Source organism: Dipodomys merriami, unplaced genomic scaffold (genome assembly GCF_024711535.1).
Source record: "Dipodomys merriami isolate MVZ:Mamm:240054 unplaced genomic scaffold, mDipMer1.0.p SCAF_169, whole genome shotgun sequence".
NCBI classification, from domain to species: Eukaryota; Metazoa; Chordata; class Mammalia; order Rodentia; family Heteromyidae; genus Dipodomys; species Dipodomys merriami.
Window position 1 is genome coordinate 94,719 of NW_027203037.1, and position 72,089 is coordinate 166,807.

General features: G+C 36.3%; 2 pseudogenes; one reads left to right on the forward strand and one right to left on the reverse strand.

Annotated features, from left to right (window-relative positions):
- The first annotated feature begins 17,803 nt into the window (after positions 1-17,803).
- Positions 17,804-35,524, forward strand: LOC138828951 (ankyrin repeat domain-containing protein 49 pseudogene; annotated as a pseudogene).
- A 650-nt stretch (positions 35,525-36,174) lies between these two features.
- Positions 36,175-36,274, reverse strand: LOC138828965 (U6 spliceosomal RNA; annotated as a pseudogene).
- Positions 36,275-72,089: the final 35,815 nt, after the last annotated feature.

Sequence of the window (72,089 nt, forward strand, 5' to 3'; positions counted from 1 at the left end):
TTACAATTTTGATTACTCTCTCTCATGCTACAAAGCCTATTCCAGATCCACTTCCACTCAGCATGGTGTCCATTCTTGGATCCAGACTGACTGCTGGAGGTTTCCAGGGGATGCAAAGTGTGAAAAACACAGGGCTAAAACTCAGAAAAGACACATGCCATCACTTCTCACATGTCATTTGCCAAAGTAAGTTCTACAATCAAGCCTGGTAACAATGGGGATGGGAATACATATTGAGACCATTATAATAATATCTACTATTATTATCATATAATAATCTAACATCTATTGTTTCATCAAAGGGGAGAGATAACTTTCTCCCTTTTAGGAGTATGGGATAGGGCATTCTATAGAATGTTCTTCAATTGGGGACTCTCTGAATCTTTTCTCCCAAGATTGTGGCTATGAGGATTAGGGGAGGAGAATTACAGTGGAAAAGTGAATTCTCAAGCTGGGTACTGATGGCTGACACCTATATTCTGAGCCTGATATCTGAGGATTATGATTTGAAGTCAGTCTGGGCAGGAAAATCCATGAGACTCATCTCTAATTAAACAAAAAGAGCCCGAATTGGATCTGTGGCTAAAATATTAGAGCATTAGCTATGAGTGGGGTAGGGGGACAGAATCTTGGCCCTGAATTTAAACCCAGGATTGGGAGATGGGAGGAAATGTGTTCTCATTGCATGAAATCAAGGGTATATGGTCAACACTATTGATGTTAACTTTGGGGTAGAGTTGATCAGTTTTATTCTGGAAATGATTTGTTCCACTCTTCTCTGTCCTGTATTCCTTAAAAGAAACAGCTTTGAGCAATCTATACATAAGATGTGTGGATTGCACTGAAGCACTGTTTCATTGTTTTCTACTTACAAAATGATACATAAGTACTGTACAAAAGAGTTTTAATTTTATATGTCGGTTTGTGAGTACATCTTGATTGATGTCATCAATTTGATCACTCTTCTCTATCACAACCAACCCCACCCCCTCCATTTACGTGGTCATATTTTCATTCATGTACATTAAATATTATGACTGGATTCTCCCACTGCACCAGTTTGACAAAGAAATTTCTTCATTGTACAGGCAAGGAAGATGAAGCTGAGGACTACAAGCCCAAGACAGCATAGCTATTACTTTGCATCAAGATTATATGACTTACAAAATCTTCACCAAAAGAAACATTATAAAAAAGAACATGGCCAAGGAACTAGAAGCATCTCTCTTTGTGTGTGTGCTTGTTCTGGGGCCTGAGTGTAGTCCCTGAGCTGCTTTGCTAAAGGTTAGCGCTCTACCGCTTGAGCCACAGTACCACTTCCAGCTTAATGGTAGTTAATTGGAGGTAAGAATCTCATAGAATTTCTATCCTGGGCTCATTTTAAAGCACAATCTTCAGAACTCAGTCTCCTGAGTTGCTAGGATTGCTGGTATGAGCCACTGGCAGCTACCAAAACATCTATTACTTGTCCCAATTAAACATGTGGAACAATAGGTCATTTGATACTGGTGACATTCAGGTAATGCTTCCTCTACTTGTTCCTTTCTGGAGGTATGACTAGTGTGATAATGCTTGCTCAGGTTTATATCACTGTGCAATCATTGCTCTATTTTGATTGGTAAACAGCTTTTCAGGACAGGAGAACTATGAGAGGAGAACATGGGATGAAAATTTTATCTGTACTTCTTGTGGCCTGGCAATAGCTTCTCAGAATGTTTGCAAGCAGAAATAAAACTCCACTTCGGCTGAATGAAATGAAAGACAAACACCTGACACAGAAGCAGTGCCACAGAAGGACAAATGGGAAAACTCATCCAGGCTCAGAGCAAAGCAACAGTATGAGTTGTTCAGGTGAGTGAAAATTTGTGAAGATTGTCTTTCTAACCATGGAGAGATCATTCAATGCTGGCATTTACAATATGTTCCAGGAGTCATATCTGTTTAGGTCTGTTTCCTCTGAATCATCTTTGATAAAGACAGAAAGGAGAATGTAACAATGGAACCTAGTTATGTTTTCTGAATGAGATTTCATCTCTTTCACAAATCAAGTAAGGGTTGCAATGAATGACTTGGATTGCCTGAGAGAAATTCATGCTTGATTCCTTGTTTCTATTAAGGTTATCAAGTGAATACCTTTAAATTTGTAAGCTGTTATTATAACAAATATGAAATAATGTTTTTTTATGTTTCTAGGAGGCACCCAGTTTCCTTTTAGATAGAAAATACTTAGCTGGCTTCCAACCAAAATCTTTACATTTCAGCCTCCAGAGTACCTAGGATTGCAGGCATCAGTCACCTCTCCTAGCTGAGACAAATATTTTTGGTAAGAAAAATCACTATGATATAGAACATGAGTAATGAAGAATTTAGACTAACAAGAAATATTTTGAAAACATTAACAAAACTGAAGTTATCACAAACTTGCCTGCTTCAGTGAGGAGAAAAATGAGAAAGAAGTTACAGAGGCAGAGAATTGGAGACTAAAGAGAAGTGAGTGAATAGTTCTTTGTTAGCAGAGCTATTGAAGATTTCTTTTTAGGAAAATTCAGCTTGATATAGTGGTAAATGTCAATAATTCTAACTACTTATGAGCTAGACTCTGGAAGGTATAGGAGGTTTGCAGTTGGTATGGTAAAATTATAATACTGGGACTTCAATGTTTAAAACACACTGGTGTCACATTGTGATAAGAGAGAAGTAGGAGGGTCATGGTTTGAGGCCAGCCTAGGCAGTTAATAAGAAACTATCTGAAAATCAATCTAAAGCTAAACAAAGTGCTAGGTGTATGGATCAAAAGCAATTATCCAGCAAGTTTGAGGCCCCGAGTTCAATCTCTTCTCCCAATAAAAAGAGACAAGAAAATGGAAGAACGATTATGATACAATATTCAAGATATTTCCTATGCAACTTTCTGCTACAATTTCCTTCTTCAATTGTCTTAAAAGGTTTACGAAGTCACTTACACAAATGACTACCAACATTTGAGGAAATCACAGGAAAGTCTTTGCAACCAGATTTGTAACAGAACAATTTTGTCAAGCAGAGTTCAATGAGCTGAAAATGAGAGATAATGGGTTCATGAAAATGCACTTCATAGCTATGTGTCAGAATGTGAGGAACTCATAAAGAGGATTTATTTCTTAAGAGAACAGGAGAATTGAGTTGATTTTATATCAACTTGAAAAATTACAGTAAATTCTGTTGGTATTTGGGATACACATTCAAGCAAGGTGTTAACCCAATAAAATTATGGTTGAGATTTTTATAAAAGCTGTAAGATAATTTTTTTCATAGACTTTTATAGAAGCTATTCAACAATTGTTGGATAAATCACAATAATGCAAATATGTGTTCTGTGTCATCGGATGGTGTTACCTATCTCATCATCTAGGGTTGGAAGAATGTTAGCTTCATTTTAAAAATGCAGAAATGGAGGCACGAGAAGAGTCGGTGTGCTTCTGAAGGCTGATGTGTAAATGACAATTGAGACTGAGCAGAACCAGAATCAATGGCTCAGATTTAATTCATGACTTGCAAAACCCTTGACTATACTAATATCTAAAACTCTTGTTCTAGCTGGGTGACATTGGACATGTTTCTGAGATTTGTCATATGTTGGTTTTTTTTTTCTGTAAACAGATGAAAATATTGGTGTTTTCTAGAATTAAAGAATATACCTTGGGCTGGGAAGGTGGCTCAGTTGTAGAGTGCTTGCCATGCCTGCCTGAGGCCCTGGGTTTGATTCCTCAGCAAGACATAAGCAAAAACCAAAAAAAGCCAGAAGTGGCGTTGTGGCTCAAGTGGTAGAGTGCTAGCCTTGAGCTGAAGAGCTGAGGGACAGCGCGCCCAAGCCCAGAGTTCAGGCCCCACGAACGGACCTCCCCCCCCAAAAAAGAATATACCTTTTGTGAAGTATTATGCACAGAACATGAAACAAGAATTCCATAAATTCTGAAGTTCTTTATGTATTTCCCTTTAAATCATTATTTTAAAGTCTCAAGATAGTGAAATTATTAACATTCCTTACATTCCAGAAAGCATTATTTGAACCCATTTGGAAGAATTTCTACAACAGTATTGTAATGTATGTGTTTTTGATGTGCTTATTTGCCTTCTCTCTGTATCTGCTTAATTGGGTTATTTATTGTCTGATTCATGTATGTAAGAGTTCTTTATATATTATGAATAAAAGCTATTTGTCAAGAATTTTATATTTTGCTTCATTATATTAGCAAAAATGCCTACTATGTCTTTGAATAGAAATGGATGACATCTTTGCCTGATTTTAGAGCAACTGGGAATACTTTCATTCTAATGCAGTACACTTTATGAGATAAAAAAAGTTCCCATATAATAATTTTGACAAATTTTTACCATTCTGTTAGTTTGAAAAGGGCAGATTTATTTTAGGGTCACAGCAGGGAATTTCCCTGTGACCTATCTCCTTTACAGGCATGGAACCCCTCTTTGCAAACTGCTGATCATAATGGAAGCAAATTTTTGCTTGTTAGGACTATCAAATTTGTGGCCTATGTACTCAGGATGTTTTCCCAGGAAACAAATCCACACATAGAAATTAGATCATCACAGCTGTTTGAAATGGCATTAGCAATATATATTTGTATTATTGATGTGCCATATCGCTATATCAAACAGTTTGTCACAAAACAGTTTGTGAAAGAACAAACAAATGTATAACCTAGAATCTGGGTATAGCAGTAAACTCTAGATTTTCTCATACTTTCAGACTTTTCATAAACATAAATAATAGAAGCCAAATGAGGTGGTTTATACCTATAATCTTAGCTAATCTGAAAATAGAAACGTGGATAGTCGCAGTTCAACGTCAAACTGGAAAACATACAAGACACCTCCATCTCAATCAATAAAATCTGTGTGTGCCAATGTGTGGATGTCATTCTACCTATACTGGACATACAACTAGGAAGTTCAGTATCTAGGTAGCCTAGGAATAAACAAATGCAAGATTCTATATCAAAAAAAATCAAAGCAAAAATTTCTGGATGTGGCATGATTCAAGTGGTAAGGTGCCTGCCTGGTAAATGCAAGGCTCTGAATTTGAACCCAAGTACTTACCAAAAAATATTAAAAGTAAACAATATGAATTAATTCTCTAAATAATGTATCTGTAAATATTGTATATTCATATAGACTTGATAAATTTATATTGGAGTTAATATGTCACAAAATAAAGAAACTGAAGTCTCCATAAGGTACTTGTGAAATATTAATGTTGTATTTGTAATGTATAATAGAAATATTTAAATAAATTGGAAAAGGTTTCAAGGGAATTATGTGTGTTCTTACAACATCATAAAGATCCATACTAATGTCAATATAATTTAATAATATCTAGAAAACAGAAGTCAGTATTGAATGTTTACATTAAAAACTAGTCTGGGCCTAAGCTTGAGATGAAATATACCTTGCTAATTAGGAGGCAGCGATTTAGAAGAATGATATCATGGCCAGTTTTGACAAAAAAAATCGTAAAAAAACTACAAAAACAAAGAAAGATAGATATAGAGTAATTTTCCTGTTATCTCACGATGTGAAAGCCATAGGTAAGAGATCATTGCTCAAGGGAGGCTTGGCCTGAAAAATAATCTAAAGTGGTTAAAACCTTAGCAAGTTCAAGTACCAGTAGTGCCAAAGGAAAAAGAAAAGAAGAAAACAGAAAATGAAAGGAAAGGATAAAAAGAAACTATTTGTTCTTCATTCTTGTTTTAACTTCATTGAATACAAGAATTGAGGGTATTTTGTTTAATGTTTTAGGATTCAGGCCTCTCAAATATAAAAACATTTATTTCAAGTAAATATAGTATTATTACTATATACTAACTTATTATTATACCTTTAGGTTTGGAGATTGAAATCATGGCTTTGTATATATTAGTCTAGTTCTACAACTTAGCTGTACCCAAGCTCTCTTGTATAGTTTTGAAAATTGTTTATGAATTCTTCAATAGTTAGCTATTATACTGTTCATCTTATATTTTCTCTCCCACTTTTTCACCTATGTATTTTAGTTTATGTGTTGTAACTCAATTTTATCTTCTAAACTTAGAATTTTGATTTTGATTTTACAGAGAAGTCAGTTATTTGTGACATCTTTTAAAATTTTATACAGATATATGTATTTCATATATGTGATTGATTCTTAGAGTTCATTGCAATAAGCAACATTTATCTGGTCATATGCACATAGCTATTGAGCCATTGTGATCCTCTCCTAAGAATAGCTTCCCTTGTTCTTGCCATGTGAATGCTTAGAGTGCTGTTAATCATATCCAAGTGTAATTATTTGTTTTTTACTCTATTGGATTAACTTGTAGATTTATGTGCATATCTAGTTATTAGAAATGAGGAAAACCATGCAGCATATATTTAACTGGATCTGGCTTATTTCTCTTAATAGCATTTCCCCCACCCCAGACTTTCCATTTCTTCAGGAATGGGGTAATGCCATTCTTTCCCATGGAAGCACAGAATTCCATGAATACAACAGAATTGAACATCCAGAAATGAATCCACGCCTATAGGCACATAATCTTTGATAAGGAAGCCAGAAACACAGGATGGAAGAAAAACAGCCTCTTCAAAAAATTGGTTTAACTGGCTGTACACAGAAAACTGAAATTAGATCATTTTATATCCTCCTGCACCAGAATCAATTCTAAATGGATTGAAGAGCTCAATGTAAGTCCCGATGCCTTAGGAATTTTACAGGAAGAGTTAGGGGAAACATGAGGGCTCCTTGGCATAGGTCAAAATTTCCAAAATAAGTCTTGATAAATGGGATTACATCAAACCAAATCAATCATTTGTCAGACTCAAAAGCCATGGGAAAAAAAAGAGATAGTGTGGCACAGATTTATTAGGGAGCAATCCTACAGATGAGAGCCTCAGCCAATGGTAAACCCTTTCTCCCTTTTCAAACTAGGTTATTTATAGTGTGTTTACATGAACAGAAGAGTTTTCTGATGGGGATTAGTCAGAAAACAACTAATGCTAAGACAGAGATAGTATGTGAAATGAGTTGTAGCTGGAGAAAGGGAGGGATTAAGGCACGGGTGTCTAGTTCAAAGACTTGGCTTGGTGACAGCTAAGTAAGGTATAGCTGCACAAGGGAAGGGGGGTAAAACAGGAGTGGTTATAAACAAAAGCACTAATCTGAAGCCTCAAAATAAGGACCCCAGTCTGTGTGGACCAAACAGTTTCTAACAATAAGTTTTATTTAAATTAACAAGCATTATTTTAAATTTTGCTGAGTGGGATGGTACATAGTCACAGGCAATTTCTCCTATGTCAGGTAATCCTGTCTACTCTTTCACATGTTTACCCAGTAGCCAGGTTTCAACACAAATGACTACAATGAGATTGTACAACTGAGGCTGTGACTTTTCCCTCTCATGAATCAAAATTCTGTCAAATGATTTCTGTCTTCCAGATGTTTACACATTTCTCATGATCTTTTTTACTATTTTGTCTTTATTATTGATAATCATAGTACATTTTGTTGCTGTCTTGTGTGTATATGTCATTTTTAGGGCTTGAACTCGATGTTTAATGGTCTCCCTTGTATTTTTTGCTCATGGCTTATAACACTCTATCCTTGAGTCACATGCTCACCTTCTGTTTCTTGCTGGATAATTTGAGATAAATTTTCACATTTTTGTCTATTTGGACTGACATTGAACAAAAATATTCAGGTCTCAGCCTCCTGAGTTCTAGGAGTGTAAACATGAATGGCTACCACCAATCTTTGCTTTACTGTTATTTTAATTACGTGGTAGAGGAAAGTGGAAGTATATTTGTGTTAACTGTGCAATTTTCAAATACAAGTTTGAATCAACTTGATATAATATAACTGTTATCAATTTTAAAAGTTAAATCTATGAATATTACACATTCCCACAGAAATATAATTGAAAACAAAAGGCATAATTGTTTTCTTAAAACAATGAAACCATGAATTACTTTCACTTTACAAATCATGTTTTATTTAAATTAAATTAGTGGACTTCTATGAGTAAAAGTAAATATATTAATTGTATACCACAGGAAACAAAGTTATTTTAGTTAAGAATAGATATTTCATCACACTCAGAAGATACGTTTTAGTGCATTCTTAGTAAAAAGAAATGTTACATGCAGAAATTAATGGATATGATAGAGCTTATCATTACACAATATATAAATAAATGGGAATACCACTCAATACTTTATAAATATGTAAAAAATGACTATGTAGCTAGGAGCCAGTGGCTCATGTTTGTAACCCTAGCTACTAAGGAGGCTGAGAGCTTAGAATCATGGTTCAAAACCATCCTAGGCAGGAAAGTCGGTGACCCCCATCTCCAATGAGCCACCAGAAAACTGGCAGTGGCTCAAGGGGTAGAGCACTAGTCTTGAGCTAAAGAGCTGAGGGACAGTGTTCAGGCACTGATTTCAAGCCCCACAACTGACAAAAATTAAAAATAAACAGTTAAAAGTAAATATTTTGACATAAAAGTTAAAATATATATTCTAAAATTTTTAAATCTTTACTAGATATACTAGTTTATATAAATATAGAAGTTTTTCTGGATTTAGTTGTCATTGAATTTTGTAAATCATACATTTGTCACTCAATTCATATTTGTATGTTTATAAACTTATATGCCATAATTATAATTAACTGATATGTGATAGACAGTGCTGTTTTAGGAGATTCCTTGGCTTTTTAACATTAATCCTTCTACCTTAAAATCGAAATACCCTCCAACCTTATCAGAGGTTTCATCTCGTTGGAGCAAAAAGTATAAGCTATAATCATTGTTTGGAACAACTATAATATTTTACATGAATTTCACTTAGTTTGATATCCAAAACATTAAGTCATCTTAACCATGCCAGTAACAGCAAAACGTCTTCTGAGCTTTGCAGTCTCTTAAGAGATGAAAATCTTTAAATATACATCTATTTTTTTCTGCCTAACATCTTATATCTTAGGAAGATCTTTTGGAATAACCCTCTGTTCCTGACAAGAAGATTGCAACAAAGGCAATAATGAAAATAGCTAAGGAAAATACTTGAAAAAAATAAAAAAGCAATCACAGATACTCCTGAAATCACCAGTTTCAATGAGAATATACATTAAAGTAACACGTTTTTGTTGCATTTAAAGAGCAATCATTAAACTTTAATTAGCAGTGAAAAGGGTTACAGAAAACTGTGTTTGAAGAAATCTTGACTTTGAACAATTCAATATAAGCATAATGGATTTATCTTGTTTTTCTATGAAGTTGCCAAAATAATAGAAAGCAACATGCAAAGGCAGGAAGAACACGTAAGCCAAAGCAGTAAACTTTTGTCTATAAAATAATCGTGAAGGTGTGACTCTTCCAAAGTCAGGCTTGCAAGGAGGAAAGTGTATTTGCTTTGGAGTGAACAATAAAAAATATAAAAATCCTTTATTAATGTTTTACATATCTTATCTAGGACTTCTCATGTTGGAGAAAAGGAAAGATATGAAAAAGTTCAAGATTGTTTGACTATTGCCGAAGATCATTCTTATTTATCAGCTATAGCAATGGAAGTATCCTGGGTTGCACTTAGTATGCTTGTTTAAATTTAGAAGCATTATTTGTTTCTGGGTTATAAGCTGTAAATCCTTGAGTATTAATAAAGGGTCATTTCCTAAGAGGTGAATGTTGCTGTGTAAACAAACCTAAAATATCAAAGACAGAATAGTGGAAACTATTTTCTAGCTATATGACAATCTGTGGTGTAGATTTTGTTTCCCATTGTTCCAGGGGACTCATTTTTGTTATCTTCTTTTTCACCATCTAGTGTTCCTAATATCCTATACCATCCTGGGATGACTATATCTTTACTGGATTCTCTAATTTCTCGGTTTCTACTTTACCTTTTTTAATTATTTTAGAAACTCTAACTCAAAATGACATAAATTATCTTTATAATATTAGCAGACAGATTTCATTTCCATATTCTTACCCTAGCCTTCTACATAACTTTGGTTCTTAGTGATCCCCAAATGTGAAAATAAAGATAGGGAGCTTGTTATTTAGATATTATTTAGTATTTCAAGACTTCATTAATGCAAGGCCCTTAGGAGTATGTACATCATACATGTGTACTAAGCTGGTGGCAACTTTTTCTTATTCTCAGAAACTAGGAAATGAGGTGTCCCTGTAGTTAACTCAGGAAATGGCTGCAATTGAATTAGTTTACTAAACCAAATCTGCTGTAAAGTATTTCTACAAGTTAATTGGCTTAAATAATCCTTATTTACCATTTTACAGTTCTAAAGGACAGAAATCTAAAAGAAGTCTCACTAGATTAAAATAGATCCACCCAGAGAGCTAAAATATTTTTCAAATGATTCTAGTGGAAAAGGCATTAACCTCCTGTACTGCTTTCCAGAAATTCAGAATCTGGGTTGTTGTTTTTTCCTTTATCTTCGAATGTAGCATCTTTACATCTTTCTGATGGTTCTTACCTAATCATGTCCCTTTTGAACTACACCTAGGACTTTAAACTACCCATTTGAGTATACTTCCCCCATATAATAATTATTCAAATTTGTGCTCCTTGGGTAATGAGAGGTTATGATTTTACAAACATATATATAATGCAAATCTACATTTGAAGGATTAGGTATGTGGGAAAGACAGATATTCTGTGAAGATATTTTGCTATGTACAATAAGTGTGTAGCATTTTTTCTACTATAACATGTTATCATTTCATTAACCTGAACAACATATTTCTTCAATGAAATATAACTAGAAAAAATTTAGTCCCTGAAAGCAATTAATCCTGATTAAATCATTGTCATGTACAAGAAATCTTAAATGCCAGAGAGCAGCTCCTGAACCAGTTCTGGCACTATCAAATTTCATATATTCAGCATACAATATTCTCTTTTCAAGAGCATTTGATTGTTATTATTTTTGAATTATGGTTAATATTTATTTGACTGCTGTATGTGGAGTCTTTTAAGGAACCTCCATACTACTTTCCAAAGTGGTTGAACAAGTTTACACTCCCACCAACAGTGCAGTAAGGTTCCCTTCTGTACACATCCCCTCCAGCATCTGTTGTTCTTAGAGTTCTTGATTTTAGCCAATCTAACTGGAGTGAGGTGTTATCTCAAGGGCGCTTTGATTTGAATTTCTTTTATGGCTAAGGAGATTGAGCATTTCTTCAAGTGTCTATTGGCCATCATTTTTCCTCTTCAGAGAAGTTTCTCTTTAAGACTTTAGCCCACTTATTTACAGGGCAGTTGTTTCTTTGAAGATTTGTTGCAGGGGGATTTAATTTTTTGATTTCCAGGTATATTTTAGATATGAAACCTTTGTCTGTTGTATGGCTAGTTAAGATCTTCTCCCATTCCATGGGCTTTCTATTGATCTTCCAAGCTATGTCCTTTGCCATGCAGAAACTCTGCAACTTCATGCAATCCCATTTGTCCAACCTTTCTTTGATTTGTTGTGTTTCTGGGTCTCTATTAAGAGAATTTCGGCCTGTGCCAAGGAAACCTACCTAGGGTTTCTCCTAATCCATCCTGTAATATTTTCAGAGTGTCTGCTTTGACTCAGCTTGAGTAATTTGGGAGTGGAGTCTATGGGATTCTTTAAATACAAGATCATGTCGTCTGCAAATAGGGAGAGTTTTAATTCTTCTTTCCCTATTTGGATCCCCTTTATGTTTGCATCTTGTCTTATTGCTGTAGCTAGGCATTCTAATATTAGATTTAAGAGAGAGAAGTGAAGAGAGTGGACATCCTTGTCTTGTTCCTGAGTTAAGAGGAAATTGCTTTAGTTTTCACCATTAAGTATGATGCTGGCTGTATCTTTGTCATATACATCCTTTATTGTATTGAGGAATGTTCCATGGATTCCTAATTTTTCCAAAACCTTCATCATAAAGTGGTGTTGGATCTTGTCAAATGCTCTTTCTGCATCTATTGAGAAAACCATGTGGTTCTTATCTCTGCTCCTGTTGATGTGATGAATTTTATGAATTCATTTGTGTATATTGAACCAGCCTTGCATCCCTGAAATGAATCCTGTTTGATCGTGGTTTATGATTTTTTGGATGGATTGTTGAATTCTATTGGCCAAAACTTTGTTGAGAAGTTTTGCATCAATGTTCATCAAAGAAATGGGTCTATAGTTCTATTTCGTTGATGAGTTCCTGCCTGCTTTGGGGATGAGGGTTATGATGGATTCATAGAATGTGTTTGGTAGTCAACTTTCTCTTTCAATTTCATTGAAGAGTTGGGGGAGTATTGGTGTGACCTCTGCTTTAAAGGCCTTGTAGAATTCCACTGTAAAACCATCTGGTCCTGGACTTTTCTTAGATGGGAGATCTCTTATTGCTGTTTCTATTTCAATTCTTGATATGGGCCTGTTAAGATGGTTTAACTCATCTTGCTTTAGTTTTGGCATGTCAATATTTGCTAGGAAGAGGTCAATTTCTGTCAAGTTGTCGAACTTATTAGCATAAAGTTTTGAGAAGTATTCCCTTATAATGTTCTGAATCTTGGTTGTTTCCGTGGTGATGTTTCCATTCTCATCTCTGAGTTTATTAATTTGGGTGTGTTCTCTTCTTTTTCTGATAAGATTTGCTAAGGGTCTGTCAATCTTGTTAATTTTTTCAAAGAACCAACTCTTTGTTTTGTTGATTCTTTCTATAGTTTTTTCAGATTCTAAATCACTTAATTCTGATTTAATTTTAATTATTTCTTTCTGTCTATTGGATTGGGGTTTATCTTGCTGCTCTTTTTCAAGGAGGTTCAGATCAACTAGATTTAACAGACATCTACAGAATATTTCACCCAGTAGCATCAGAATACACATTTTTTCTCAGCAGCACATGGAACATTTTCTAAAATAGATCACATTTTAGGCTACAAAGCAAATTTTTCCACATTCAGAAACATTGAAGGTATACCTTGTATTCTCTCAGACCACAAGAGAATAAAATTAGTACTCAACATCAAAAGCCACCAAAGTCCGGTAACACATGGAGGCTGAACAACACACTGTGAATCTCGAGTGGGTCATGGAAGAGATTAGAAAGGAAATTTAAATTTTCATGATATTCAACAAAAATGAACACACAAATTACCAGCTCCTCTGGGAACTGGTCACTTTAAATAGGATTGCCCGTAACTCCGGGGTTCACCCAAAAGATAGCAACCTCTTTCCGTATGTCCTAAATGTAAAAATGGTTATTTTGGGGCCTCTGAATGCCACTCTCAGACTCAGCCTTTAAACTAAATAAGGGGCAGTCCTCAGCCTGTACCTCAAGGGGACAAAAACAACAACCACCACCTCAAGTGTTATGGACTATTCCTATCCAAAATGGAAAAGCTAGAATGGAACTTAAGGTTAAAGAACAAAATTTAAGGGCATCATTGATACGGGGACTGACTGTACAGTCCTTAGAAAAAAAGAAGTCGAAGGGTTTGAGTGGAACCTAATTCATGTTCCCTGCATACAAGGTGTCATTGGAAAAACAGATTCCCTCCATGTCCAATGCCCTGTAAGATGGGAAGTCTGAGATGGGGCCACGGGGGCTTTTAAACTTCTTGTTGCCCCTGGCCTTCCATGCAATATTTGGGGAAGAGATGTCCTCACTAATATGGCTATTATGATAACAACAGATGATAAGGCTTTTTATGAAGACATCATAGCCAATCAAGCCATTAATCACCCACATTACCCCCAATTCGAATGGCCACTGTTGTGGGACCAGAGCCATTTTCACTCCCATGGGATACCACCAAACCCATTTGGGTCGAACAGTGGCCTATTTCCCCTGAAAAGCTCCCTCAACTCCACACTGTAGTGGAGGAGCAACTAGAAAAGGGACATATAGAACAAAGTATCAGTTCCCACAATTCTCCCATTTTTATTATCCAAAAAAGAGCTGAAGGAAAATGGAGACTTCTCCATGACCTACATTCCATAAATATTCATATGAAAAAGATGGGAACGCTTCAACCCGGACTCCCACATCCTTCTGCAATACCCAATGATTGGCACATTGCCATTATTGACATCAAGGACTACTTTTTGTCCATCGCCCTACATCCCAAAGATAAAGAATATTTTGCCTTCTCAGTATGGGAACCTCACTCTCAATTACCCAATCATTGATATCAATGGAAAGTTCTCCCTCAAGTAATGAAAAATAGCCCTACTATATGTCAGATGTATGTTGCCCATGCTATTCGGCCTTTGCTTTCAAAATGCTTTTGTGTCCATTACATGGATGACATTTTAATAGCACATAAAGATGCTACAACCATGAAAACCTGTTTAACACAACTCAAGGAAAATAGACCTCCATATTGGCCCCCAAAATTCAACTCAAAGCCACTTATGCGTATCTTGGATACCATTTAAATCAAACAATTAGCCCATACGGGTCTAATATTGTCATTAAGTCCCAATATACTTTAACTGAATTACAACAATTATGTGGACATATCAATTGGGTATGCAATTTTATATGCCTCCTTACCCAAGAGCTCCAACCTTTATTTCAATTGCTTCAGGAACCCTCTGACTCAACTTCCCTTTGTATACTTTCCCCTGATGCTCAACAAGTTTTACAACAAGTCACTGATCGATTATGGTCAACATCCTTGGTGTTTTTAGATACCACCAAAGAAATCACCCTGATTATATTAACTAATAATTGACTAATGGCGGCACTGACTCAGACTCGTGGTGTGTTACAATGGGTACACCTTGACACTTCCCAATTACCAAAAATTAGCACACCTATTACCATGCTGTGCAACTTAGCCATCAAAGGTTTGGAACAATGCCAACAAACTTATGGCTGATTCCCCGACCATCTTATCTGACCCATTGGAAAAACAGTCTTTGATTTCCTGACAACTGAAGAGGAATTAGCCTTACAAGTCATCCATTACTAGGTTAACACTGATAATCATATGCCCAAGAATTCCATTTTAAAAGTTACACAAGAACTCCTACTTTCATGGAAATGTATTCGTCCCAAGGGGCAACCTATTCCTCAAGCTGTTGTGCTTTATACCGATTCTAGCAAAACTGTTTATGGATTTTACAAAGCTAATACTAAAACATACATACTTCAACAACATTCCCAATCCATTCAAGCTGCTGAGTTACTGGCCATTTTACTCTCCCTTACTTTTTTTCCCAGAAAACCTCTTAATATTTTTTCTGATAGTATATATGTTGTACAAACTGTTGCCGTTCTTCCTAGAGCTTTATTAAGAGACGATGGTCATGATATAACATGAATAATGTGTAAACTGCAAACTGTACTAGACAATCATGCCCAACCCTGGTATACTCAACACATTAGATTTCATACTAACCTCCCCGGACCCCAGCTGCTAGTAATGAAGCCATTGAGCTGCCACACCAACTGTATTACTCACCAATACGTCCATGGACCAGGCCCGAATGTTGCATGGTCCCTTTCATTTACTACTATCAAACAATTATTTCCTGATTTGACACACCAACAATGCAACACATGATTCGGTCCTGCTCCTCCTGTACACCTCTTTTACCCTTAGGACCACTTCAACGCATGGAATCAAATCCGTGAGGCCTTAGTCCCAATGGCACATGGCAAAAGGACATAACCCATATCCCCCAGTTTGGCAAACAAAAATATGTCCATTTATGCATAGAGATATTCTCAGGCTTTCTAACAGCCTTAGCCTTAACAAGTGAAACAAGCCACGCCATTAAGTCACTTCTACATGCCATTACAATTATGGGCATTCCTTGGATCTTTAAAACAGACAATGGCCCTGCTTACACCTCCAAATATTTTCGTGAATTTTGTACCCTTTGGAACATTACACACCAGACAGGTATTCCATATAACCCACAAGGCCAAGCCGTTGCTGAATGCAGTCATAAAGAAATTAAGACCCTTCTTTTAAAAGAAAAGGGGAAACTGGAGGGGCTAGGGCATAAAGATCCCCAAACACAATTAAATTATTGCCTTATAGTAAGAAATGTTTTAACATTCACACCCACCACACGTGTGTCCCCTGAGGCCCTGTATTGGGGACTCATGAAAACACCTACTCCAGTCCCTTTGGTTAGATGGAGGGACCCCATCACAAGAAAATGCGAGGGCCCTGCTCCCTTAATGGCACAAGGGAGAGGATTTGCTTGTATCTTTCCAGACACGAGTGATAAACCTGTTTGGATCCCAGCTCGAGATCTCTGACCAACCATTACCATCTATGAATTAGATGAATCAACTACGCTTGAACAGCCCGAGGAGGAGGAGATGCAAACCTCGAGCTAGAGCCCATGGCATCACTTGCGGAGACCTAAAGGAATTGGTAGAACAAGCCCAGGCTATGTCCCTGGACCCTAACCAAGGGCAGGGTACTCTATTCCTCTGCATGTGTGCCATTATTACAGCCAATTCTCAATCTGCTGCAGGGCAAGGTAAAATAATGTTAATGTCCAGCCCCCAAATCTTGATGATGGTAAGGGAAGATACCACCATCATCCCTCAAATGCTTTCTTCCAATGGCACCTTTGGCCTTCTTTCTCAGCAGATGCCCTATGCCAACAAAAAACAAACCTTACTTTTGGATGGAAGGGAGCCATCTCTTTTTGTTTTTCAAACGAGACAGTAAAACAGTTTGATGGCTGTACCATCCCCCTTGCAACAGTAACTCATGGCACAGGAAGGTGGAACTACACGGCACCCTAACCCATTTGTACCACTGGAAACTCAGCAATCACTGGCAACGCAATGACTCATATCCCTTTGCAGGTTTGGTATATGTTTCCCCATTTATTGTTCTGGCTACTAATGACTCTCAGTTTTCTCAGTAGGAATGATCATTCCAATCGTGTCGGCGATAATCGATACAGTGGCTTCAGCTATCACCGCTGCTATATTGCTGTCCCAAAGTGTGCAACAGATAAACCAGCTCATCCCTCAACTGTCATCCATAGAATTAAAACATTTGCAACTTGCCAATCATCTTAAGGGAGGCCTCCTTGTGCTCCAGCAACAAATAGACTTGCTCCAAAAACAGATTACGTTTCTTCGATTACAAGGAGCACTATGTAAGGCTATCACTACTTTTGTCTGTCAGCTTTCGACTCCAGCGCCCAATGTCACTGAACTTAGTAACTACATCGAAGGCCCTTGGGCCCTTAAGTACTTAAACTTCACCCACCACCTGCTGCATGATGTTACCCGCCTAAATCAGACCACCATACAGCTTATTTGCGCTGCCTCATTTTTAGAAGATGTGCTTAAAAAGTTACAGCAATGGTTTTCACCATCCTCTCTGGTCACCTGGGGAGGCCTTGCGCTTTTAGCACTTATTCTCCTGGGAATTATTAAATGCTTACACTCCCGGCAAAAATGCCTCCAATGACGGGTCACCATAATGATGGTCCTTTTAAAAGAAAAAGGGGAATTTGTGGGTAGAGCCGGTCAGATCTGGTTGAGTAAGCTAGAATAGTAGTTGAAGCACACTTCCTGTACTTCCTGCTCATAGAGATGTGACCCACAGGCACATCTGCCTAGCTTGAGAACAATGAGCTGTTCAAGCTCCCTACATGCCCCCGGGGGACCAAACAGTGCCTGTCACCAAGCAGTGCCTGTCACAAGTGCCTTACATCAACTCCCCATGAAGTGATTAGTAGGGAAGGGAAGAACTCAGGAGGTTGGGAAATCTGGGGCTACAAAATCCCCCCCTCCCGTACCCCTCCACCACCATGAGCAAGTATAAAGGAGACCTGCTTAAGCCTATTCTCCCAGTGTTTGTTCCTTGTGGGCATCATTCACACTTACCTTCTGCCTGAGATCTAGCCCTACATGCCCCATTTGGATCCCTGCCAGGATCCTTAAGTTTTTACCCATTTTCTCTATACAGGATGCCCAAGGATAAACAAACCAAGAAGGAACAAAAAATGACTATGGTGGCCGAGGCATGTGTTTAGCTAATTATTTTAATGTTACTTGCTCTCATTGTTCTTTTACTAAATGATTGTATAGCGGCATTACTTGAATCCATACGCTTCCTGTAAACATGTCTAAAACTTGGTATGATTTTGGCCTTTAATTCATTAGCTGCCTCTACAGTAGCAGCTGCTATGGCACTAATACAGAATGTTAGTCATAATAATTTGTCTTTAGATCTTTTTCAAACCCACAGGCAAATAGCTGGATTAGAAAAACCCCCACATTTGGACTCTGAAGTGGCAAAGACTGCTATCCCATCCCTGACTAATGTTAAAAGACTGCTAATGATATTGCTTGGCCTGGTAATGCTTTTGCTGATGGTTTTTCTATACCTTCTTTGCATTATCCGTGCACTGCAAAACTCTTATGAGTTTAGCCATCTAGTTACATAAGATCAAACTCCAAGTGAATGAATTTCCCCCAAGAGGAACCCCAGCCAGAGACAGGTAAGAGGGGTTGTCAGTCTGACCAACCTAAGACAGGGCATTCAGCTTTGCTCTGAAGAAGTTCCCAATGATAGGTAAGGCAGACAAGGCAATCCACCCAACCTAAGACAGGCGGGTTCACTTCTTTAAACAAAGACTATGGGGTGTTGGGAGCTGAGAGTAAAGCTCAAAGGTCATTTTGACCCCTGTGCTTGCTCAAAGGCACATACTAGGAACTGGCTTACTTAAAAGACACCAGGTGCCTGGGATTGCTTTGCTATGTCTCCAGAGTTTGTTTTAAACTTTCCTCATTTTTCTGGATGATAGTAGAACAGCCTGAATGTGGGGGCCCACTAGGATGCACCGAGCGGCATGTGTGGATCTCCCAATACCCAGGCTGCTCCCATGTTCTGAAGAGTACAACCTTACGAGATAATGACTTTTATATATATATCCCAAAAGTAATCGAACTGCTTCAGATATTTCTAACTGTAGTGTGGCTTATGGTTATTACTGTGCTAGGTGGGGATGTGAGGTCACTGGGACAGGCTCTGGAATCCTGCACAAGGGCCCTCCTTATCCTTGTCTGGCGAATCGCGCCCCCTAGACTTGCCTTGAACCCCCTGCATGACCAATGCTATTTTTACCAATGCAATCCTGTTAAAATAACGTTTACAGAGGAGGGAAAAGAATAACTAAATGGGAGGTGGGCCTGCCATTAAAACAAAAAGGGGGAATCTGTGGGACACGTGGGCAGCAAAGATTGTGCTGAGAGAGAGTTGAGTGGGCAGAGTCCAATCGGTTTACGTTTAGTGCATAAACAGCTTGTGGAAGTTTAGGTGCATAATAGGGTGTGACATTTACAGTGATTGGTTGGTTCCCTTTCCTCCTCATGCCACCCGATCTTTTTTGCTTTTAAAAAGTGCTTGTTGTGTGTTAATAAATGAGTTACTTTCACTTGACTCCCGCCTGTGTCTGATTGTCTCCCGGGTTAAGGGAGGCTGGGAAATGGGCTAGCAGCGCACTTACATTGCCTAGGACCCCATCCATCTTTCCTGGGATGGACGAAGACCCAACAGATAATATATAATAAAATAAATGTAAAATAAAAATAAAAGTAAATAATATTTGCAAGTGTTCTGATCTCAAGAATACCACTGGGGAGGGGAGATGGAAATGATGCAACAACATTTGGTGTACTGTTCTTTGCAAATTTGGGAGGTCATCACAGCAGAAGTGTAGTATTTTTTCACAATAGTGATAAGCTTGTCATGATGTGAATTTAGGGAATTTTATGGTGTACCTTACAAGTCAGAAACTGTTGGGCTAGGACTTTATGGCATAAAAACTTGTCATTGAATTACATATAAATAATAGCTTAAGCCGGCGCCGGTGGCTCATGCCTGTAATCCTAGCTACTGAGGATACTGAGATCTGAGGATCTCGGTTCAAAGCCAGCCCAGTCAGAAAAGCCTGTGAGACTCTTATCTCCAATTAACCACTAGAAAAACAGAAGTGGTGCTCTGGCTCAAGTGGTACAGCACGTGCCTTGAGCTGAAGGGTGCAAGGATAGTGCTCAAGCCCAGAGTTCAAGAACCAAGAACGACAGAAAAGAAAGAAAGAAAGAAAGAATAGCTTACTCTCATGAACAATGTTTACTCTTCTGTAATTTATTATTATAGATAGTTCATAGTTCACAGGTTTATCTTCTAACAGAATGTGGCTCTTTTTTCTGTTGACTTTTAAATATGTAACGTCCAATTGGAAACAGTATTGCAGAATTAAATAAAAAGTAAACAGATATTGTTTTAAATGTCTCTGGTATGGCATGTTCAAAATTTGAAAATGAGTATTTAGTAGTCATAGGCATATTGAAGAACACATATATTCTGCCCTCTTAACAATTATTTAGTTTTAAAAGTTAAGAGTTTCCATAGATTGAACTGTTTACTGTTTTACTATGAGACAATACTAAAATTATGTTTTTTTCAAAATAATGGCAAGTATATTGTGAAAATATTGTATACTTTGATAACATTCAAGTTGATGACCCTCTGATATAGAAAAGGATAACAGAATAATATTTACTATACCAATACAGTGAAATTATATTTTATGTAGCTTATTTTTAAATTTAATTTTACTGTCAAGGTGATATATAGAACGGGTTGCAATAATTGTAAGGTAGTGAATACATAACATGTCGAACTTTTTACCCCTTCCTTCACTTTTCTCACAGTTTCCTTCCCCCCAATACCCCTCACAAGTTGTAATGTTAAATTTCCAACACGTTGTATTGTGAGAACTGCTATTGAGTTGGTTTGCCCTTTGTCCTTTGTCTCGAAATTTTGTTGTTCCTCTTCCCTTGCCAAATTAAGATAAATGTATATACAATGGTGTATGATCCTGAAATCAAATACAGCAGGGAACAAACCATTGGGGAAAACGCAAAAGGAAAAAGAAAACAAATAGTACATTAAAAACATCAACCACAAAGAAAATCCTCTGTTTTCATATCTAGGAGGTCATTTTGCTTAGCATCATCTTATATGTATCCATTGACCCATTCTGCTCATTTGCTAGGACTATCCTAGATATTTCCTACTTATTACAACTGAGAGAAACTATGGAATTTCTTTCTTTGTGTCTTGTTTATTTTATTAGTAGGATTTTTCCAAGTCTTTCCATTTGGAATTGGAAGCTTAGAATTCCACTGCGCGCGCGCGCACACACACACACACACACACACACACACACACACACATATGTGTGTGTGTGTGTGTGTGTGTGTGTGTGTGTGTGCATACATATATATATATGGTATATATGTATATATATACCATATATATACCAAATTTTGTTAATTATTCATTTACTGAGTGACATATTGGTTTAAAACATGATTGCATGTAAATATCACTTACGGTCATTCAAAAATGACAGATGCCACCTCCCCAGACTTTCTAAAATTATGATTTCTATGTAAGATAGGATTTCATGGTGGTACAAAGGTTGAGATATCTGGATAAATCTAATGCATATCTTGCACTGAATTAGGCAGAATGATATCCAATATCATATAGGATAAAAATGGTAGTGACAAAATATTCCCTTGAGAAAGATATAGGGGACTGCCAGCAGTAGGAAGTAGTTCAGATAATTTTGAAGCATTTAGAAATACAAGCTCAAGTGTGTCTGTTTAAACAAAAATTAATTAATTAAGTGGAAGGGCAAAAGAAGGGGAAGAGAAGAAAATAACTGACAGCAGATCATTTTCCCAAATTAGAGTGTAAAAAGACATAATTTTAACTTCCAAGTTAAAAAGAGACCAATATCATACCTTCCATTCAATTTAGATTCTTGAAAATATTTACTTGGCTTTTTCCTACTTTAATGCTCCAAAATAAATGAAGACTTATAAGAAAAGTTATGTGATTTCCATTACTTCAACCTGAACACTAACTGTGTTGAGCCCTCTTTTCTCAATTTGCACTTGGAAATAGTCCTTAAGTTGATGATGTTGTGGCTTATTAGAGTCAGAGTTAGGAGCTTCTACATGTACAATTATCTCAAAATAGTTTAAAGCAGATTCCCACCCCCCAAGATATCCAACTACATTGTCTAAAGCTGTACTTTGAACACACTCTGACACCTCAGCTCATAATTTGAAATTATACTTCAGCATTTCCTTGGCACATTCCACGTTGTGCCATTGTCTTTTTTGCACATTCCTTTTGAGTTCATAGTTGCTCTATTTCCATTTCATCTGTACAAACTGCTAAGAACATTGTTCAACTACCACTTCTTGTTTGCACATGCCCAGTCTATGTATGAAGGTACTTTGTCCATGTTAAGCAATAGGATAGTACTCACTCTCTCAGGAGAAAAGTTCCACAGTATAACACTATGCCACATTAGAGGATGTAGAGTTTAAAGAATTTTGAGACAAACAGTGATGTTAGAATTGAAAGGCTCCTTAGGGAGGTTTTCTTGGAGCTCATTAGTTTTCCCAGGAGAAATATAAATATCCACAAAATCTGGAGCTAATTAGAAAGTATCCAAATTAACACTAAATCCTAGATGTTGTGTTAGTACTAGTCATCATTGTATTATTGTTACATCAGAATCCTCCCTACTTGCAAATGGGTTTGAGAAAATGAAAGAAAGGCATTAAAGCAAAATGTCTTATCTTTTTAGGCATTTAATCCTACTGGTGAGGGTAATGTCTGAACTCTTCCATTCAATAAAAGTTTGAAGTTTATAAGAGAACTACCTACCTATAAGAATTTGTGGCAGGTTGATTGACACGGTTATTTCAGCTTGGAAATATCCCTACCAAGAACTAGAGTTAAATAAAGTATATGACAGTTATGATGTGTCAATGGCTACTGACGCATTTTCTATTCTAAAGAAGAATCAACTCCAGGAGTCTGCAGTCACATCAGTAAAGATGTATGTTCAAACTACTACTTGGTGTTACTTTTCTTACATTTATAATGAATGGGTTGATAAGATACCCAAACATATCTAAAGATATTTTAATAAAATTCCTAACTGATGTGGATACATGGGCCACTCGTTGGAACTATAGGACAAATTAGGCTGGTTTGTGCTGTAGTTCAAGCTATAAACTCCTGGCTAAAAAAGTCTTCAAAAAATTAAAGTTCATGAGAGTTATATCTGTATAATTCTTCTAATGTCAGGATAAAAGCATTTGTTCCCAACATTTAAAATCAACAGGATTTGTTGAATTCATGGATCCAGAATTTTATGGATTAACATTCATATCTCAAAATTTTATCAAGATGACTTTCACCAAAACACTTTTCTTATTGAACTTGTCTATGTCCTTTTACTTTTCAAATCCAAATAGCATATTTCCTTCAAGATCTTCCTGCAAATTCTTTCCTTCCTTTAATTCTGTAAATCTCTGTTTACTACTTTTTTATTTCCTTATGTATCTCTTTTTTCCAATCTTATCCACACTGGTGTTCACTTGCTCACACTTGTGTCAGAACTTTCCTTTTCCTCATCCCTTCAATAATGCCCCCAATTTTATTATTCTTTTTTCCTATTCATGGTCGTGGATATTTTGATGATGTCTAAACAGACGTATTTTGCATCTGTTTAATATAAACTCTAGAACTATCAGATATTTTTTCCCTAAATTCATTATTTCCACCTGTGGTTCTTATCACTAAGAACATCACTAACACAGTTGCCAGCCAAACGTGTGGAAGCACTTTAGATTACTTCTTACCCTTCTACTCCTTCCCATTAGATAAGATGAATGATGAAGATTTACTCAGTTTCTATCACTAATATGATTTCTTTTTGGAGCTTTTATGACTTTCTTTAAGTGTGAAAATACTGTACAGAGGGATTACAATTACATGGGCAAGATAATGAGCACATTTCTTATGAAGCATTGTAGCCTCCTCCTTTGTTTCCCCTTCCCATCCCTTCCCATCCTCCCCCCCTCGCCCCCCGCCCAATCTTCCCTCCACCAAAGTTGGAAAGTTCGTTTTCGACATAACGACTTATACAATATGATTTCTCTGTACTCCTTTTTATGCCCCTAACACCAGCCTGATTTATTTACTCATCACAGTCACCTAGTCCTAAAACAACCATTTTGAAAGTATGCTATTTCCCCATGGTCTTTTCATACTGGTCCTCTCCATCACCAAATTACTCTCTTTGTAAACACCCAGAGTGAAGAGCTCAGACATATATTCTAGTATCATTATTTACTAACTACATTGATTGTTGGCCTTACATTTCTCATCTGTAAATCAATGTAATCTAACAGAAATAATGAAAAATATATTTGTTGACTTCTAGATCAAGAATAAAAAAAATTGAAGAGTACTTACATTTTCCACTTTACCTTACAAATAAGGAAAGAGTCAAATTCAGTTTGTTGGTATAAAGTCACAAATTGTTTCATGTAGAAATAAAAATAAGTTTTACCTCCTGGCTCTAAGGCCTATGTCTTTTCTAGGTAACTACAGATATGAAAGTGGTATTATGTAAATTGTGTCATGTGTTTACAGCTGTATTGCAGAACATACTCTTAATGTATCATTGGTTATTGAATAGTATCTATATGAGAATGTTATTTGAACTAATCACCCTAAGTTGAAAACTACACTTTAGTCCATCAAAATGTGGAAATAAACGATTTTATTTATAAGAAAATAGTACCATCAAGAAAAGTGAGTATACATTAGAGAGACTGCAGGAATTAGGGTTTTTACTGTCTCTGCCTATTTATGTGATTATATTTCTTGATATTTCTTGTTATTCTTATTGTATGTAATCCAATGCTGTTTATTACTATGTATTCAATGTGGGAAATCTACCTTCAAAAATGTGTAAAGTTTTTTTTTTCCTATTCAATCACAACAATGTCATTTTCAGTCTACACTGTGGTCATCATCCTCTCCATCAAAATTATTATTAACATCATAAGTGCTAACTACTGAAAGTCTGATATATATCTATGATTTTGCGATTATTTGTCTTTTGATTAATAATTTTAATGTTACCACTGTGCACGCATCCATATTAAAATTTTGAATAAACAAAAAAAACTAAACCATATCAGGTAGTTTGACTATGTGCTTATAACAAATTATGGAATAGATTTTTGAAGTATTGCAAATTCCTAACCAGTATGAATTAAGTTCCTCTCTCCCCACCACCACACACAAGTATTTAAGAGTTTGAACAAAATTATTTCAATAATATACTGCAAATTTTACTATATTATCATGTGTATATCTGAAATTCCCTTGAATGTAATAAACTCTACATTCTATAGAAATATTAGTTATTTTATTCTAGGAAACTTTTGGAAAAATAGAGTGTATATCTTTGAAATGAAAAAGGTAAAAAAATAGTAGCATAAAAATTTTAGAGGGAGTCTGTCTTCAGAAATATATATATATATATATATATATATATATATATATATACACACACACACACACACACACACATATACACATATATATTATATGTAGAAAGACATACATTTTTGAGATTATTTTTCACCAGAAATATATACATATACCTAAATTTATGTGTAGAACGATGTACTTTATAGTGAAACAAAAATCTTAAAACATAATTAAAATTTAACATCAAACCAAGTGCCATTGACTCACGCCTATCATTCGAGCTATTCTGGGTAATGAGATCTTAGAATTTTTTTCAAAACTAGCCCAGTCAGAAAAATACTTGTTAGATTCTTATCTCCAATTAACCACTAAAAACAAGAATTAGCTCTGTGTCTCAAGTTGTAGAGTGCTGCCTTTGACAATAAAAAGTCTTAGGGACAATGCCCAAGCCTTGCAAACAAGAACAAGAACAAGAACAAGTTAACAATAACAATAACAACAACATATATCACACAAATTTCATAAAAACATCTTTTAACTGCTATGAACATTTCTTAGAAAGCTTGTTTAGCCTCCATGGGGGGGAGGATTGGGTGAGGGCGGGGGGGGTGTATGGGAAGTGATGGGAATGGGAAACAAAGGAGGAAACAACAATGCTTGATAAGAAATGTACTCATTATCTTGCCCATGTAATTGTAACCCCTCTGTACGGTATTTTCACAATTAAAAAAAAGAAACATGAATATATGCCCCTGGAAAATGTTAAGTAAAAAGTATAAAATAAAGTTCATTGTCGACATAATGACTTGTACATCTTGTTGTTACAATGGGTCCACCTGTATCCCTATTTAATTGTAACCACTCTGTACAGTATTTTCACAATAAAAATATCTTCTCTTTAAAAAAATGTAGAGAATATTTACGTCTATGCTAAAGACATGACTATTTAGATTGCTTAAGATATTTAGGTAATGCTTAGGAATTAATATTAATGATAATATATTGGGACTGGTCATTTATTCTATTTTATGATAATAAAATGATATTTGTAATGATTTTATAAAATTTCTCTTGTTTGTTATTTGAATTATAATAAGAGATAAACATTTTAAATGATTTCCATAGGAAAGGGTCATTTTAATGGTATAAATTCTTTTGTAACTTCAAAACAATTAAGAAAATCATTCCAGGGCTGGTTTGCTCTAAGACTATATTTGTTTTCTTGTTCTAATTTTCATATGTTAGTAGAAATTAAAATTCCAAAAATTCAATGGATCTTGGCATTCAGGAACATCTTCATAGATACTAATATTGGAGTTCCTTAAGTGGAATTGTTTTATGTCATTTGCTATTTTCACAAACAAATCAAGATGATTGTGTATTTTGTTTCTTTTCACTGCTATTGGCTCTTATCTTGAGAATACTTTTTTCTAGCAAAGAAGAGAAAAGCAATTGGATTGAGCAAGTAACATAAAAGTTTCTACCAGAAAATGTTATCAATTACTTATAAGTGATGCATAATTCCTAGATATTCCAGTTATCACATACACTTTTTGATTGAGTTATCTCTGTATAAACTCAAAAAATACCGAAATAAACAAAATTAACAGAAACACATCTTTGTATTAAAAACTATAGTTTACAAAGAATTTTTAGCCAACAATGAAAAAATCTTTTTAGGTATTCTGTAATTTGTGTGAATTATTTTTAACAATATGTATATATATATTGCTGACATGAAATTCACATGCAATATATTATCTCCTTTTATTGTATGCATTTTTAGTGCTTTGGAAGTGAATGGTACAATCAGATGTTTTCCAAGCCTAATTTTCACAAACTTGCATTTCTTCAAATAGAAATGCTGTAAATTTTAGAACAGACATTAAAATAGATGCAAAATTCAGTTACAGGAATTTGTCCTCCATATATCCTTTATAGTGTGTCTTTTCAAAATTTGTTTGGGGGATTATTTCCAGATTCTCACACATACTATTCAATTGCACTGTCAAGGAACTACATTCCCTGTCCAAACAAGTTTTTTACTTCTCTTTAATACATACATAGAAGTGTAATGGCTGGATCATATGCAATTCTCTTTGACCTTTTGAAGACTTGAAAACTTCCTTGCAAAAATTATTGCAGTATTATTCAAATAATTCTGCTATCTAGAGTATATCAATTTCTCCACAAATGCATTACTATATTTTATGTCATCTTTTTATATTATGGTCACAGAAATGAGTTTTATTTGTATTTTTTCTTAGATACTTAAGAGGAGCTTAATTCATTTGCTCCTCTTATTCACCATTAATTTACATATGTTCTTTAAAGAAATAACCTGTTAAGGAAAAAATTATATGTAATTAGAATATATAAAAGTAGTTAAGACTAAGGATCATTGTAGAATTAACATTGTAGCATTAACAAATATGTGCCCTCTATCGGTTGGATATGTATTCACTTCTTTCGTAGAATTATGAAAGGTTATCAGTTGATATTAACCCGTTTATTCTTGCTTTTCTTTAGTCACTAATGTTTTCCATGTCAAATGTTTAGAAATCTTTACTGATCCAATGTCATGAATTTTTACATTTATGTATTATAGGTTTTTATATCTCACATTTAGTTTGATAATCATTTTTATTTAAAATTTTTGTATAAGGTTTGAGGTAAGTAGTCCAAGATCATTCTTTAAATCTAGAGAAGCAATAGTGCCAATACACCCATTTAAAATTCTATTTTAATTTGATAAAGTCATGGCATCCTTTTAAAAATCTTTAGACCATAAAACTAAGAATTTATTTTTGATAAATCTGTTACATTCTTCTGTGTGTCTGTTCTTATAGTAGAGCTATTTTGTCTTCACTACTAAACATGGTGATAAGATTCAAATCTAGTATGAGGGCTCAAGCTAGAACATTTTCCAAGATTGTTCTGAATGACCTGTGTTCCTTGAACTTTCATGCGAGTTTATTGAGCAGGTGGACCAATATCCTACACAGTTATCTAGATGTTTGATAGTCACTCATATTTTGCAGCTTGTGAAAACACAAGGCCCCAGATATTATATGTAGAAAAATGTCTTTAGAGAATGCTTGAATCCACTAAAATTAATTTAGGAATGAGTTAAAATTTAGATAACACTACAGCATAATAAAGTTGAATGATAACTTGAGCTGTACTACAGAGGAGAGTGAGAAGGGACAGAATGATGGACCATATAGGAGCTGTATGCCATTAAGATTTTGTTTCAAAAGACAGAAAGACTTCAGAGAAGAGAAGGAGGAAAATAATCAAAGTGTCCTAAAACAAGTTTCTTTTTAATCTACCTAATAGTGTGGGCTGAGAGTCAGAGAAGATTGGAAAAAATAAAATAGAAAATAAAGCATTGTATAGACCTCTTACAATGTAAAGAAATTGTAATAGGAATATGATAATTAATTTCCAAAGAAATAAAAGAATAAGTAAACTCTAAAGGCAAAATGAAGAGAGAAAAGAACAAAGTAAAACCTTTATCACTAACAAACCCAAGTGTTTGAAAGTGGAAAAGCAGTAGAAATATTCTAAATAACAATAAAAATTGCTAACATGGATAGAATATGGATCACATTTTATCATATATAATTTTGAAAAATCACTAGTAATGAAAATTTAAAAGTCATAATTTAAAACACTATTTACATTACAACTAGACAGTATAGTTCAGTGGTAAAACCTTGGCCTAGCATATGTGAAACAATGGTGTGACCCCCCCCCCAACATTACAAAATACACACAAAGCACACACACACACACACAAAACCTCACGCACACACACACACACCACATACACACATTTGGAATATTGATATTATCATATTAAACAGAGGAAATTATCACAAATAATAAAAGAAGGTTAATATATGAAATAATAATATTGCTTGTACTATTTAAACATTAGGAGAAATAAAAGACAATACACTTGTATTCTTACAGATTAAGTAAATTGATAATTAAGAAATAGAACACATGAGAACCTTTGCAAACAATTTTAAAATAATAAACATTTTTAAATATGTATAGTTTTATTTTGACAAAAGATTGGGGTTACTGGTGTTTTAACTCAAGATTTAGAATATGATAACCAGGTGCGTGCTCCATATCTCTCTATCGATGGCTATATCTCTAATCATTTCACTCTGATATTTTTAGAATAAGGTCTTATAATTTCCCAGGCTTTTCTGAATTACAAACCTATTTGCAGTTCCTCTCATAGTTAGAAAATGGAAGCCACAAATCACCATGCCCAGCTCAAACATTTTTAAATTCAAGTACAAATATTTTCAAAAAGTGACCAGGTAATGAAGCCTTTCTTAATAAAGCATGTGCTTCTTGAAAATACAGTAAGTATTTGTTACCTGGAAAAATATGTTTAGAACTATAATAAAATATAAATTTATTTAAATTTGCCAGCCATATAAAATTAAGAAAATAATTTTAAATATTCACATGTTAAATATGTTAAAAGCAAAATATGTGTCTGAATAATTTCCATGTGTAAAAATCATGCAAAATTAAATTAACTAATAACTAATCCTACAACTCTGAAAAAAGAATTACCCTAAAGAAACAAAAGAAAATAAGTAATTAAGTTCAAAATTTGAAATTTAGAAAATAAAATCAAGTGTACTCTTTAGGTGACTTAAGTAAATATAAAACTTCTGTATATCAATTTTATAATAAAAATGCATGAACAAAGAAAGAAGAAGTACCCATTGATCAATAGCAGTTGCAAAGCATCAGTAGTTGTTTGCGTGTACAAAAAAAATCGATGGAGGGGTACCAATGTTCCTTCCATAAGAAATGTACTCATTATCTTACTTATATAAATGTAACCCCTAAGTAAATTAGCTTTTTAATAAAATTAAATTGAAATTATAAACCAAATAATATACCAATTAAGAATTTTTAGATGGAATTCTATGCCTCCATCAGAAAGAATGACATTGCTCTATTTTTTAGGGAATGGAAACACTTGGAAAAATTATATTAAGTTTAGTAAGCCAGGCCCAAAGAATCATAGGTCCCATGGTTTCCCTTATTTGCAATAACTAGTATTTGTCTGAGTCAAGCAGAAAAGGTCAGATAAGTTGATGTTAGGTGAAATGAACCCCAAGATCAGTATTCAAATGCTTTTTTCTTTCATGTGATTATTTCTTTGTTCTTTTACATTTCCCTCCCCCACGGTATAATCCCTGCTTTCACTGTATTTGCTGTTGGTATAATTTTTGAAGGGGAAGGGAAAAAACAAATCGTTTAAATAGGGATATAGGTGAGCCCATTGCAACAATGAGATGTACAAGATGTTATGTCGAAAAACAAACTTTACAACTTTGGCTGTGGAGGGGCGGAGGATTGGGGGGGGCAGGAAGGGTATGGGGAGGAATGGGAAGTGGAAACAGAAGAGGAGGCAAAAATACTTGATAAGAAATGTACTCATTATCTTGCCCATGTAATTGTAACCCCTCTGTACAATATTTTCACAATAAAAAAAAAAGAATTCTTAGAAGCCATTGGTTAAAAACTTCATAAAGAACTGCACCAAGTACCCAAGGAATATATTTTGATGATACAATTTAAATACTTAAACTTCAACAGAGAAGCAAAAAGTTTAAAAAGTGTTACAAAGTAAAGTATTAAATCAGAATATATTACTATAATAATCATTAGACGAATTTTTAGTGGTAGTCAAATATGTAAGAAATGAGGCAATTTGCCATTCGTTTGCACTTAAGAAGTGAGAAAGTATTTTCTACGTCCTTTTAAATATATCATAAGTTTAACGAATAAACTATTCTGTCACATCATATGATAATCCGATAAAGATTATATTAGAGCAAAGAACAAATTCTACTATGCTTTTGGATGTTAAGGTATATACTTATTTTGGTTTTGGGAAATTGTGGGGATTTCAACTTGGTGTATTGTTCTTGCTAGGCTGGCGTCATATCAGTGGTTAATTTTAGGATAGGGGTTTCCTTTCCACAAGAACATGCAACTTATCTGTCCTTTTAGCCTTCCCATCATCAATGGCATCAGAGTAGCACTACCTACCTTGGCTGGCCTGGATCCTGCAGTCCTTCCAATTTTAGTCTCTAGATAGTGCAGGATGGTGGAAATGATCCAATGCACCCAGGTATAGATTGAGAAGGAAGTTCACTAAAATGTGGCCTTGGTTATGCTCTCAAGCCTCCTAAGTAGTTAAGAGTACAGTTGGGAGCACTGGTGCCAAGCAGTAACTACTTTTAAGCAATTAGACATATATATATATATATATATGTATATATATATATACATATATATATATATATATATATATAATTTATGCTTGTGATTACCTCAGGAAAAGTATAAAAGAGCAGTGAAGCATAGAGGAAAGCCAGTATTTTAACTAGCTACTCAGAGACTGAATCAGTTTAGCTAGCTACTCGGGAGGCTGAAATCTGATGATCACTGTTCAAAGCCAGTCCCATCATGAAAATGCATGTGATTATCTCCAAAAATCCAGAAGTGGAGCAGTGGCTCAAGTGGTAGACCACTATCTTTGACCACAGAAGCTTTGGGATAGTGTCTAGGCACTATCAAGCCTCAGCAATGAATAGCACATGCACATGTGCGTGTGCGTGCGCACGCGCACACACACACACACACACACACATACACACACACACATACACAAATGAGTATTTCAATGCAGAGTTCTTTATTTTTTTACCTTGCTGTACTTTATTTCCCTGTATTAGTACCCCAATTAACAAAATCAGCTAAGCACCTATTTACATACAACTCATCATGTTTCTCTAAAGTCTACTCTCTTTATTTGACATAAAAGTAAATTATTGAGGAAGTCAATTAATCTCCCTCAACTCTCTAGTGTTAAATGATTGTTTAGGTTCTTCCTAGAAATATGATTCTGTCAAATCCTGCATCAAGCAGCATATTTCGTTCACGAGACAGGAAGCCTCTGTCAAACAATTAATAAGAGGTTTTTCTCCTCCTGGCAAGCATTTGTAGTTTTATTATATTGATATAATTCATGATAAGTCTGTGAATGCCAAAGACTTCTGTGAAAATAAAAAGACCCTTCTCAGTGGTTAGCATTTGTATACCATTCATAGATATGAAGATGTTTTAATATTACTGAAGTTGCTTTGGAATAAATAAAGTTCACTTTGATTATCTTGAATAAGAAGAATTGGTTTCTCAGCACTTTAGGTAAGAACTTGAGTGAAAGAAGCCAAATGAAAAGTGAGGAACCACTCAATACATATATTTAAATGAAACAAAACAACCCAAGAAAACATAAATTAATTCAGTACTCAAGAACCTGAAGGAAATACAAAAAAATTCAGCTATGATAAGCTTATGAAAATCCTGACTATATGGGAGTCTACTGTTGGGAGGATAGTGGTTAAAGCCCAGACTGGACAGAAAGATCTGTACACAACGCCAGACACCTGTTATTCTAAATTCCAGGAAGAATAACATCAAGTGGACTGAGCCAAAGATGATACACAAATAGGAAGCCAGATTCTATCTGAAAATTAATCTGGATAAGTTTGGGCTGGGACATGACAAACTGGTAAGAACACCCATTTAGGAGACAGAAAACATTAAATTCAAACTCTAATATTATGGATATTAAAGAGAAAAGCTATGACTTCAAATATTAGGAATAAATTGTAAGATTTGAGTATTTGTGTGGAGAAAAATCCATTAGAGAGATAGTGTGAACCCATGTTGCAATGCTTTCTACTTAAGTGATAATGTTATGTGGTACTCCAGGCATAACAGAGTTACCTTGCAAAGATAACTGAGCAGGGATCTACACTTGGGTGATGAAAATCCTATACACAAGTGTAAATTACATAGTTTTTTTTCGGTAGATTGTAGTTTTTTTAAATAAGAGCCAGGGTGATATCCTTGAGCATTTTCTCCACATGTGAGCACTTACATTATTTTTAATTAATTAACGAATTAATTAATTAGTTAGATGCTAATACTAGAGCTTGAAGTAAGGGCCTGACTCTGTCCCAGAATTTGTTATTTTTCTGTTTTAGTTTTCTCAAGGCTAGCATTTCACTGCTTGAACCACAGCTCCATTTGTAGCTTTCGCTGGTTACTTTCAAATCAAAATCTAATGGACTATTTTTTTTCTTGATCTGGTTTCAAACCACAATTCTCAGATTTCTTCTTTATGATTAGCTAGGTTTAAAGCCATGATCCACCAGTGTGGCTTCTCCTTTTTCCTCTATACTTATTATTGCACATATTTAGATGACAATGTAAAACTGAGAGTATAGAAGAAAGATGTACAGTGATGATATTGTCCTGTCACAAATTCAAGTTAGTAATGTAAATTTCTTCCTAACACCATACAAAAAATACCATGATATAGTGTAAGAGAACTCACTATTGAACAGATAAGCTTTAAGAGCTTTCTAATAGATTCATTATTTATTGTTACTCAACATTAGAAAAAATGTATAATGCAGTAAGTAAAATAGAAGTCCTTTGGAAGACTGTTTAAATTCCTTATTTTTTTTAAAGACACTTGTTTTCATCTAAAAAAGTGGGCCTGTCTATTGTCTTCATGAGATTTTCAGGATTGAAGATGCCTAATGAAAAGTCAAAATGTATTAGTAGTCCTTTGCTATCAATTCTGACTTTTTCTTCTTGGAGAATATAATGATCAAAACAATAGTTCAGAATCAGCAAGCAAGAGTTTAGAATCATGCTTCCAGTACAAGTGGATCACCAGTAAGTAATCCTTGATACCATTTTCCACAAACTTTTGTCACAGATACAAACGTCCTGCCTTCTCTAGCTGCTTTCCTAGCCTGTACCTATTCCTTCGTTGTGCAGGAAAAGTGTGATTCAACTGATTTCAGTGAGATATGTTCTAGAACTACCAAGGATTTAGATTCTTGTCTGTAACTTGGTCAAAGCTTTGTCTCCTTATGTAGGCAACTAAAAAGGTATTTACCAATTACTAGTAAATACATAAATTCTATCTCCATCTTTTTTAAAACATAAAATTCTGCTTGTTCTATAAATTGATCAGAGGCATGGATTTTGTGGATAGCTCATCTCTCTCTTTCATGGCTCTCATAGATAACATGATTGCTCCATAATTATCCTAATTTATTTTGCTTTCATAATTTTGGTTGCATCATTTCACTTTCTGCACTGCCATTTCCCAAATCATTTATATAGAAGGCATTATTTCACACTTTCTCATTCCTAGAATAAACTGCACATGGAGAAACCACTGGTCCTCATTTTGTCTGTACCTTTGAATATGGAGGAACGTCTTTCCTTTGCTCTCCATTAATTCCCTAATCTCCAGTTAGAATAATTTCGAATAGTAAAAATGGAAAAAGAAAATAAATCATGGTGAAAAAACATATGCAGAAAATTCACCAGATATTTCTGACCAGTTCAACCAACATTAACTATTAGGGAAATATATGGACACCTCATTTCCACTGGCACTCAAAGTATCTGGTTAGGCAATTCTGATGAAGATGAGGAACAAGATGAAAAAGTGAGGAATGGTAACAATGCAAGAAAAAAAATGGAGACGGATCCAAGCAAATTTCTTCTTTGGGCTGCTGAAAATAACCAGCTAACTACAATGCGGAGAATACTTTCCAAAAAGGCCAGTCATGTGAATACTAGGGATGACGATGAGTATACTCCTCTTCATCGGGAAGCCTACAGTGGACATTTAGACATTGTCCATGAGTTGATGGCTCAAGGGGCACATGCAATAACTGTAGATGGCTGGACATCCCTGCACAGTGCATATAAGTGGAATAATACTAGAATGGCTTCTTTCTTCATCATGATACAGAGTGGCTTCATTCTTCATCATGATGCAGATACCAATGCCCAAACTAAAGGCTTCTTGATCCCCTTGCATCTTGCTGCTGGAAACTGAGATAGCAAAAATACACTGGAACTGTTGAACCATTATGTCAAACCAGGTCTGAAGAACCACTTGGAAGAAACTGCATTTGATATTACCAAAAGGATAAGTATGTATCACTAAGTCTTTGAAGTTGTGGAAGGCTGTACAAATTGTTCTCCTAAATCCTAATGATTCGGTTAATTTTCTTAAATTTCAAAAATGTCATTAATTCCTTTGTGTCAATACAACATATTTTCACAATCCAACTAACAACAATATCTTGCAGTAACAATTCACGGATTCTGTGGAATTCTTCAAAGTGAATTGACTGCCTTTGATGTCAAAATGTATTTCTGCAGGGTTTGTGATTTTTGTTAATCAGAAATAATTTTAACTTACCTGTTGAAATGAGTAGTATAGAAACTAAAGATATTTCTGGTGTTTGTCTGAAAAAGTATATTTTAAAATATTCTACATTCTATGTTTGTATAGTGACCATAATATTATTCTCTCCTAGATATAATACATTGAATTCTACATTGTTGTGTAATATATAGGTTCATTCATATGTCCTTTCAGATTGCATTCCATATAGAAACAGTTTAAGATTCTTTTTTTCCTAGGTCCTTATACTTTTATATTTCTTTGGGATAAAAAGACAATTTTGTCTAATTTAAAAAGTTGTGTAAAGGTTATGCTATGTAAAGGCCTTTCTAAGGGGAAATTTTAATACACTGATGCCAAACTAACTTAATTATATGAATTACGTGTATTGTTACATTTGTAATTTTGTAATCATCTTTTTAATAGCTGTTTTTCATTTCTTGCATCTGAAGATGAAAAATTTTGAATACTTCACAAATTTTCATATCATCCTTGTGCAAGTGCCATGTTAATCTCTGTATTGTTGTAATTTTGATATACTTTCTGCTGAAGAATGTAGTATCTTGTAAATTTAAGTAGTTAATGATGCAATATTTATACAGACTTATATGCTTGGGAGCCTATTTGTAACAAGGAAACCTTATTGTTCCTAAAAAAAGCTATTGATCTTATTTCCCTAAAATTCTGTGAATAGTTGAAAAAAATATGTTGTTAAGTCGATTGCTCACATTTGCAATTTTTTGTCAATGACTATTTTAAGTCTTTTTCATTTGGAATTTGATCATACTTTCAAGTATTTATAGCTAAGTCCAAAGGTGACGGCTTTTTCAAGTACTTATTTATCCAACTGTGTTAGTTTTGTGGAGCCAATGGATTCAAAGTAAGCCATGTTTAAGAGCTACTTCTAAACATCTGCAGCTGATATTTTCCCAAATGAGGTCTTACTGGCACAAATGTCTACCTGACACTTTACCCTTCTTCCATGTAGGAACAGACCAACTAGAATATCTTACTCTGACAGCATAGATTGTCATACTGGAACAAAACTAATCTTAGTTACAATGGATCTCAGAGAGATGAACAGTTCAGCCAGAACGGTTCAGAATAGAAGGCATTTTATCAAAATATGATTGTTTATTATACCTACCATTTCAAAAGTAGCTAAAGCCAAGAAGGTGAAATATTGTTCATATGCATGATTACCTAATGTCTTGGCCTGTCTACCTTCCAACCAGGCAGGAACTTACACTACTACCATTTTATCACCAAATATTTTCGTAGTTGCAGGAGAAGTCCATATGTTTCTCTTCATTTTTAACCACAGTGTTTCCTCTTGCCTCCAAGCTGTAAATCTACAAATGGTAAAGCTTTAGGATTAACTCTAACAAACACTGAGGTAGAGATAATGGAATAATACTTTAAACCAGAGTTGCCTTTGATACCCTAACCACACCAGAACAATTCAAAACGTGCCTTTTTATTATATTATATATAGTAACATATTTTACATTTATATGTGATGATTTTATATTTCACACTATGAAACTTACTAGAATTAATTGATAATTTGACAAATAAATGGATGTTTATTCCATTAAATAGAATTAGAATATAAATAATTAGGTTAAAATATATATCAGAATATAAAAAGCATCAATGCAATATTCTAGGTACAAACTTGTGATACCTTCTAAGTGTTCATGGTCTTCTGAATTCACATATATGGCAAAAAAAGAATGTTGTTTTCCTCTAATCTATATGCGAATTTACTCTGCTGCTCTGTTTATTGTTTTAACTCGCTGATCCCAAACTGTTTTTCTCCATATTTCTGAAGCATTCCTACTGGTTTTGCCCAAATTTTGCTGATATGATGTCTAAAAAATACTATTCTTCTGTAGGACCCATGGGGTCCTAGGATCTCAGGTCCCAGTTCCCTGTATCATCAGATAACAGGGGCAAGACTTCTCACCTAGGCCCATGAAACTTGCCAACAGAAAGTAATTGAAGACCCATGTCAATTTCTCAGTTCTTATATTTCAGGGCCCCAATTCCTTGTGATGAAGAATTAGCAGCAAGCAATTGTGAAATGAAAGGCAACTTAAAATGAAGGATGAGATCACTAAAAGTACTGTAATTCAAACTTTCAATTGACAGATGACCAACCAATATGAGTGAATAAGATCACAAAGTGTCATAAGATTATTTTTAATACCCCTCCCCTAATGATTAATGAAAGATTTCAGTCCAGCATAAATAGGGCGACAAAAAGTAGTTCCTGGAAGGATAGATCCATAATTAGTCTACCAAGGCCTGGAAAACTTGACTTAGAGGTCAAATGTAATTCAGAAAAAAACATTAATTGAGAAGATCCTTAGTGCTTCAAAACACTGGTACTTCAGTACAACTTAGTTCTGTGGTATAAAATGTTGTTCTCATACCAATAATAACATACATTTAATCTCCTGAAAGTGTATTCCTTTTCAAATGAACCTTTAAAAATCACATTTGCCAAAATAGCATTCGATAAGTAGATGATAGTGACATTACAAATTTTTCAAGTGTAGGGAGCAAGTTACAATAGAGTTGATTTATTTACCCAGCACCAACCTCAAACAGGTTCAGCCGTTCATTAGAGTGTAGAAATAGTACCACCCACCATTTCTGTTGTTCAGTAGGTGCCTTCTAGAAATGTGTTAAATAGATCAGTCTCCCATATTTCAAACCCAAATGTTAGCTAATAAATTTCATCATTTAATAAGGTATATTTTAAAAAGTCACAAATAGTTGCCTTATATATTGTTTTATTTTTCCCTATCTGTCTAAAATAGCAATAAATATGACTTTAAGTCTTGAATATGGGTACTCATCAGAGATATGACAAACCTAAAATCTGTCTTCTATTTCTATCATATTCCTCTATAGTAGTAAATCTTAGTTTTCTTCCTTTTCCATAACTTATAGGTAGTAAAAATGTTATCCCATGTAAAATGAAATAATCACACCATAGTACAAAGCCCTCTATAAAAATTGGTAGTTAGGAATACATTCTAAGCCATTTTTAAACTTTCTTGTTGACTAAAGATTAATCTTCCAAGTGGATGGGAATAAAATCACGTCTAAGTGCTTCACATCTCCAGTCTTACAAATTGTTACTCCAGATGAATGAATTATGGAAATATAAGCTGACATCAGGTCAAGTATATGAAGGATTGAAACTCCATGGAATGTATATAAAACTTTCAAAGTATTATCAGACATTTTAACAAAATGACTATCAGGAAGCTGAAACCAGACAGGAATAATAGTAAAGATGAAAAATGGAACAAAGGGCAAGTACAGCTAAAATACTCAATGTACACATGTGATAAAGGAAGTGGCAAATCGGAAATAAATCTTGGAGAACGGGTTGGTTAAGAATGATAGAAACAGTGCTTGTGATCGAGGAGTATTGGACAATTAGATAGATATATTTAATTGTATTACACTTGCACAACCTTTTGAAATTCAGTTAAACACACAAAAATCACAACCAAACAGCAATCTCTAGAGAGTATGAATATGACCTTTCAAAATTTTAAGAAGTTAATCAAGGGCAATCTTGGGAAAAGCAAACAAAGCTGCTCAAAGAGGGCAGTATGGGCGAGGGGAGAAATTTGGACATATTTAAATATATTGCTGAAAATATTTTTCTTCTGCAAGTTCTCTTTGTCTGAACTGGATACTCCAGTTCTAAGCCACATTTGATAGCTTGTGAAGATAGAAGGGAAGAAATAAGATCAAGAACCCATTACTCCACTAGAGAGAAAACAATCCTCTATGCTTTCTCTCATCTGTCTTCACTACTCTTTCTTCATACTTTTAAGTAGATTTTTTTTGGTACTGAGGATCAAACCCAGGACGTCGTACTTGCTAGTCAAGCGCTTTGCCACTGAGCTACACCCCAGCCCCTTAAGTTGATGTATATATATATATATATATATATATATATATATATATATATATATATATATATATATATATTTTTATTTTTGTGAACATACTGTACAGAGGCGTTACAATTACATGGGCAATATAATGAGTACATTTTTATCAAGCATTGCAGCCTCCTCCTTTGTTTACCCTTCACATCCCTTCCCAGCCTCCCCCAAGCCCCCCCCCACTCAATCCTCCACCCCCTCCCCGCACCAAAGTTTTAAAGTTCGTTTTCGACATGAAAACTTGTACTTCTCATTGTTGCAACAGGTCCACCTGTATCCTTAAACGACTTGTTTTTCCCCATCTCTTCCATCAAATATAGTGAAAGCGGAGGTTATACTGTGGGGGAGGGACATACGAAGCAACAAAGAAATAATCTTATAAATGCGTTAGAAACAAATGCATGAAAGAAAAAAAACATTAAAATACATATCTAAAGGTTCATTTTCCTAACATCACATTATCTGACCTTTTCTGCTTGACTCATACATATACTAGATATTGCAAATATTTTTCCTTCTTTGTTCTGGCAAAGTAATTGGTCATAGTAATTCACTAATTATTATTTGCCAGTTTTCTATCATGCTGTTTAATTGTCCAAGCGAGTCCATTAACACTTCCCTCTTGTGTTTGTTTGCCATGTAACAAAATTTATTATAATGAGGACAAATATAATGTAAAACTTTGTCTCCAAAAAACCAGTCCAAGAAGCTCTAATCACAAATATTTGGCTATAATTTTTACTTTTTTCTTTTACCTTGAAAGTCTCCTTCTGTCTAAAGTGTCCAGAAAAATAAGTACTCCACCACTGTTTGGTTCAATCAAGTCTAACCTCAAAGGTATATTTTGCTAACAAGATGTTTAGAGGAAACCGAAGAATATTCCATTTTTATCTTCTCTCTTAAGATTCTCCTTAGATACCATATCAGGAACAGTGAAGTTATTCTTTGCAAAATTATTTCAGTAGTTTATTTTTCTCTTGATCTTGCATTTGCTCAACAAGATGTATGGATGAGAATAGAGTTAAATCACCCACACCTTCAAAGACATATCTGTTACAAAAGGACAATGCTTCTATGTCCTACTTCTATGCCCTTCTCTTAGCTCTTGCCTGATTTCCAATTAATCATAGCTTCTTGGCTTCAAGTCTAGTGAGCTGAAGGACTATACGGCCTCAGCCACTGCTACATTTTCATGGTTTCTCTTTTAAAACTCTTTTAAGTTGCCTCATTTGGATGTGGAATTTATTTTCATGTCTTCATTCAATCAGTTCTTCATTGTAGTGAGCCAAATAGGCTCTGTAAAATCACTTTAGGCAGCAAAATATTAACACAATGTATATCAAAAGTTTTGACATCCCTCAATGCTGAAGCCAATACTCTTAGATAGTGCTCTAAGAACACTGTTTTCTAACCTTTTCCATTCGCTCAATTCTTTTCTGAACCCAAAACTTTTTGGCTTATGTAATAAGAGAAGTCTTCACTATGTCATGTTAATAAGGATATTATATTTTTTGAGCCACTTAGAAATGTGAAATCATTGGTTTGAAGTATTCAATCAGATTGTTTTCTGTGTTTCACTGCTTCACGTGCAAAGACATTGAGTAAAGTAGTACTAACAGAAAAGTGTAAACCCAATACCTTCTTTCATTGTGGAAGGCACTTTCTCCCTAAATATTTTGACTTAAATTATCCTTTTCAGAGAATTACTGTTTGATATTTAAAGGTTAATTCACAAATTTTGATGTCTTATTTTTTAAGATCTTTGAATTTAAATTCCACTACAACCTTGTTTAACACAGTGAGAGTATATTTCCTGGATAAGGACAATTCTCAAGGGACCCTCTTATAGGATTTACAGCAGGGTTTCTGAGGTTTGTTTGTTTAGTGTGAGAAAGAGCCATCTTCAACCACATTGCTTCCTCTCAACTAAGTCTCCATGGATTTCTTTGCATGGAAACCTATTTTCCCAGGCAATTTTAAATTTTCTTAATAGGCTAAGTAGTTAAAATTTTTGAACAATTAAAATTTTCCTGTCATAACTTTAAAACTCTTTTGAAATTCCTTTATCAGAATTGCGAATTCACAAATCCTAATTCCACCTTTATCATCAAAAAGTTAACATGTTGTTTTCATGATATAGTGTCTATGCAACTATTATTTTCCAGTGGCTTTGTTATGTATATATATATGACCATATAATCTGATGCTGAGAAAAATGAACTCCAAGATATGGAAAGAGATTTTTTTGTTTATGGTTGTTGTGTTTGATGTATTATGTGATTTCTATTTTCTTTGGGTTTTTCTCTTATGGTTTATCCCCTGCTGTATATGATTTTGGTACCCTGTGTATTGTGCATACATTTACCTTAATTAGGGAACGGAAGAGCAACAACAAAATGGTTAGACAAAGGACAAATGGCAAACCAATGCAATAGCAATACTCACAAGACTATGTTGGAAATGGACATTACAACTTGTGAAGGGTGAAGGGGGGAAGGAACACAGTGAGAAAAATTAAGGGAGAGGTAACAAGTTTGAAAAGTTATGTATTCACTACTTTACAATTACTGTAACCCCACTGTACATCATTTTGATAACAAAATTTAAAAAATAAGCTGCATAAAATATAATTTCACTGTATTGGTATGGTAAATATTATTCTTTATGTAGTAACTTCTTAAAAGTCAATACTATTTGGCACCTAATTTGAATTAATTACCCTTTCTTTATCAGAGGGTCATCAACTTGAATGTTATCCAACTAGACAATACTTTCACAATATACTTGCCAATATTATGAAAAAAGAATAAATTTAATACTTTCTCATACTGAAACGGAAAACAGTTTAATTCTATGGAAACCCATAATTTTTAAAAGTAAATAAGTTGTTAAGAGGACAGAATATATATGTTATCCAAAATTCCTATGACTAAAAACTACTCATTTTAAAATTCTCAACATTCAATTCCTGAGAGATTCAACACTGTACCTGCTTGCATGTTATGAAATACTGCAATACATAGAGTTTACAATGGAGTGTTACAGATTGAGAAGTCAACAGAAAAACACCCACATTCTGTTAGAGGATAGAACTATGAAGCATCTGTAATAATTAATTCTTCAAAAGTAAGCAATTTTTTATCAGAGTAAGCTATTATTTCTATGACCATCAATCCCAAGATTTTTGGGACAGGTAAAAATAGTACTGAATTTGAAACCATTTCTCAGAGTTGTACAACATCTATTCAAAATATTTATCTGCTCATAATAGATATAGTTCCTATATAAAAGTGAGAATAGGAAAATTGAAGTTTGTTTTTCTTTTAAAATAAAGAAAATAAAAATGTAAATATGTTATCTATTTTATCAATCTCTGTGTGTCTATCTATCTATCTATCTATCTATCTATCTATCCATCTATCTATCTATCTATCTATCTATCTATCTATCTATCTATCTAATCTTATCTATCTATCTATCTATCTACCTACCTACTTACCTACCTACCTACCTACCTATCTATCTGTTTATCTGATAAATCACCTCCTTCTTGTAGAATGGTGACATAAACTCCCATAAGAGGGGTGGCATTTAAAAATGGAACTTCACAGGTTCGAATTTATAATCTTATTTGAACAGTATGCCTGGCAAGTACAATCTCAAAAATTTGCTAAACCTCTAGTAACAAGGATGTTACCATTTTTTGTTTTTTTTTAAGCCCTTCATATTCTCCTCATTCCTTTGCCTGTAAAATTTTCAGCATGATTTAGTATCATTGACTGAGTGAATTGTACATAATCTAAGTATACACTTAAAACTAGAGGTTCCCTCCTTGTGTAATAATGCTTGTTACACTAAGGTGTACTGCAGTTGGCATGACAGGTATGATGTGGAACCTTATTGTTATCATTAGAAGTTAGATATATAGTCCTGTCAGACATAACTTGATATGAGAATGTCACCACTAGAAGGAAGCAGTGAAGCCAACACCTCGTGGTTCACACCTATAACTTCTAGGGAATTCCTAGTGTCAATTAATAGTGGGCAGCATTGGTATCAGCTGTGGTGGGAAAGTTAGAAGTTTGTGGTCTCTGTCAGTCAGGGCATAAAGACAGACCCTAACTCAAGAATAATTAGAGCAAACTAGGCTGAGGGGTTGTTATTCAGTGGCAGAACATCAGCTGAAAAGCATGAGACTTTGAATTCAATCCCCACTACTGGCACAACAAAAATTTATTTTAATAAACAAAAGAGGGAAACTGAAAACAGCAACAAACCTAGAAATGAATCATTAGCAATGTACAGTAATTTATTTTGAGGAGTATAAGAGAGAGATTCACTTACAACTCCTTTCATAAAAGAAACCAAGATAAAAGTTTTCCAAGGCCAATTTTCCGATTCCCAAAGGCAGATGAGAAGTCCAGAGGATTGCAGATGCCCAGAAATCACTGGCCCAATGGTAAAGCGAATTTATAGGCAAAAACTAGGATACATTTAAGGTTTGAAATTTGAAGAAGAAAGAAGTAATAATTTAATTATCTGCTATCTCAGCCAAAGGAAAGAGCAAAGATCAGTTGGTAGAGCTCTATTCAGAGTGAAAGCATCAGCTACTTAGAGTCCCAGTCTTGGGCTAGAGAGTAGGGTAGAAAGAGGACAGAGAGAGAGAGAGATGGGGCAGAGGGGGAGAGGGAAAGTGGAAGAGAATGACAGAGCAAGAGAAAAGAGAGAAGGGAAGGAAAGAATGAAGGAAAGAAAAGGAGAGGAAGGAAGAGAAAAGGTGAGGAAGGAAAAGAAAAAGAAATGAAAGGAAGGAAAATAAAAAGAAAGGAAAAGGAAAAGAACAGAAAAATAATTAATTAAGTCCCTTCCTTCATTGTTGGCATTGAAGCCACTCTGTGAGGAAATCTGTTTTCATTTATATCAGTGAAGATAATTCCAACCTAAATTTTTAATTAGGAATAAATGCATTTGGATATGTATATTATATTTTTTCTTCTTCTTCTTATAAACAACTTAATCTTAAACTGTATGAAAAAAATACAGGGAGAATGAACCAGAATAAGTTAAACAAACATTCTTTAAATGGAAACAGTGCAGCATCTTACCCTGAATAGCAGTAACAAAGTATCTTAGACTAGGGGATTCAGAAACAAAAGAAATATATCCTCACAGAATTTCCTGCCCGGGCTGGCTTTGAACCACGATCCTCCTTTCTCAGCCTCCTGAGTAGCTAGGATTAGAGGTGTGAGCCACCAGTGCCCAGCTCATATAACTTCTTGAAAAATACCTCATCAGGCTAAAGATGTAAAAAATTAGAATAAATAATATTTTATCATTTTAAGATATTCTCTTTAAAGATTTTTAAATGATATGTGATGATTATTATAAAAACTAAATAATTGATTTCTGAGTTACAAAAATGATAAATTATAATCAAGTAATGATCAAGAAATTGAACTAAAAGCTATCATACAACTGGATTTCTCAAAGGTTACAAAGAATTTAAATTTTCTCAAATCTTTGAGTATTTTCAAAATGCCATTGTGAGTTTAAGGTTATTGGATTATTGATTTTTTTTGGTTAAACAAAACGGAGAAATCAATTTGTAGGTCTTTCTTATTTGCAGGGGGAAGATAGCTCAGGGGGCTTGAACTAGGATCCTGGTGCTCACTCTGAGCTTTGTTGATTAAGGCTAGTGTTCTAGCACTTTGAGCCCAACTCCACTTCCAGTTTTTTTTTCTGATTGTTAATTAGAGATAATAGTCTTATGTACTTAACTGCTCAGGCTGGCTTTGAACTGCAATCCACAGATCTTAACATTCTGAGTAGCAAGGATTACAGGAACGAACCACCAGCACCTAACAGCTACAGATTTAACATACAATGAAAACAAAGGAAAATCTAGAAATGGACCAAAAAGAATAAAGCATCATCTTATCAACTGAATGATAACTGTTTTGTTAAACTACCTAAGAATAATAAAACATAATTTAAGATAATACATAAACAACAAAAAAAAAACATTCAAAAGCACTTTGAAGGCAATCTTGGGGTCACTGAATACAGTTGCTTTCCTAATATGTTCACATTCAAGTAAACTTCAATCTGACGTTGGGAAAAAATCAATAAATTAATGCAATATTGAACAAGATTATGACTCCTAATTTATTTTAATTGTGTAGTAGTAATCAGTCATGCACTGTGTAACTTTGCTTTAAAAAACAGATGCATACTTTGGCTCCCTGATCCTTGATTTTTGCCTTTAGGAGGAACAAATTCCCTATGTATGCTTGTGGCTGGTCTAGAAGCACCTTATTATAAGAAAGACCACAAAATAATTTACTAAGAGCAGCAAGAAAATAAAACATGAACTATCTATGGGCTTCCAGAAGTTTCTAGCCCATAATGACAAAAATAAGAGTGTAGAGTTTTCTTTGGTAATTAGGAATCATCTTCTCCGTCTATAAGAGAGGGAGTATCCAAATAGTAGAAATGAGCTTTCTTAAATGAGCTTTCATGAAGATAAATACTGTATTAGAAGACAGGATTTCTTCTCTTAAGGTTTATTACTGGAAAGGTTCTCATTGTATAACATTTTCAAGAGCAAATTCTGTTTTATGAATGCTTGGAGGTGGTAGAAGTGCAGAGGGTGCTGGCATAAGATAGGATTCCAATTATTTTAAATGTTATCATGCATTACTGCTCTTTTTAATCTTCACTTCTTTCATTGTGACAGCAGAGGGCACTTCTACATCCAGAGAATTCAGAGTATTATAGGAAACTAAACCTTGAGCAAAGGAAATCCCCAGATACAAGGATCACTAATACGGAAAAATAAACATGATCCTAGGCTACCAAATGAATACCTATCCATTTACTGTTATTGTGTATTAGCACCCAGAGACTAGGTAGTGAAAAAGCAAGTTGTTGGGAAAATAGTGTCCTCTCTTCATTTCACAGGAATAAAATTTTGAAGGAAAGTGAACAAGATTTCTTTTTTTCTTGTCTTTTAGGTGCTGGTATGGAACCTGAATTCAGGGGCTCTGACTCTTGCTCCACTCTATTTTTACTCAAGTTTGGCACTCTGCCATTTGTACCACAATTCTCTTCTGGATTTTTAATAATTAGTTGGGAGACTCTCTGACTCTTCTGCCTGAGCTGGCTTTGAACTAATACCTTTCATACTTCTACTTCCTGGGTATCTAGAATTACAGTCATGAACCACCAGAAACGTTTCATTATGTTTTCATTTTATGCTTTTAAAATGTTACTAGAACTCTCCTACAATACAGTTCCTGTGATTTCCTTTACCCAGGGGTAGTAGCCTGTAGTTAGCTAATTGATGTCTCTGTTAGCAGAACAGTCTTGAAAAAAATAAAAAAAGAAATCCTTTAAGCTGCTGTATCAGTTCATATATTACAAGATATTTTAGAGAGATATTATTTAATATTTGCTTTGATACTGCAGCATATGCTTTCGTTACACATAAGGATAATTAACCTTTATGATGGGCTTGAGATATGGGAAGACACTGTATGAAATAGCTTGAATATTATTTGTGCAATAACAAACTAAAGAGGTAAAATCTTACTAAATGTTCTTGTCCCTTCAATACGATTCTGTTTATTCACTTATATTGCTTTCCATATGACTTTCTTTGACTGGAGTCTTTTTTTGTTGGTGGGTGGTTATTTTTAAGTGAAATGAGAAACATTCTAAGGCAGTTTTCAAGATGATGCAATCTAACCTTGTATGTATTGTATAAACCCTGCAACTTAATAAGTACTTGTGCTGCAGAGAGAAAAAAGCCTTGTAATTACTAAAGACAACATATGGCAGGTGCATTGAAACTCTGGGTTGACAAGAAAAACATATGACTTCAGCTCATTATAAGTATTTTCAAAGATACTACTACTTGCAACAGTAATTAAAATTTACCAATATTTGTGAAATTGCCAGGTGACACCTATATATGGAATCAATGTATGCTTTGCATTATTAAGTTTACACAAAATGCATAATCAATTATAAAATTGTTTTTCCTCTCTGCATATGTACGTATGTATGTGTGTGTATGTGTGTGTACATGTGTATGCATACATATGTACATATACAGATATGTGTATATGTGGAGTATGTGTATAGAATCTTATGATTTGCACATCTCATTTTTATTTATAATATACAGTAGCTTTGTGTATCCATGTATTCTGATTACTAATATATGTACCATAGCATTTGTAATCTGCTGGAATCATGTAACAATTAGCATTAAGAAAATGTATTGATTCCATTCAACAAGACCTCTTAGTTTCCAGATCACATAGTACTGCGGGCAACACCACTGTGATTATAAGAAATGTTTGTTGATTAAACACAAATGCAACTCTAATAATATGCATTAACATCTTAATTCTAAGAACTCACACAACAAGGGAAAATCCTTTCTAAGGAAATTTGATTTTTCTCCCTCCCTAAACTTAATAGGTTACATATTAGAGGTTACTGACTACCCTTGAGAAAAGTTATTTTAAAAAATATAATTTCAAATTTATGACAACATAACCACTTGAAATTGCCTTTCGAGTAAGGGTTTACTTTTATTTGTTTAATCAATCCAAGCTTTATGAAACTCTTAGAGGGCTATAAATAGCTAGAAACTTTCTTAGGAAAGGAAATAATATATAATAGGCTAACTAACAACGACTTTCATAAAGTCAGCAAACTCTGAAATATAGTTCTCTTATGAATTCTGAATCAAAGTGCATATAGTTTAAAAATATAAAATGTTTAGGAATGTAATGTAACATATGTAACATGTAACTTTTTTCTTAGTTAAAAAATATTGTTGTTGTTATTCTAAAGGTGAGGAACAGAAGGTTTACAATTTCATAAGCCAGGTAATGAGTACATTTCTTTTTGTATCGTCTCCTCTTACTTTGCTCTCCCCCACTCCTCCCGCCAGTCTCCACCCACAAATGGTATAGTTTCTTTTCAACCTAGCATCTAGAAAGTACCACTTGAAATGTAGGATTTTCTTTGTTTTTGTTTTTATTTTTTACTTTTTTATTTATTTATTTTTTAATGTGAAAATACTGTACAGAGGGGTTACAATTACATGGGCAAGATAATGAGTACATTTCTTATCAAGCATTGTAGCCTCCTACTTTGTTTTCCCTTCCCATCCCTTTCCAGCCTCTCCCCTTCCCCACGACCAAATCCCTCCCCCCCCCCACCAAAGTTGTAAAATTCATTTTCGACATAACAACTTGTACTTCTCATTGTTGCAACAGGTCCACCTGTATCTTTATTTAAACGACTTGTTTTTCCTCTTTCTCTCCACAAATTATACCGACATCAAATACAGTGAAAGCAGGGGTTATACTTTGGGGGAGGGACATACAAAAGCAACAAAGAAATAATCTTATAAATGAGTTAGAAACAAATGCATGAAAGAAAAAAAAAACATTTAAATACATACCTTAGGGTTCATTTTCCTAACATCACCTTATCTGACGTTTTCTGCTTGACCCATACATATACTAGATATTGCAAATAATGGAAACCATGGGACCTCTGTTTCTTTGGGCTTGGCTTCCTTCACTTAATATAGAAATGTAGGATTTTAACATAAGCTTAATTTTATATTTTGAAGCATTCAGGTTGTATCAACTCTGGACAGAGTATTCTTTTGTTTATTTTGATTATGTTTCAACAGAATGGGGAAGGACTTCTAAAATCATAGACGGTACTAGAAATTCTGAGTTTGAAAATGCAGCTCCTGGAGAACACAGGCATATGTGAAGACCCAGATCCAGCACTCTTTGCCACTCACAACTCACCGAGCCCACCAGGCTCTGGAATGCTGAGTAGAACCATCTCACCTGATTCATAAGAACACCCACAACTAGATACTGGATGCTTGAGTCCAGGAGAAACAACTTTAATCCACCTTACTCAGAAGTCCTTCTGAGTAATTGGAAGCACAAAATAAAATATTGCTTTTTAGAATAGCAGGAATTCCATAAATGAAAGGTTTTCTTCTTATTATTGTTTTGAGAAGCCCAAATGAACAGTGACCACCTCTCCTAGGTGAGCTGCTTAAGAGCTAGAAGCAACTGCTATTACCATTAAGGAGAGATGAAGTAATTAGGAACTATCAAAAGGATTCACTGTTGCCTTTTGGGAGCAAGAACCATGGTAGGCATGTCTGGGTTGAGCTGGAGTTATGGAGAAAGTATAAGGATAGAAGGGAAGAATTATGGCCCTTCCTTCTCCATCACTAAAGCATCCTACTGTCTCTAATACTGATGTAAAACACAAGAAAGTGCATGGCATCCTTTTACAGATGATAATTCTCACCATAAAATCAGATGTCAAAGGAGTCATAGAATAGTTTCAGCTTTCTATCCAGGTGCTTAGAGGAATGTTCACTGGCCTCATAGAATAGATTCTAAAATAATAGTTCAATGTACTCAATGAATTCCACCTCTGCTGCTACTCAGTAAGTATCCATCAGCTTACAGATTCTGTGTCTTCAGCTAACACCAGTAAATATGTTTTCAGAAATTAAAAGAAAAAAAACTATCACCTTTTTCCAAAATGGAAATATAGCCAGGTGATTTTAGCCTATCCCTTTAATCCAATCTACTTAGCAGGCAGAGATCTGAGGATCGCAGTTCAATGCCAATCACAGGCAAGTGTCCAATAAACATGTAAAATGTAGAAATTAGCATTGTCGTTCAAGTAGTAGAGACCAGTGTTGAGGGGAAAATACAAGCAAGAGTGGAATACCTGAGTTCAAACCCCAGAAGTCACACACACACACACACACACACACACACACACACACACGCACACACACACACACACACACACACACACACACACACACACATACACACACACACACACACACTCAGAGAGAACAGATCATCTTGTTCCTGATAGAAGATCATTGCTCTTTCAGTTTAGGTGCAAATGACTCTAGTAATTGGCAACTTCAAGCTGAAGTGGAAAGCTACCATTAACACCAATCTTATTTAAAATGCTAGCTAAAACAGTTGCCAAAATACCAAAAGGATAATCATCACAGAATATTGTTCATATTTAAATCTTCCTATTACTATTTCCAAATTTTCTATGCCTTCAAACAGTATTTACTCTCCCATAGAAAGTGAACTGGCATACATACAATGTTCATCTTTTTACCTGAATAATGAAAACATGCAATTCTAAACCAGCATAGTCTCCTATTTTCTCCCTTCCTCATTCTTTCTTTAATTAAAATCCACCTTAAAGCCAAGGAACGTTTTTAGATGTTCATTATTGTAAGTTGCTTGGCAGTTCTGCTTTCCCTGCTGTTCCAATATCATTATCCCCCTTGCCTTTCCAGCTGTCCATCATGAGCCTTCAGAGCACCAGGATTTTCAGATCATCTCTTTCCTCCAAACTTGTGTTTCCAAATGTATTACTTGAAGATCTATCCAGTAGAAAGGTGATTCTTCTTTTAATTTGAATTGCAATGGTGCAAACATGTATTCTATGGATGCCAACACAAGGAACAGGGTTAGGTTCAACTGTTTTATCTTTGCTCAACTGGTGCTATGAACCTAACTGTAGTTCTGAGTAAGGGAGTTGGTAATGTTCCTGGAAGAAGTCTACTGTCTGAGTGATTATTCAAATGAGCTTTGTCTTTGCCTCCTGGAGAGCATCATTTGAGGACCACTACTTTCACACAATAATAATATTTCAAATACTTACCTTAATTTCTGTTGTTATTGTTGTAGTTGTTTGGGGGAGTATAGATTGGTCCTGAGGCTCAAACTCTGGGCCTGGGTGCTGTTTTGAACTCTATTTTTTCAAGGCTAGCATTTGAGCCATTTTGCCACTTCTGGCTTTTCTGTGATTTAATTGCATAAGATTCTCACAGACTTTTCTGCCAAGGATGGCTTTGAACCATGATGCTCAAATCTCAGCTTCCTGAGTAGCTAAGATTACAGGTGTGAACCACCAGTGCCTGGCTACTTAATGTCTTAGTTGGCTCTTGAAACTTCTATTATAAATTAAAATCAAATCAAATTAAATTAAATTAAAAGCATACATAGCAGTGGTGCTCATTAGACTCTATGTGGAAATTGAACTATATAACCTGTGGGTAGGAACAGGAGGGACAACCAGGGAGTGAGAGAAGGGGTGACATTGTTCAAAAAGATATGTACTCTGACATATAATTGTGACCCCTCTGTAATCACCTTCATAATAAAAAAAAAGTGCATAAAATACATACTGCTATGGTCTTCTTTAGTTGATCTACTACTCCATATGGTAAAATTATGTTTACAAAGGATAGCAAATAGTAGAGTTGTTTCAGGTTGTCTGTAAATAGACCATTTTCATTATGTTGTGCAATTAAGTATAAGTGTCTCCAACAGCAAAGCTTTCAATCACTGCAAGTCATTAGGTCATTAGTCCTACAATTACTATTTAGTATCTCTCTTAGAATTATTCTGCATTTTCTTACTCCCATAATTCAACTGATATATCTATCATAGATCAAAACAATTGTGTGTGTGTGTGTGTGTGTGTGTGTGTGTGTGTGTGAGTGTGTATGCTTGCTAATCCTGAGCTAGTCAGGGCTGAGTGCTGAGCCTGAGATTCCTTTTGGCTCAAGGTGAGAACTGTACAACTTGATGTGCAGCTCTATTCCCAGGTTTTTTGGTGATGAATGGGAGATCAGAGGCTCACAGCCTTTCTTGGCTAATTTTAAACAATAATCCTCAAATATCAGCCATCTGGGTAGCTACGATCACAATTGCCAGCAATTGGTGTCTAATTAAATATTATTTTTATGTAATGGTTTTCATTAGGTGTTACATTTGAAGATCTTTTTAAACATTGAGATGGACACAGGACTGTGGATGTCTGTTGGAACTGAAAGCACATACTCAAGCACCCCAACAATAACTCTGGAAACAGGATTTCTAAATGAATGTGAAATTAGAGATTTATTGACATTTATCTGATCTCTTCCATTATACTTAACACAAAGGTAAAGTCACCTTAACACTTTCAAAAACATTAAGGATGAGTTTATGTTCCATGTTCGTGGTTTATTTGGATTTGTTTTCCATTTTCTACAGTTTACTAAAGACTAGAAGAATTCGATCTACAATCACTAGAGCTACATGCCATAGAAAAGTGAATTGTGGCAAGAGACACCTTGGGGTTTATAGACTGATCCCTTTCTCTCCCTTTTCCTTCGCATAAGAATAATATAGAATTTTGAATTTACAGCAGTGCTAACAGTTTGACTGAATAATTATTTAAGGAAACTCTTCAGCCCATGGGACCATGTCCCACAATGCCGCTGGTCTCTATATGATTCAAAACTTTATCAAAATTTATCAAAGGTATTTCTACGTGTTTCCAAATGTTCCTTAGGGTTAATATTAATTACATAAAAGCCCAAGGCATGTGGCAACCTCATGTTCTATTGCCTCCATATTTGTGATATTCACAATAGTATCTCCATTATCTTTAATGCTTTCTGTGTGACTTAGCTTAAGATCTTTCCAAAGAATCATACTATTCAGCTTAAAAATAACAAATCCAAATTTCATTTCACCAAACCTGTTTTGAAAGTGTGAGTGTAATGAATCTTCATTTTTTGTTTAACAACATTGTGATATTTCTGGTACAGACTACCTTTTGTACTTTATCTTTTCTTTTTTCTCCATACTGCTTATGATTATGTGGTAGGCATCTTTTATACATGTAGGTGCCAATGTCCTTTGCCTCACTGCTGTGGACTGCTTTGTCTAATCGAGTATGTGAGTAGATTTAAAATGTATCTATTTCCATCAAGGTCTGAAAATGCATTACTAACTTTTACCAGTATTTTGTATTTTCAGTTCTGACATGTTATCAACATATCTCAAGAAACCATTATTCTACGAATCTAGCTTCTGTACAACAGGCACAAAAAACAATTGAAATGAAGAGTTCTGTCTAGCTCTGATAAGGCCAGAGAAGCTCAGCCAGGCAGATCAAAATTCACCCAACTTGCGGATGAATATAAAATCAATGCCTGGTGTAGAATGCCACTGAGGTCCTGTTATTTTGTACTTGACTATTGTCTAGAAGGATAAATGAAAACAGCATTGCTATTTAGTAGCTCTCTTCCATTAAGAAAGACAAGGTTACATGTATTGTAACTGCCTTCATTTATGAGTCAATTGGACAGATGATTTAACTTTACTCTATCATAAACATTCTAGTTTTCTAGGATTATGCACCTTCTATAAACATATAGACTAACTTTTCACATCAATAAAATATGTCATCTGTGAGCTAGGGACAAGAGCCATCTGTGTTTCAGGGCATGCATCATTAGAAAAAGAATGATCTTGCAACAGATAGAAAAGCTCAGAGAAATGAGGGATTCGTGAGTCTCCACTGACTTTCTAAAGTGGGCACGAAAAATGGAAGTGTATTTCAAGCTTCAGATTTTCCTATGAAGAGTCACAGAAGGAAAGGAGGGAGACAAAGGAATCCTATACATCTAGACATGGAAAGAGGAAGAATTCAAATTTAAGATTTTGGATTTGGGAAGGTGGCTCAGTGGTAGAGTTCTTGCCTAGCATGCATGAAGCCCTTGGTTTGATTCCTCAGTACCACAAAAACAGAAATAAAACAGAAGTGGCACTGTGTCAAGTGGTAGAGTGCTAGCCTTGAGCAAATAGAAACTCAGAGACTTTACCCAGGCCTTGAGTCAAGACCTAGGGCTCGCAAAAAATAAACAAGTTAATAAAATAAAAAAATGAATTAAATTAAACATTTACAGAACATAAACTGTGAAGAAAAGCATATAAAAGGTCAAATGGATTAGCATTAGATTGTGGACCTGTCATGTGAACCCTCAGGAACAGTGGTTGTTTGGTAATTTAACTACAGAAAGTAATGCACATGTTAAGAAAAAGTGAGAAAGGATAATGTAGTCTAAGATTGTTTTCAAGGAATAAATTCTCTTCACACAGGAAACAAAGGTTGAAGAAGTAATATGACATATTTAAATGTAATATGGTGAAATCCTTTTGAGGAAAAATAAATCACAGATTTTATAGGGGTTCCTCAATGTTGTGACAATCCAGATTACAATATCATACTTTGATTTTACTCAAACACTTCATTAAATCTCTTCATTCCCAGCTGGACATCCTTCAGGATGTTTGAGCTGATATTTACATCAGGTCAAAAAATGATTATAGTCACCAAATTCATTTATGAGTAAAGTTCCTTCTAGGTAATGAATAAAATGCTGGTGTTCAACTACATGAGTTACAGCTCCACTTCTGTATTTTTGCTAGTTAATTGGATATGAGTCTCAAAGAATTTCCTGTCAGTATTCCTTAATACTCAGGACGCAAAGATCTGAGGATCACATTTCTAACCCAGCCCACAAAGATCTTAGTTTATGAGTATCTAGGAATGCTTGCATTAACTTCATGTTTTATTTATTATTATTATTAGTAGTAGTAGTAGTTGTTGTTGTTGTTGTTGTAGTTATTTGACCATCAGCCTGTCCTGGTTCCTCCGTATGATTAGCTGAGTTAGCCTTGTCTTATGGCTCTGATATGTTACAATATGCTAGAATCAATGCAACTTTTCTCTTTAATATACAATCTGCCTGAAAATTATTGTGATCATTTTTTAAGAAACCATTATTAAGTTATAATTGACATAATAATACAATTCACCCAAGTTTAACAATTGTTTAATGAAATAAAGTATTTCATATTTTCATTTTAATAAAGTATATGTTAAAATTTAAATTTTTACGAAGTATGACTATACTTCATACACCTAGTGGCTGCTTTTTTCCAATCAGAGATATCTAGTTAGACCTTTTCCAGGTTTAGTTCATTTTATTTCTGTGAATGCCTTCTATATTTTGACCATTATTCTTTTATGAGATATATGGTTGGCAACTATATCCCATACTCTATAATTTGATTTTCTATTCTATTGATGAATTTCTTTGCTGCACATAAGATTTTTAGTTTGATGTAAGTATGTTTGTTTGTTTTTTGTTGTTTATGTTTTTGAGATCATATCCCAACAATCTTTCCCCCAAAATATTGTTATGCATCATTTTCCTTGTGTTTTCACTGTTTTTCTTCCTCTATTTTTATATTTTCAGGTACTCTGTGAAGAATTTCAACCCATGTTGAACTAATGTTTGTGTATGCTATATTATGTATTAAATTTTGTAGATCTGGACATATAATTTTCCCAACACCATTTATTAAACAGACTCTTTTTCTGTGTGTTCTCTTTGTACAAAAACAAGAAAAGCTGTTGATATTCACCAAACCTTTAACTTTTGGCTATTTGTCCTGTCACTTTGGTCTTTGTGTCAGTCTTTCTGCCCAAAAAGAGTAAGTTTGGATGGTATAGATTTAAAAAAAAAATTTTGAAGCCAGATGATGTGATCTCTAGTTACTTTTATTTTGGAGTCCTTTATGTCAGCTAACAAAAATTTTAATTTTATTTCTATTTCTATAAAAAATAACAATGGATTTTTAGTAAGGATTTTACTGAATCTGTTGATTACTTTGAGGAGGAAGGACATTTTATGGAAATACGAGCATTTTAATAATATGTATTCTAAGACATTGATATATTTATTTATATTCATTTATTACTTCTTCAATTATTTCATTAATGTCTTCCAGTTTTCTGAATCTAGACTTTGTATCTTCAATGGATTTTTTTCTGTGTTGTAGTAAATCATATCTTAGGGTTATTTTTCTTAATTTAATTTTCTGAGTTGACATTTACTATATGAGAAAATTCTTCTGATTTTTATAGGTTAGCTTGTTGCCTTGCAATGTTACTGAATTTATGCTATTATGCATTATACAATGTTTACTTTTTTCTTATATAATACCATTTCATCTTCATGCATTTTTATATTTTCTTAAAAAGAAAGAGAAAAAGGGGAAAGTCCTGGAAGGAAGGAAGTGGTGTGATAGCAGAAGGGGAAAGACATTGGAGGAGAGGAAGTTGAGTGGGGGCAGGAGGTAAAGGGTGGCAACTGACAACCCAGGCAAAGCAGGTCAGACCTGTGGAGAGTGGAGAGGCCTGAAGAGAAGAAGGAACTGGTAGAAGGGAAAAATGGAAAGACATGGAAGGATATATATTTCTTTAGCCAAGGAGAGACAAAGGGAAGGGGGAAAATGGCTTGCCCTTTCATGTCTGGAATTTTGGATATCATAATTTGGGGGGTTGGTGATTGGGAGAATATTTATTATATTAAATGTATCTCGATGGATTCTCTTGAACTACAGAGTTCCTAATTTTTGGAAACCCCATCAAGATAATCAATTTGGATAGCTGTTCGGTCTGCGTCCATCCCACGAAAGACGGACAGGGTCCGAGGAAAGGTAAGTGCGGCGCTCTCCCATTCCCCAGCCTCCCTCAGCCCAGGAGACAATCACACACAGTGGGGAGCCAAATCCAGCAGGTAGAAAACTCATTTATTAACAGAGAGCAACCCTTTTTAAAGCCAAAAAGGGGAGGTGGCATGCCAAGGGAGGAAGAGGAACCAATCACTGTCAAGGTCACACCCTATCATGCACCTGAGCCCTCACCGGCTGGTTAGGCACTGATTGGAAGATCAATTGGGCTCTGCCCACTCTACTCTCTCCCAGCGCCATCTTTGCTGCCCATGTGCTCTACTGTAAATTAGGCCCTGCCCACTCAACCCCCTCTCAAAGCCATCTTTGCTGTCCATGTATGCCACAGATTCCCACCCTTTTTCTTTATTTTAATGGCAGACCCACCTCCCAGTTAGTTATCCTTTTCCCTCCTCTGTAAAAGTTGTTTTAACAGGATTACATTGGTAAGGATAGCATTGGCTACACAGGGGGTTCCAGGCAAGTCTGGTGGTCGAGATTCGCCAGACAAGGATAGGGAGGCCCCTTGTGCATGATCCAAGAGCCTGTCCCAGTTACCTCACATCCGCACCTAGCACAGTAATAAATATCAGTCCCACCACAGTTAGAAATGTCCGAAGCAGTTCAATTAAATCCTGGGCACCCGCTGTCTTTTAAGTAAGCCAGTTCCTTGTACATGCCTTTAAGCTAGCACAGCGGTCAAGATGGCATTTGAGCTTTACTGTCAGCTCTCAATGGCTCCCAACATCATCTCCCCATCTTAGTTTAAAGAAACGAACCCGCCTGTCTTAGGTTGGGTAGATCGCTTTGTTTGCCTTACCCGTCATCGGGAACTTCTTCAGAGCAAAGCTGAAGGCCCTGTCTTAGGTTGGTCAGACTGACACCCCCTCTTACCTGTCTCTGGCTGCGATTCCTCTCGGGCAGGGGGGGGGAATTCATTCATTTGGAGCTTGATAACTGCCTCGCTAAGCTCTTAAGAGTTTTGCAGTACATGTAACATGCAAAGAAGACATATAAAAAACCATCAGCAAAAGCATTACCAGGCCAGGAAATGTCACTAGTCCTTTAATCTTAGTGAAGGATGGGATATCAGTCTTTGCCACTTCAGAGTCCAGAGGTGGGGCTTGTTCTAATCCATCTATTTGCCTGTGGGGTTGGACAAGATCTAAACTGGAAGCATAACAAAAGAACAATTAAAGCAGGTAACATTAAAAAAGTGACTCCTACAAAAATATTAAACAGTCCATAGTGTGGTGATCAAAATGAAGGTGAGGCCACCAGGTCAAAGGAACAGCTTCTCTTGTGGTGCTATTGACGATTTCTGCATTGCCAGCATTGACCACTGCCCAGGTCACCTGTTGAGCTTGATGCATTTTCCATAGGGCCATTCACAGGATTGGGAGTCAGGACAGCCAACAGATAGAGTATGGCCATCTGCAATTGTTAGAGAACACAAGAGCTTCTCAAGAGCTGGTTGCCTTTGGGGATGGTTAGTAGTTTTATTTGTGGCTTTTGTCTTTAAAACACAAGCCTCGGCCATGGCCGTTTTTCTTTCCTTGTTGGTTAGCTTATTCTTGGGCATCTTCTTGTATAGAGGAGATGGGTAAAAACTTAAGGTTCCTGGCAGGGATCCAAATGGGAGCGGACTCCCCTATGGGGAAAACGTATCCAAATCCCCTGCCCATAGTAACTAGGGGGTCAGGTCCTCTCCATTGTTGTGTCAGGGGGTCTTTCCACCTGACTTTCACTTGGGGCTTAGGGTTTAGTTGTCCCCAATTCTTCTGAAATCTGGATTCAGTTGTCCCTTTTTAAAAATTTTAAAATGTTAATGGTAAACAAAGCTATCTGTAACTGTATATGGCGGCTAACTACCCCTTTTTGTTTTATTGGCTATCAGAATACAAATTAAAAGGTTTTTGAATGTCCTCAAGGGCCATAATTACGGCTAGCATTTCCTTATATTGCAATTGTAATAACTTCTTGTGGTGTCCTGTCTTTTAGCAGGGCAAATAAGGGCACAAGACTATCTTTAGGGACAGAAACCCATGGCAACAGCCAATTGATTTCCCCTAAAAGACTCTGAAGTTGGGTTAAGGTCAGAGAGGCTGGAATATCCAGCAAAGGCTTAAGGGGGCTGGCCTGAGTCAAGGTAAGGTGGCTCCCAAGCACCTTAAAAGGAGCTACCTTTTGAATTTTATTAAGGGCTATGATAACCCCCCCCTTTTTAAATATGGCGAGAACCTGGGCCAGAAGGCCCTCCAGGCAGCTTGGGTCTCGGTGCCCCAGAATTTTATCATTCATGTAGGCATAGGCAAGGGAGGTATCTGAACCCAGCAAAGGCCCTAAAAGTGTGGCCAAGTATTGTTGGCAGAAGGCCGGCTATTGGCCATTCTCTGTGGCAGCACCGTCCAGTCAAAACTCCGATCAGGCTGGGAAAAATTAAGAGAAGGGATGGAGAAAGCAAACTTCTCGCAGTCATCTGGATGCAGAGGGATAGAAGAAAAACAATCTTTATTATCAATCACAACCAAGGTATAATCTGAAGGTATAGCAGGAGTACAGGGCATGCCTCTTAGGGGCGTTCCTACTAGCTCCATCCTTTCATTTACTTTATGGTCTTGGAGCATACGCCAAGCCCAGAGGCTTCTTGAATAACAAATACGGGTGTGTTCCAAGGACTTATAGAAGGGGTAATATGCCCGAGGTTTATCTGTTCCTCCACCAGAAGGTGGAGGGCTTCAAGTTTAGGTTTGGTCAATGGCCACTGCTCCACCCAGGTTGGGATTCCCGGCTTGCACCCAATGGGAAGTACTCGGGCGGCAGTGGCCTTTAGGATTGGGGGTGCACCCGAGCAGGTCCCCTATGTTCTTCTCTGTAATTATGAAAATTAAAAAAAATCCCTTTTCTTAACTCCCTCTAGATCCTGTTTAAGCCTTTGTGCTTTTTCCCCCATCCAGGATATCATCATATGATGCTCAATGGTCTGTAGTGACCATGACATCCATTTGTCTTAGCATGTCTTGCCCTAGTAAATTGGCAGTGAGGTTCTTTGCCACTAAAGGGCGTATCTTTCCCTGTTCTCCATCTGGGCTAGTCCATGTCATAAGGGCAACCATCTCTTTGCACTGGGAGTTGCCCCCTACCCCCAATATTGGGGGTTCAGGTGCAAGCTTCCAGTCCAAGGGCATTTCCTCCTTCCTGAGTGTGGTTCGGTCTGCCCCAGTGTCAATTAAGCAGTGAAACCTCTTTCCGCCTATGAGAATACTCATTTTAGGGTGGAGTCCGTCCACCAGGGGGACGGTCCAATGGACCTGAGCTGCCCTGCCATGAGGCTGCCTGGGCCTCACAGCAGAGGGGGTTCCTCCTTGAGTTAACGGAGCTGGAGGATGCCCCTCCCCTAGTAAAAAGGCTTCTCATCTAAATCAAACTTGGACAACAATCCTTTTTCCAATGGTATCCTTTACTGCACCTAGGGCAGGGCGTAGGGGGCAGTGTGGCTCCCCCGGGCTGGTTGGTGGGGGATTGTTGTGTACAGTCCTGCCTAAAGTGCCCCTCCTGCCTGCATTTAAAACAAGTCCCTCTCCCCGACCCGATGGTCTTGGGGTTCCTTGGCCCTGGGCTGCCAGCGCCTGAGTAATAGCCTCAGTCCTTGTAGATGCCTGAGCCTGTAAATCTAAAGATAGTGATTGGGACTGGTCCTGTTGCGTTCCCACATCCTGTGAGGCCACCACCCATCTGCTCAGGCAACTCTCTCTCAATCCCGTGCAGGCCATGCAGTGGTCTGCATTCATCCCTTCCCAAAGCAGCAGCTTTACAAAGTAATCTTGGAGGTTCCCTGCCTGCAGCTTGCAGTGAAAACTCTGTTGGACTCGGTCTATGAAATCAGGTAGAGGCTCACCCGGTTTTTGTCTCACTCCTGCCATGGGGGACTCAGTGGGCCCATCATCTAGTTTGTACCACTCGGCAAGTCCTGCCTGCCTCACCCTCACCTGGTCATGGTACTGACCAGGTATTGTGGCCTGTTGGACACTGGTGGAGTACCCTTCCCCAGTCCCTGCTAGCATGGCATAAGTAATAGGTATCGCTGGTTGAGCCTGCCAGTTACTCTCCGCTCACACTCTGCATTCCTCCTTAAAGAAAGCACACCATTTAATAAACTGAGAACTAGTAAGAACAGCTTTGGCCACATCCATCCAGTCCTTAGGGACACATGGGTGATAGGCAATGTCTTGTAATAGGGTCTGGGCCCAGGGAGAGTTTGGGTCATCTTCCGCCACCACCTTGCGGAGCTCTTTAAGATCCTTAGCTTCCCATGGATACCATTCCAAGGGCCTGTTAGCTCCTGGTGCCAGATTGACTGGATACGCTTGGGGAAGTGAATCCTGTGGCCTAGAGTCTGGGCTCTCGAGTGGCCCTTCCTCTCCGAGTAGGTTACTTCCCCGGCCCTTGGCCCCTCCATGGAATGTTGGTAGGGGTCCGGGTCTTGCAAGTCCCTCTCACAGGTCTCCGGGGCACTGAACCTTCCCTCCAATTGGGGGAAGAGGGAGGGGGCCTAGGACCGTCAGTATCAGCTGGGTAAGAGGGGGTAATTTTTACCCTAGTTTTGACTTCCACAGTGCACGTTTCAGTGCGTTCTCGATCGGATTTGACCCTTTCTTTTCCTTCTCACTTCCCAACTCCTCCTGTACTCCTTCTAGGCCTAATGTTGCCTCTTCCTCCTTCTTCTGTGATATAGCATTACCCATATTTAGGGTTTCACTTACCCCAAGAGACCGCTTAGCCTCAGCAGGTATCTTTTCCTTTCGAGCCCTACTTTGGGGGCCATATGTTGGGTCTTCGTCCGTCCCAGGAAAGACGGACGGGGTCCGAGGAAATGTAAGTGCGGCGCTCTCCCATTCCCCAGCCTCTCTCAGCCCAGGAGACAATCAGACACAGAGGGGAGCCAAATCCAGCAGGTAGAAAACTCGTTTATTAACAGAGAGCAACCCTTTTTAAGCCAAAAAGGGCAGGTGGCATGGCAAGGGAGGAAGAGGAAACAATCACTGTCAAGGTCACACCCTATCATGTACCTGAGCCTTCACGGGCTGGTTAGGCACTGATTGGAAGATCAATTGGGCTCTGCCCACTCTACTCTCTCCGAGCGCCATCTTTGCTGCCCATGTGTTCCACAGATAGCATCAGGCCTTGGCCCCAGGGAAAAATCCCCTTGGTGAAAGTGTAAACCCTCAGGGTTAAGAGTCTACCTCGAGTGTTTGTCTCTGGAGGACCAACATTGACAAAAGTCATTTAGTTTCCTCTAAGGGTTTGTCTGGGAAAGCTTGCCAGCCAGTTTTGGGGACCCCCTCTGGAGGTCATTTGTGGCTGCTGGGAATTCCTTGAGAGGTCATGTAGGGCTTCCTTGGGAAGCCATCAGGAACCTCATGAAACGTACATCTGCGACTTCCTTGAGAAGCCACCTGAAACCTCTCTTGGAGCTCATCTGAGGCCTTCTCCAGGGGCCATCTTGGACTTTATCCAGAGGTCATCTGGGACTTCCTCAGGAGGCAACCTGAGACCTCTTCAAAAGTAGTCTTTGGGGCTTCCTTAAGAAGCAATCTAGCACCACCTCTTGAGGTCATCTGGAACTTCTTTGGGAGGTCAGCTTGGGTTACCTTGATGAAAAATGTATGACCATCTTCAGACATCATCTGGGACTTCCTTGAGAAGCCATATAGGACCTTCTCTGGAGGTCATCTGTGACTTTCTCAAGAGGGTTATCTGGACCCTCTTCTGGGGTTCATATATGGCCTCTTTGAGTGGCCATCTGGGAGCTATTTGAGAGGTAATCTCAGCCTCATTGAGAGGACATCTGGGACCTCCTTTGGAGGTCATCTGACACATCCTTGGGGAGCCATTTGGAACCTCCATGAGAGATTATCTAGTGTCTCTTAGGGAGGACATATGTGACATTATCCAGAGGTCATCTGTGGCCTCCTCAAGAGGCAATCTGGGACATTATCTCTGTCATCTGAGACCTCCTGTAGCGGTCAACATTGAGAGGTATGGGACATGTAAGTTAAGTGTCTGTGGCTATTGGTCTGTTTGTGTATGTTGATAGTTCTATCTGTGTCCTGTATGCACCTTTGTTTACTCTATTTCTCAGGATGGGAGAACAAGGCCTAAAGTTCCTATATCCAAAAAATATTCTCCCCGGGGCTTGTAGAGTCCCTCAGAGGAAGATGAATTGATGTATTCTCTCTCCTATCCTTTGCCATCAGCACCTGTAATGTTAAGTCCTCCCATACCAAAAGTGTACCAGCCTGAGGTGGTATGTTACCATTATTACCCTTGAGAGAGGAACATGAAGGAGATGGGGGGCAAGCCCCCTTTTTAATATATGTTCCCTTTACAACTAGTGACCTGTATAACTGGAAACAGCAAACTCCATCCTTTTCAGAAAAAAAAAAAACAGGGGCTCATTATTTCATTTGAGACAGTAATTTTCACACATAAGCACATCCGGAATGAGTGTCAGCAAATTTACAGGTGCTTTTCACCTGGTAGAAAAGGGAGTGAATCCTGCTCGGTGACTTGAAAGTAGTCCTTTGACCAGACAGTAGCCCCACTATTAACCAGACCATTTGTAGCGAATCTTTCCATAGACTTACCCAAGCTGAAACTAACAGTGATCGACGTATGGAAGTGCTTACCTATTACTGCTAGGTTTGATTAGCTGGGATACCACAGTGGCTAGAAAGCCAAGTCATCAGTCTAAGGTGAGTGAGATGGTACAGTTGCCCAGTGAGTACACTAATGCTTTTCTGGAACTTCTCCCAGAAGCCTATAGGACATATAGACCTATAGATCTTGAAGCTCTGGAGAATCAAAGAGACATAAATATGGCCTTTGTTACCCAGTCAGACCCAGATATTAGAAAAAAGCTTCAAAAGTTAGAAGGTTTTGAGGGAAAGGTGTATTCTAAGTAGGAAGTGCTTGCCCAGTAGGTGTTAGATAACAGAGATACCCTGGATAAAAAAGACTCTAAGAAAGGGGGTTGAGTTTTGATAGGAGCACCACAATAGAGATTAAGAGACCCTTGGCAAAGACAGTACAATTCATTTGCAAATGGCAGTAGGGAACCTCTAGGACTAGATCAGTGTGCTTATTGAAAGCAAAATGGACATTGGGAAAAGGAATGTCCAAGGAGGAGAAAGATAGGAAATAGCAGGTTATGTAATCACATTAAACACCTGGAAAAGGTGTTCATATCTCTGGAGTAACATGCAAAGGAGCTTGGGGCTCTGAATTCCAACTATGTTCAATTTAAAAAGCAGCCCTCTGCACTTAAGAAGAAATGTGGCAAAGAAAAATTCACACATTTCTATCTCAAAACCCAGGCTTATAAAAGACTGAATCTCCATTATGTGCCAGTCAAAACCAACCAAGAGGTTAAAAGCACATAGAAGAGCACATTGGAGAAAACAGACAACTATTTGACGTGAAGAAAAGATTTGAAGATATAAACTTGTGAGAGTCAAAAAAGAGAAGAATAGCTTCCTCACGCTCATCATATTCCTGTATAAACCTTTGGATTGCCTCGTCTCTCTCCCTCTCACTCTCATACAGAGTCCATTGTTGGTTTTCAATCTTTTCCTGCATTGACCTATTGTTTGCCTCCTCTCTCTCCCTATAACGCGCATACAGTCTTTTGTAGGTTTTCAATCTTTTCCTGCATTGACTTACTGTTTGCCTCCTCTCTCTCCCTATCATGCTCATACAGAGTTCTTTGTATGTTTTCAGTCTTTTCATTTATCATGTTTGCCACCAGTGTTTGTAGAGCTATTTGGGAACTCTCCTCTGGATTATTCATTATCTGTTCTGTCCCCTGATTATCATGAGTGAGAGTGGAGATATCTGGACTTGCCATTTTTCTTGTGGTTTTACAGCTTACTCTGCCCATTTGGGATGAAAGTAACACCCGTTTTGTGCTAGAACATTAACTTAAGGGAAGCATCAACCAAAGTTTGAATTTGCACAGTCAATACTCTGCAGATACAATCTAGTTCAACAGATACCTCTATTCAACATCAAACAACTCTATATTAATGGGCTACGAAACGCAAAGGAGAATTTGGAAAACCAGAAATTATTAGGGTTAGAGAGAGGTGTGGATAAAAAGTAGGAATAGCGTGATGAAGGAAGGTACAGGGAGAGTTAACTTAACTAAGTCCTAGTCTCAAAGCAGGAAATAGGTTGTATAGGATGAAAGTAGAGAGAGAGAAAACAAGAAGAAAGAAAAAGGAAAAAAAGAGAACAGAACAAATAGAAAAATAAAAATTAATAATATGCAGATTCGATAAGAAACTATTCAAAGAATGTGAATATAATGAGAGAAGGGGAGGGATATAAAGGAGATGTGAAAAATTTAAAAATAAGAATACTTAAAATATTATATAGGTATAAAGAGATAGTACTGCTATTAAGGAATTTGAGTCTCAGAGGTTTTGAATTGAGTAATAAATTTGTGGATTAAGTGTGTACACAATGGGGGATAGGGTCCATTAGTCAACTACGGGTTTATCTGAGGATGTGCAGAACAACAATTAAGTCCCATAAAGAAGAAAAAAAAGAGGAAAAGGTGAGAAGGACAAGGAAGAAAGAAAAAAAAGATCAGAAGTTCAGTCGACCTAAGCAAAAAAAAAAAAGAAAATTTTTTTAAAAAAGAAAGAAAAACGAACACACACATGTGCCCCTAAAATAAAGATTATAAGAGGGGAAAAAAAGTTACTAGAAAACAGTTTTTTTGAAAAAAGGTAAAAATTAAAAATTAAAAAAAATGTTTAGAAAAGAAAAAAAAAATTTGTAAAAGGTATAAAAAAAAGAAGAAGAGGAAAAAAAATTCTTTGATTTTTGGGGGGAGGGTTGGGAAAAATCCTGTATCTCCCTTGTGTCTATCATCAACCTCTGGTTGGAGTCTCTGGTCTACTTGTGGTCCTGTGGCTTGTTTGGTTTCTTAAGTCAGTTTGTTTAAGGCAGAAAAATCCTCTGCTTTACCCAGGATTTTGCAATCCTCCTCCCAAGTTAGTTCAATGGGAGGGGGGTGTGCTTTAAGTATCACAAAAGAGGGAGATGGCTTTTTCTTCAAGTTTGCACATGCTGTGATTAGGCTAGGTTCTGGGTAGAGTTGAAGGCTTTCAGCAAACAGTAGCTTTTCCTGGGGTCTAGTTTGTGAGAAACTCACAAAACCCAGACTGGAGCCACCCTCAGGGTTTCTGTTTACTGATGCCCTGGATGCTAAAGGGAGGGGCAGCTACTGGCTCTGATTAACCGGTGATAAAAGCCACTCTTAATGCTGGCGACCAAACTGGGTAAATTTTCCCTGGGTGGAGCTGATTCTGGCAGGTCACACCGTTAAGTTCTTGTGACCTGCTAAATGACTCTAGTTTTATTCCAAGGCCTGAATTGGAGCTAGCAGCTCTGCCGAGCTTTGTCGGTGAGCAGCTTGAGAATACTCAAAGAGAAAGTCAAGAGAAAAGATGAACAGCATGAGCAGATGGAGAATGCTCAAAGAGAAAGGTAAGAATGATGTGAACACGCTGAGAACACTCAAAGAGAACTACAAGGATGGCATGAATGGGAGGAAGCTAAGAAACGAGGAATACAGGAATTGAGAGAGCAGGATGAGAATACACAAAGATCACTAAATGCATTCATGGGATCCATTAAAAAAGAGCTTCAGGAAGTTAGGGAGTCCACAAAGGGAATGCTGAATGTAATACAACAGAAGGAATGGAATCAAAGGAAACCATAACCAATCAACTAATTGATTTGAGAATAAAAACTGAAAAACCAAATTAAGGAAGTAAAGAAGTCCATACAGGATCTAAAACAAAGATTCAACAAAGAATCTGAAGCCATCAAAGCTAAACAATTAGAAGGAAAAGAAAAAAAAAAAACAAAGTAGAAAGTACAGACAGAAGGTTAGACCATGCAGAAGATCGAATCTCAGGGATTGAAGACAGCCTAGATATTATAGAGAAAGAACATACAACCATCCAAGACAAGTCCAAGAAATATGATAGATCTATCCAACACATGGAAGACACCATCAGAAGGCCTAATCTAAGGATAATGGGTGTAGAGGAGCACCTAGAAACAGAAGTTAATGGTCTAGAATATTTGTTTAACAGGATTCTAGAAGAGAACTTCCCAAACATGCATAAACATAGGCCCATTCAGATACAAGAAGCTTTTAGAACTCCAAATAGACCGGATCAGAATAGGACATCCAACCATCACATTATAATCCACACAGGATTAACTCAGACCAAAGAAAAGATCCTTAAAGCTGTGAAGGAGAAAAGATTAATCACTTATAAAGGGAAACCAAGTAGAATCGCCTCAGATTTCTCAGCAGAGACAATCAAAGCAAGAAGAGCCTGGAATAATGTATGCCATGCCCTAAAAACAAACAACTATCAACCAAAATACTGTACCCAGCTAAAATCTCCTTCAAAACTGAAGGCCAAATAAAAACCTTCCATAGCAAAGAAAAATTGAAACAATACATCTCCATCAAAGCAGAACTACAAAAGATTCTTAAAGATGTCCTACACATAGAAAACCAACAAGACCACAATAAAGGGCAAGAAATTGCACCCAAACTGAGAATCCAAGAACCATAGGAAGAACCGAGTGTTCACAACCCCTAAGAAGGTGGATAACATGGCAGACACTCCCAAATACCTCTCAGTCCTATCTCTTAACATTAACGGACTTAATTCTGCAATTAAGCGACATAGACTGTCTAGTTGGATGAAAAAACAAGATCCTTCTATCTTCTGCATTCAGGAGTCACATCTTGCCCGTAAAAACAAACACATTTTTAATGTTAAGGCTGGAGCAAAATCTACCGAACAAACGGCCCCCATAAACAGGCGGGAGTTGCAATCCTATTATCAGATAAAATAGACTTCAAATTAAAATTCATGAGAAGAGATAAAGAAGGTCGCTATATACTAATTAAGGGATCTCTCCTTTAGGAGGATATTCCAATTCTAAATATCTATTCGCCAAACAATGGAGCACCCACATTTATCCAAGAAACACTATTTTCCCTCAAATCCCACATAGATCCAAAAACGTTAATTGTTGGGGATTTTAACTCACCACTCTCCCCACTACATAGATCACCTCGGCAAAAACTCAACAGAGAAACCACAGATCTAAACAGCTGCATAGATCAACTAGATTTAATAGACATCTACCCAATATTTCACCCAGCAGCAGCTAATACACGTTTTTCTCAGCAGCACATGGAACATTTTCTAAAATAGACCATATTTTAGGCCACAAAGCAAACTTGTCCAAATTCAGAAACATTGAAGTTATACCTAGCATTCTCTCTGACCACAAGAGAATAAAATTAGTACTCAACACCAAAAGCCACCAAAGAAAGTCCGGTAACACAGGGAGGCTGAACAACACACTGCCGAATCACAAGTGGGTCATGGAAGAGATTAGAAAGGAAATTCAAATGTTCTTGCTATTCAAATATAATGAGCACACAAATTACCAGCCCTCCTGGGACACAGCAAAGGCAGTACTCAGAGGCAAGATTATACCTCTGAGATCCTACATCAAGTAATTGGAGAGATCTGAAACCAACAATTTAATGAGACATCTGAATCTCCTTTAAAAATAGCAGCAAGATAAACCCCAATCAAGTAGATATGAAGAAATAATAATAATTAAATCAGAATTAAATGAATTACAATCTAAAAAAAACTATAGAACGAATCAACAAAACAAAGAGTTGGTTCTTCCAAAAAATTAACAAAACTGACAGACCCTTAGCAACTCTTATCAGAAAAAGAAAAGAACACACCCAAATAAATAAACTCAGAGATGAGAATGGAAACATCACCATGGAAACAACCAAGATTCAGAACATTATAAGGGAATACTTCTCAAAACGTTATTCTAATAAGTGTGAGAACTTGACAGAAATGGACCTTTTTCTAGCAAATATTGACATACCAAAACTAAACCAAGATGAGTTAAACCATCTTAACAGGCCCATATCAAGCATTGAAATAGAAACAGCAATAAGAGCCCTCCCAGCTAAGAAAAGTCCAGGACCAGCTGGATTTAAAGCAGAATTTTACAAGGACTTCAAAGCAGAGCTCACACCAATATTCCTCTAACTCTTCAATGAAATTGAAAGAGAAAGCTCACTACCGAACACATTCTATGAAGCCATCATAACCCTCATCCCAAAACCAGTCAGGGACTCATCAATGAAAGAGAACTATAGACCCATTTCTTTCATTAACATTGATGCAAAACTTCTCAACAAAATTTTGGCCAATCGACTTCAACAATTCATCCAAAAAATCTTACACCATTATCAATCATGTTTCATTTCATGGATGCAAAGCTGGTTCCCCATACGAAAATCAATTACTATTATTCATCACATCAACAGGAGCAAGGATAAGAACAAAATGGTTAACTCAATAGATGCAGAAAAAGCATTCGACAACATCCAACACCCCATTATGATGAAGGTTTGGAAAAATTAGGAATGCATGGAACATTCCTCAATACAATAAAGGCTGTATATGACAAACCTACAGCCAGCATTATACTTAATGGTGAAAAAGTAAAGCCATTTCCTCTTAATTCAGGAACAAGACAAGGATGTCCACTCTCTCCACTTCTCTTATATCCAGAGTTAGAATGCCTAGTTACAGCAATAAGACAAGATGCAAACATAAAGGGGATCTAAATAGGGAAATAAGAAATAAACCTCTCCCTCTTTACAGATGACATGATCTTGTATTTAAAAAATCCCATAGACTCCGCTCCCATATTACTCAAGCTGATTCAAAACTTTGGCAAAGTAGCAGGGTATAAAATTAACCCCCAAAAATCAATGGCTTTTCTGTATGCCAACAATGAGAAAAGTGTGGCTGAAATTAGGAAAGTAACTCCATTTGTAATAGTCCCTCAAAAAATAAAATACCTAGGAATTAACAACCAAAGAAGTGAAGGACCTCTATGATGAAAACTTTAAAATCTTGAAAAAGGAAACCAACACAGAACTTAGAAAATGGCAAAACCTCCCATGCTCCTGGATTGGAAAGCTTAACATCGTGAAAATGGCAATACTTCCCAAGGCTATCTACAAATTCAATGCGATACCTATCAAAATTCCAACCTCATTCTTCAAGGAAATAGAAGAGGAAATCCAAAAATTCATATGGAACAATAAAAGACCCGAATAGCAAAAACACTCCTCAACGGAAAGAACACTGCTGGAGGAATATCAATACCAAATTTCAAACTCTACTATAAAGCCATAGTAATCAAAACAGCTTGGTACTGGCACAAGAACAGACCTCAGGACGAATGCAATAGAATTGAAAACCCAGAAATAAACCTACAGACCTATAGGCAACTAACCTTCTATAAGGGAGCTAAAATAATAGAATGGAAGAAACACAGACTCTTCAGTAAATGGTGCTGTCAAAATTGGTTAACTACTTGTAGAAAAGTAAAGCTAGATCCTTCTATATCACCCTGCACCAGAATCAACTCCAAATTGATCAAAGACCTTGGAGTCAAAGCAGACATTCTGAAAACATTACAGGATGGAATAGGAGAAACCCTAGGCCTCCTTGGATCAGGCCGAAATTTTTTTTTAATAGAGACCCGAAAACACAACAAATCAAAGAAAGGTTGGACAAATGGGATTGCATAAAATTGCAGAGCTTCTTCATGGCAAAGGACATAGCTAGCAACATCAATAGAAAGCCCACAGATTGGGAGAAGATCTTAACGAACCATACAACGGAGAAGGGTCTTATATCTAAAATATACTTGGAACTCAAAAAATTAAATCCCCCAACAACCAATCCTCAAAGAAACAACTGCCCAATACATAAGTGGGCGAAAGACTTGAAGAGAAACTTCTCTGAAGAAGAAAGAAGGATGGCCAATAGACACATGAAATGCTCAACCTCCCTAGCCATAAAAGAAATGCAAATCAAAACAACATTGAGATACCACCTCACCCCAGTTAGAAAGGCTATAATCTAGAACTCTATTAACAACAGATGCTGGAGGGGATGTGGACAGAAGGGAATCTTACTTCGTTGTTGGTGGGAGTGTAAAACTTTTTCAACCACTTTGCAAAGCAGTGTGGAGGTTCCTGAAAAGACTTCACATAGACCTGCCCTATGACCCAGCAATCCCACTTTTGGGCATTTACCCAAATGTTTACAAACAAGACCACACTAAAGTTACCAGCACAACAATGTTTATTGCAGCATTATTTACCATAGCTAAGATATGGAACCAACCCAGATGCCCCTCAGAAGATGAATGGATCACGAAAATATGGTATATATACACAATGGAATTCTATGTCTCCATCAGAAATAATGACATTGCCCCATTTGTTAGGAAATGGAATACTTGAAAAAATTATATTAAGTGAAGTAAACAAGGCCCAAAGAAACACAGGTCTCATCGTTTCTCTTATTTGCAATATCTAGTATATGTCTGAGTCAAGCAGGAAAGGTCAGATAATACGATGTTAAGAAAATGAACCCTTAGATATGTATTTAAATGTTTTTTTTTCTTTCATGCATATTTTTTTCTAACTCATTTATTTATAAGAGCATTTATTTGTAGCTTTGTATGTCCCTCCCCCACAATATAACCCCTGCTTTCACTATATTTGATGTCGGTATAATTTGTTTAGGAGATGGGGAAAAACAAGTCGTTTAAGGATACAGGTGGACCTCATGCAACTATGAGAAGTACAAGTTGTTATGTCAAAAACGAACTTTACAACTTTGGTGCGGTCGGGAGGTATGGGGGGGGGAGGCTGGGAAGGGATGTGAAGGGTAAACAAAGAGGAGGCTGCAGTGCTTGATAAGAAATGTA